We start from the raw sequence: 72,089 nt of genomic DNA, 5'->3' as shown, positions 1-72,089 counted from the left end.
ATTTTATCTTCACCCCAAAGCATAGCGGCAATCATCTTTGTTAATCAACCAACATGAAAAAGGAAGATAGAATAATATAGAGGAGCTAATCCACTTTTCCCTTAAACTCAATACAATAGCACACTCCCTTACCTACTCAACCTTGCCCAAAAGTGTAAAATTGACGCAGCGTGGAAGCAATAAATCGGGGCTGGCTATGCAAGTACCAGGCGAACTAAGTTTCTAGCGAAACAAGAGAGAGAGGAAATCTCTAGAGGAGAGAGAAAAGGTGGCGAGAATTGAATAGAAAATCTGAAGTGTGTATTAACTGAAAACAATAGCAGTATTTATAATACATCTGAAGTCATAGAATAACTAGGAAAGAACAACTAAGATAGATATCCAAACATCTAATCTGGATAGGATCAAATTCTTCTTGATCTTGATCTTGATAGGATCGGATTCTTTGCCATGATCTTCACTGTCCGATCTCCATGCATGAATTTTGGAAGTCTTGGATTATCTTGATCTCTTGAATTATTGATTATCTTGAATTCTTTATTATCTTGAATTCTTGAATTCTTGATGGATCTTGAATCTTTTCTTGACTTATCTCTTTCTTGGATCTTGACTTATCTTTATCTAGGAGCTGCCACCTCTAAGGTGATGTGGGCCTTGGGATGGGTCTCCATCATTCTCCCCCACTTGGAAAGAACTCGACCCCGAGTCGTGACTAGGATATGCAAGTGTCATCTCTGGCAGGTAGCGATGGATGTCAACAACATTGAAGGTCTTAGAGATACCCATATGATTTGGTAGGTCCACGACATATGCATTGTCGTTGATTTTCTTCATGATCTTGTATGGACCGTACTTCCGAGGTTGCAACTTGTTGTATTTTTCCATGGGAATCATTTCTTCCTCAAGAATACCATAACTTCGTCACCGACGTCAAATACTTGGGGCCGAAGATGCTTGTCTGCTGCCAACTTGTACTTGGTGTTGGTTTGCTCTAGTTTCTGCTTCATGGCTTCTTGGACGGATTGTATCTGGTCCGCCATCTGTTCTGCGGAGGCACTGACATTGGGTACTTTGGGTAATTTTACTAGGTCCAGTGCATGATTTGGAACCTTCATGTTGACAATGGAGAATGGAGATCTACCTGTAGAACTGTGTACTGCATTATTATAGGTGAACTCAGCCTATGCAATGGTGAAATCCCATTGTTTTGGTCTCTCCCGACATATACTGCGAATCAAGTTACCAAGGGTCCGGTTCACTACCTTCATCTGTCCGTCTGTCTCTGGATGGGCTGTGCTGCTGAAATTGAATGACGAATCAAATAACCTCCATAGGGTCATCCAAAAGTGATTTAGGAACCTTGTGTCTCGATTTGATGTAATAGTCTTGGGTACCCCATGTAGACGGGCAATCTCCCTGAAAAATAATTTGGCTGTTACTGATGCATCTGCTGTTTTCTTGCATGGGAGGAAGTGGGCCATTTTAGAAAACCTGTCAACCACCACGAAGATGGAGTCCATGTTCCTTTGGGTTTTTGGAAGGCCTAGCACAAAATCCATGGACAGGTCTTCCCAAATAGTAGTAGGAACGGGTAGGGGGATGTAGAGACCAGTATTTTGGGTTTGCCCCTTAGCAGTCTGGCAAATATAGCATCTACTCACAATGATGGACACATCTCTCCTTAATTTCAGCCAGTAATAACGCCCCTTAACTGCTTCAGTTGTCTTGTCCCTTATCAGGTGTCCTGCTAATCCACCCCCATGCAGGTCCCTGATGATCTTTTCACGGAGGGAGGTGCAAGGGATGCACAACTGTTTCTCTTTCATAAGGAACCCATCATAAATGTGGAAATCATCTGCTGGCTGTCGATTCACACATTTCTTCCACACAAGTTGGAAGTCCTCATCTTGGGCGTATAGGTCTTTTAGGCATTCAAAACCCACAATCTCAATACTGAAGGTCTTGATGAGGGCTACTCTTCTGCTAAGGGCATCGGCCACTTTATTCTATTGTCCAACCTTATACAAAATTTTGTATGGAAATTTGTCAAGGAAAGCAGACCATCTAGCATGCAAATCACTCTTTAATTGTTTTTGCCCACTGAGATATTTTAGGGCCTGTTGGTCAGTGTAAAGAACATTTTCCTTTGCAATTAAATAGTGTTCTCATGTTTTCAAGTCTCTTACCACAGCATAGAACTCTTTGTCATAAGTGGACCACTTTCTCCTGACTTCACATAGTTTTTCATTGAAGAAAGCAATGGGTCTCTTTTCTTGGGACAATACAGCCCCTATACCAACTCCACTGGCATCACATTCAACTTTAAATAGTTTATCAAAAATTGGTAAAGCAAGGACATGGGCAGTACATAACTTCTCTTTTATGAGAGCAAAGCTTTGCTCTTGTTCTTCTCCCCATTGAAAATTTTCCTTTTTCAAACATTCAGTGATGGGAGCTGCAATACTGCTAAAATGCTTAATAAATCACTTGTAGAAAGTTGCTAACCCATGGAAGCGTCTCACATCAATGACTTTTGATGGGGTCGGCCACTCCCTAATGGCTTTCACTTTTTCTTCATCTACTTTAATTCCTTCCTTTCCCACAATGAATCCCAGGAATAATAAATTATCACTTATAAAAGTGCATTTCTTCAAATTAGCATATAATTTATTATCCCTTAATGCTTTTAGGACCTCCCTAATATGTCCCATATGCTGAGTGATAGATTTGCTGTAAATTAAAATATCATCAAAATATACTTCAACAAATTTACTAGTAAAGGGACGCAGTACCTGGTTCATCAGCCTCATGAATGTGCTAGGTGCGTTAGTTAGTCCAAAGGGCATGACTAACCATTCGAACATGCCATCTCTACTCTTGAAGGTTGTCTTCCATTCATCTCCGGGGCGGATTCTAATTTGATGGTATCCACTCCTGAGATCAATTTTTGAGAAAACCACAGCCCCATTAAGATGATCTAGCATGTCGTCAAACCTAGGAATGGGGAATTTGTATCCAATAGTAATTTTGTTAATAGCCATATTGTCGACACACATTCTTTAACTGCCATCCTTCTTGGGTGTTAGCAAAGCTGGTACTGCACTAGGACTCATACTGACTTGAATGTTATCTTTTTCAACAATTCTTTTACCTTCTCACGTAAAATTTCATTCTCCTTGTGACTCATCCTGTAATCTGAGAGGTTAGGTAGACTAGCACCTGGAACAAAGTCAATAAGAGGCTGTACATCTCTCATAGGAGGAAGTTCATTTGGTAATTCATTTGGAACTACATAATGAAATTCATCAAGTAGTCCCTTCACTTCCAATGGAATTTTATTTTCTTCCAGGGTCTCATTCATATTTTCTCCCTTTACTATTAACAAATGTACCTCATGGGTATCCTTACATTCTTTTGTAAATTCAACATGATGATGGATAATAGTAAGGAAATTTTTCCCATTTGCCTTTGGGGCCTTAGGAATATTCTTTTCAGCCATGGGTAACAAGGTGTAGCGTATACCTTCCTTTTCAAGTTGGTAGGTATTCTTCCTACCCATGTGCCTTGCATCAGAATCAAATTGCCAAGGCCTATCCAACAAAATATGGCAAGCATCCATGTCTATAATATCACAATATACTTCATCATTGTACTTACCAATAGAAAATGGTACATTGTAGTGTTCCTCCACTTGTACGTTGCCTCCTTCCTTAATCCACCCAATTGTGTATGGGTTTGGATGTTTTTCGGGAAGTAATTGTAACTTTTGTATGACATCCCTGCAAATAATATTTTTTTGACTGCCACTATCAATAATTAAATCAAATAATTTACCCTTGATAGTACATCTAGTATGGAACAATCTGTGCCTTTGAGAGGTATCTTGATTTTTCTGGGACAACATTAATTTTCTCAAACCACAAGTATACTCTTCATGTTCGTATGGACCCTCTTCATCTTCCCCATCAGGCCCACAGTATACTTCCTCATCCACATCTTCTTCCTCCTCCCTTTCTACCATATTAACTGCCTTCCTCCTAGGACAGTCACTGGACCTATGTCCAACCTCATTATATTTAAAGCATTTAATAGGAGCAGGTTTAGCATAGGGATTACCGGGTTTAGGAGGGTTGGAAGGGTTACCTTGAGTATTTCCTCCTGTGATAACCTTACCGGTGTTAGTTGTACTTGCCGGGTGGGAAGGCTGAACTACCGGGACTGATTTGTTCTTGTCGACAGTTGCTAGTTTGTTGTCGCTCCCGTTGTACCGACGATAATTATCACTACGTGCCTTTTCTTGGAACATCAATTCTGCTTTCAAGGCTAGGTTCCTTGCTTCCTACACACTAAGAACCATTTGTACACCAATTTTATCTCTAATGGATGGTCTCAAACCGCTCAGATAACGGGCTGCCTACTGGTTATTACTTTCAGCCAATTGATTTCTTTTAGCTAATCTCAAAAATTCAGATGTATATTCATTAACACTACGGGAACCCTGCGCACACCGTTGGTAAGATTCAAACATGTACTATTCATAATCTGGGGGTAAAATCTATCTCTTATAAGTTGTTTCATGCACCTCCCTTTAATCGGAAAGCTACCAATTTTACCCATCGTTTCTCTGGTATCTCCATGTACTCAAAGAAACGATCAACTTCTGTGATCCAATCTAGAAGTCCCTCTATGCCAAGATCTCCACTAAAAGTAGGAATATCTACCTTGAGTTTAAACTCATCATTATTCCTACGAGGATTGAAATTACCTCGATTGTGCCAATTTCTGTCGTTTCTGTCATTGCTGGGAAGAACTGGAGCACCATCGAATTCTAACTCATAATCACTATCGTCGTCAAGAACTGGACCCCGGAACACAGTGTTGACGGGTTGCCTGTTGTGGTCGTCTCCTTCAATTGGATGTGGATTTTCCTAGTTCCGTGGAACAACCTCCCGTAACAAGGTTCGCAGTTGTTCAACCATTTTTGCCAACTGCTGTTCGATGTTACGTGTGGTTGTGCGCTGCTTTTCAATTGCTCTCCAAACAGTTGGGAACCCCTGATCTCCATCATGGGGTGGGTTGCGACTACTACCGTCTGGATTGGCCATCTGACTCGGCGAATTCCCTGCTCTGATACCACCTGATGCAGTGTGGAAGTAATAAACTGGGGCTGGTTATGCAAGCATCGGGCGAACCAAGTTTCTAGCAAAACAAGAAAGAGAGAAAATCTCTAGAGGAGAGAGAAAAGGTGGCGAGAATTGAATAGAAAATCTGAAGTGTGTATTAACTGAAAACAATAGTAGTATTTATAATACATCTGGAAATCATAGAATAACTAGGAAAGAACAACTAAGATAGATATCAAAACATCTAATCTGGATAGGATCGAATTCTTCTTGATCTTGATCTTGATAGGATCAGATTCTTTGCCATGATCTTCACCGTCCGATCTCCATGCATGAATCTTGGAAGTCTTGGATTATCTTGATCTCTTGAATTCTTGATTATTTTGAATTCTTGAATTCTTGAATTCTTGTTTATCTTGAATTCTTGAATTCTTGATGGATCTCAAAATCCTTTCTTGACTTATCCTTATCCTAGGAGTTTCCGCCCCTAAGGTGATGTGGGCCTTGGGATGGGCCTCCATAAAAAATACATAGGCACCAACAAAGCAAAGCGAAAGTATATCAAGCAATTTGTAGAATAGTGAATCTCATGTAATTGGTCTTCTTTAACAAGCATCAAAAGATATCACTTATTTCCCTATCCCTATCTCTTAGTAAGGGTGTCAATGGACCGGTTTTGGATTGGATCTCATCTAGTCCAAAATCAATTTGGATAGATTGGATTGGACCTGGTCCATATGTAACAAATTTATATTGGATTGGATTGCATTAAGCCAATATTTGTTCTATTAAAATAAGATAAGAATATATGTGTCAATGAATCGGGTTTAGGTTGAAACCAATCTAAAGCAAAATAAATTTGAATAGATTGGACAATCCAGGCATCAAATTGAACCAATCCAAGTTGGTCTAAAGCATTCATTGAATTGGATTGGATCTGGTCCATTTATAATAAATTCACATTAAATTCTCATAGCATGGGTAAATGCAATTATCTGGGTAAGTTTTTCCTAGGAAACACTTACCCGGGTAAATTCATTTACCCATGTTCTTTTATTTCCTATGTAAATAAGGTAATGGCCATTTTAGCCATAAAAATCCATTATTAAAAGGGGCATTTTTGTTCCATTCAAGTGTTAGCAACTTTTCCCTTAGGTGGGAAAGTTATTTACCCACCTCTGAGGTAAGTGATACACAAGAAAATAAACTTTTCCTGGTCCCCACATAAATCTGAAAAATGAACATGGGATTCTTGGTCAATGGGAACCAAAATCCCATTGACCAACTTCCCCCCCTCTCAAAAATAAAAAAATAAAAAGAAAAAAAGAAACACCCCCTGAAAAGTAAAACCAAGGAGAGAAAGGTTTATTGAGAAGAATTCCATTTAAGCACTTATTGTCACAACCCACATCTACTGTAGCAATTAATGCCATATTTATAGCAAAGAGGGAAGCCATCATAGTGAGCCATGCATGGAGGAACCGTTCACATAATAATTGTAGAAGGCTAAACATAGAGCATATTTAGGCCCCATTTGCTTTTCAATAAGTTACTTACCTGGGTAAATGCAGTTACCTGGGTAAGTTTTTCCTTGGAAACACTTACTTGGGTAAGTGCATTTACTTATGTTCTTTCATTTCTCATGTAAATAAGGAAATGCCCATTTTATCCATAAAAATCCATTATTAATAAGGGTATTTTTGTCTCATTCAAGTGTCGGCAACTTTTCCCCTAGGTGGGAAAGTTATTTACCCACCTAGGAGATGGGCATCATTTGTCCAGGTAAGTGATACCCAAGAAAATAAACTTTCCCTGGTCCCGGCATAAATTTGAAAAAAGAACATGAGATTCTTGGTCAATCGGAACAAAAATCCCATTGACCAACTTCCCCCCTATCAAGATCCAAAAACAGAATGCCCCCTTAGAGTTTCTAATAATATCTCCACTGGAACTCTCACATAGGTTGCCACAACAAGAAACATCACTATTGAATTTGAAGTGGAAGTGTGAAGGGAATTGCCAACAAACCTATTGGAATCTTTCCCTTCTGATGAGGTAAAAGTTTGATTAGATGAGGTTTGGTTCCTTGTTTAAATGTCCCTGTAGATGTAACAATCATTTTTTTTGTTAATAGTTTTCCCAATTGATTGCTAGAGCCTATAACTAGTCCAATATTCCTTTTAGGGAGAGTGACCATTCAGCCCAAGGTCAAAATTCATAGGCCTAAAGTACAGTTAGGGTAGGTTCCAGCTCGGAATTGATGCCAATTCATGGGTGGGTATGGGTGCATAGGGTGTGGGTTTTTGACCTTTTGAATGTTCATAGATTTGCAGCACAATTCAGAATTCTGCATTTAGCCTGTCCGTACTTCTCCGTTCCTTTTAAACTAAGGGCTGATTCGATGTGATTTTATTTTTGGTTGGACCATGAAGTTGATATCGAAAAGACTCATAACCAATCAACCAGGATTATCATAATAGACATAATTTTCATGCCTTTATAGAATTATAAATTTTCCCTTTATTTATTTCCTTTTGTCCTCATAACATCCCTGTCATAAGATGCAAAATACCATACTCCTTTGACTCAGTTTGGAAAGAGTACAAATATAAATATGTACAGTACAAATACATACAAAAAAAAATGGTTTTGCACTCTACATATTTATATTTGTACTCCTTCCAAATTGAGCATTTCTAACAAATTGATCCTGTGCAAGTAAGATCCACCTGCCTTACTAGAGAAAACCTACAATTATGTGGATTTGTTCCTACATTTATCCATTTGGAGAGACACCCATTGATGATATCAATTACTATAGGGTTGCTAATGACCCAATAAGAAATACTAAGGGCCCAAAACCAAACTAGAACCAACCGAAAATTAAAAGCTCAGATCTCCCATCCACATCCCTACCCACTACCCACATGACACTACAGTTGTGCAAGTTGACTTGGTAATCGGCTCTCAAACTATCAAACATTGACAGCCAAAGCCTACCTCCCTCTCTCTAGTACTCTTTGTTGCACCATTGTTATGAACCTTACTTTTTCTTTATAAATTTATTTTTTCAAGGTAAATAAAAGAAAAAGGGGCAAAATGACCCAATCGATCTAATGGAGCGTGATCTGGTGCTCCTTGCTAGGGGACAACTCGGATGTTGAAGTGGTGAGATCGGCTGACCAAGCTATAAGAAAGTAATGATCAGAGTACCCGGGGTGGGCACTCCGATGCTTAAGACAACGAAGAGTGTATGGATGCTAAAAAGCGAGAGCTTAGAGAGCTTGAATGCTAAATTGAGCGTACCTTCTCTAATCAACAGGATGCCTTTATATAGGTGCAAGTTGTTGTGGACTTCATGTAGTGCGTCCCAGATCTTCAGGAGGACAAAGCTTATCGGTCTGCCTCATTCGGAGGTGGTTTCATGGTCTGAGATGGCTTTTATGTAAAGCGGTTGAGTTTATCTGGTTGCCTCCAAAGCAAATGGGGTGGGAGTTAGCTCCGTCAACGAGGTAGTGTGATCTAGGAGGACTTGGAGACAATAACCCATACATAAAGGAGGTCGTCCACCACATCATGTAGGTCACCAATCGGGCCTCAGTCTGGTCGGCGACGAGAGGTCGCCCCTTATGCTGAGGTGCCTACAGATCGGCCCTACCGAGGTAATGTCGGTACTCTCTTTTAGTGTTCATGTGGTGTGTTTGAGGTCATTGCCTACATGGCGCTGAGGTGTCATGTGTCGATTCTGGGTGCCACATGTTGAAATGTCACTAGAGGGCCAAATCACCCCTCATCACGATCTATGAGAGACATATTCTTCTTCTTTGGCTCAACGGTTTTTAACACTGCTTGAGCATCAAGTGAACACTGGCGAAGCACCAATAGCGACAATTAATAAAATATTGTTTCTCCAACTATACTAATTAAGTTTTACTTTCTTGATTCAACTTCATTGATGATGAAGAGACGAAATTGATCCCACTCAAGCAATGTTGAATTAGTAAGAGAGGATAAAGAATCCGAAGTGGTTTTTGTTTCTTCAATACTGATTTTGCGGGAACATTAAAATGGGAACAGATTAATAGAAGGTAAGAAAAGAATGAAAATTTGGGAAAGAAAAATCATAGATAATATAATAGATAAGAGGAGTCAGCTCATAAGAGAAAGACATGATTTAATACCACACATGTGATATGTAGACATGATTTAATGTTGATGTGGTGTCCTATGATTGGTTGTGCAGGAAGTTGTGCAGACAAGAAGCAAATTTGCCCGCTCATTTATTGGCTTCAGCTGGTTGAGAGTGGCCTTGAGGATCTGTTCAGGTCTCCTTGAATGTTGATGTGATGATTGCTTTATCTTCTCCTTGCTCTGAACCCCTGTAGTGGGTTTGTTTTGCTCTAACCTCAGTCCTCTTCCTCATTGAGATGGCGGGCTGTCTGAATATTAAATGTAAGTGGGCCTGTGTAGTGAATGTCAATAGGCGTGGCTAATTGTGGTTCTCATACACTCATTATATATCTAAGAGTATGTTCCTTTGTTTTAAAGTTTCTGACATCTAAAGTGCAATAATTACATTAGGGGGTATATTGGTATTGGTGAACTTTTCTTTCTTTTAACTCTGAAAGTTGAGAATGTTATGAATTCTGAAAATGATCAAATATCCATTTTGTTCCCATATATGAGAGTTTTTATTTTATCTTTATGGGAGTATTATTGGGAAACAAAAAGTTGTATGAGATAAAAAGAAAAGAACACCCAGGTCCTGACCTCTTTCATAATTATCAAGCTTATCTTATTACTTCTTTTGTTTACCAATACCTTCAAATCTGGTTCTCGAATCAAGAGTCTCTTCCAAAATGGCAAGGAGGTATTTAGAGGTAACCGTTGTTTCTGTGAGAGATCTTAAGGATGTAAGGAAATTATTCAAAATGAAGGCCTACGCCAAGGTTGCTCTGGCCAGAGACCAACAACACTTCCAGAAAACCCACATCGACCGAGAAGGCAGGATGAGTCCCAATTGGAATTTCCCCATGACCTTTGTTGTTGAAGATCAGATGACCCGGGATATGTCCTGCTGAGTCTGGATACGCTCACCTTCACGCTCTTTTGTAAGCGCAAGCTGGGTGACAAATACATTGGAAAGGTGAGCATGTCTATCCAAGATCTCCTTAAAACAGCCACTGAGCACCGATAGTAATCCTCCACCACTGATCATCGCAAGACTAGTCAGGCTCAAAAGAGGGGATACACAAGCTGTACTGATTTTCTCGTATAGGTTTAGTGAAGGTTCTATTGTCGAGGACTCGGGGGTGCCGCAGCCCCAATTTTCGGGCCTAGATCAGTCCTCCCAACAATCACAACCGGCACCGCAGCTTCCTTCCCTTCACTGATCTCTGACAACGAAGGTGGAGCAGTTGGCAACGTCAATTGCAGTGTAGGTGATAGCAGATGTAATCATAGACTAACGAAAAGCTGATGTTGGGAGAAAAGGAATCGGATCAAGATGAGAAGAAGATGGATGGGTTACGGAGTATGAGTTTAACATCGAATGGTGCATTGCATACTAATAAACTATGTTGTATGCAATGTCCGGGTCCAGATGTAGTAGGCACGTTAAGTAAGCACAATGAGTGAACACGTTATAGTTGTGTGACACACGTCCTAGTTAATGTGCCTTTCATCCAAACATTTTTATTCCATTAGATAGAAATTATCCATTATTTTATTATCTTTGTTAAAATAATTAAAAATAAAAAACAATGAAAAAGAAAATGTAAATGAGTCCCAACTCCCAACACATTTAGGTTTTTCTTTCTTATTATTTTTATTTTTAATTATTTTGACAAAAATAATAAAATAATGGATAATTTCTGTCTAACGGAACAAAAAAGTTTGGATGAAAGGAACATTAACTGGGACATATGTCACAGATCTATTACGTGCTCACTCATTATGCTTACTTAACGTACCTACTACATCCGGACCCGCAATGTTCAAGCTTAAATAGCGTAGCATCTAGCCTAGTTGGGCCGCTGACATGTGCCGTGCGTAGCATGTTTAGACTTTAGAGTTAGACTAAGGATATGATTTGGGAAATTACCATTTATCCATTTACATATATATCTTTATTTGTTTTTCTGGATGTTAGTGTCTTTGGGAAGAGGATTAGTTGGAGAAAAAATCATGCACATCGGGCTGATCTATCTATCACGGCTGGTATAGATTGGGTCCACAGTGAATACTGGTGTGTTTAGTTGTTGTAGATAGTTCAGTCGGGTGTGTAGATTTTGTCTCTAGCTCATTTAGACTTGTGTCTATGTTGTTCATAGTTTGGAATCAAAATCTGAAGAGGAATGGGAATCAAAATATAGATTCTGGATTTGGTACTTACAAAATTTGTACTCACAACACTTGTAGCCTGCATGGGGAACATCACCCCATGTATGAAAAAATATTAGTAGATGTTCCAAAGGCACAGCTATATAAGTGTTATGAGCATGATGTGAGTACAAATTCTGTGAGGACTGAATCCGGTCTAAAATATATTAGAATCAGAATTAAAATGGTCTATTCTTCTTACCAGTTTGGTTTGAATTGAAATTAGAATCTAAATCAGATGAAACATATTCTCATCATTCCCACATGGGGAGAAAGGAATAACCATTCCCTCAAATGGATAGAATGCTCCATTAGGGTTATCATTTCAATTCTGATTCCAGACTATTATTTCGCTCAACCAAAGGGTTACTAAGTTCAAATTTTCAATATATATATCTGCCGATACAGAGGTGTATTAATACTTTTAACCATGGTCTGTACATTGAATGTTTTAGCAACAGTGGATGAGGGATTCAATTTTCTAGTTGTATATAGCAAATCTCACATCTTCTCTCTCACAAATCATTACACACTTGGGTCCCTGCCAATGAGACCAACTTATTGGATGGATGATTAGACTTGGTTTCTTGTTAAATGTCGTACATTGAATGATGATGCATCTTTTTTCGTTAATTATTGCTTCAAAAATTTGTATGATGAATTTAAATTAAAGTTCTGTTTGGAAAGAGTGTAAATACAAATATGTTGAATGCAAATAGAATTTCTGTCGGTTATGGTATGCAAAATTTAGGCCGACTGACACCCCATTTGCACCGATGGTGTTTGGTAGAGAAGAGGGGATGAGACCGGTGGCACATATTTACAGTCGTTTGGGAAGTTTTTGACGTTACAATCTCCTTACTCTCTACTTCTCAATTTAATTTGATAGAAGAGAATCACATAGCCATCCATTCTGTTATAGAACACTTTGACATTGTAGGGATAATCTATTATGATTCCAATCTAATGGTTCCATCTTCTTACACGTGTTAGTCACAAACAAGTTCCAAAACCGCCATGGGAAGCCGATTCTACCCACCATCAACACAACCATCACTATTCTTTGTCGAAGTGTTTCGGTGTCAGTAATCTTTACTTGCCACTGCCACAACTCACCATCAGACTACAGTATGCTTGGGGAGTGGTGGAACAACGATCTGATCATCAACGGTTGATATTTTTCGAGGGATGGGTTATGATGAATTTATCTTGTGAGACAACAGCAAGAGAGGCACTTGTGAAAGGGTTTATGATTTTCTTCTCGATGGAGGCATTTGCGAGACAGGCATTTGTAAGAGGGTTGATGGTTCGTCGGAAACACAAGACGTGACAAAGAGAGCAAGTTAGTGTTGTATCTCCATCAATGAAAAATGAGAATAAAGGTTTGTTTCCATAATTTTGACGTACATTTACACCTTAAAATTAAGGGAAATACTAACAAGATTGCATATTTTTCTCGATTTTCAGGTTCTTTCGCACCTTTACCGGATGGCAGGAAAAGTGACCCGGGATGTATATTGCCCTCAAACTAGGTTTTAAACTCTTCCCAAACGAAGCCTAAAGCTCCATTTGGGAGGATCACAAATACAAATATGCTCCATCAGTAGTCGGTTCATGAAAATGACAGCATTTATATATATGCACTCTTCCCAGATGGAGTCTAGGGACTTATTTGGCATGCTATTTTTATAAACCAAGCACATCTCTTGACCCTGGTAAAGTGTATACGGTTCACAACCCTCGATTTCTCACTTCACATTTATGATTAGTGCATTGAATCTACAGCCCTATCCCTCTCAGATCCAGCTACAATACTAGAAAGATATGATATTATAAAATCTTACATCCGATCAACAGGTATCATAATGGGGGTGATCAATCAGTTGGTATTCATTACAATTTATAGGGTGTTTTGATTTGGTCAAAACTCTTTCGGTACCATATTTTTCCCGTGTAATAGATTTTCCCCGCACATATAATTAAGAAGGGTACATGTGATTGGTAAGGCTAATTATTATATAAAGTCCCTATTTTTATTTTCTGATGTCAATATTGCCCACATACTAGCGGGCTCCGTGTGATTCATGGGATGGGGCACCCCTCCTTGTCCCTCACCCCCATAAGTCAAGATACTCCACATCCCACTCCAACCCTAGTGATGGGGCGGGTTTGGGGAAAGGCACCCATTCCCCGTTGGGGATGGGGGATCCCCAAATTTTCTCCACCTGACAATCACCTAAAAAATCTAATTTGTAGATATTTTACAAATAGGATTATGAGAATTTAGGGGTATTTTAAGAATTGGATTATGACATTTGTGAGTATTTTATAAATGAAATTATGAGATCCTAGGATTATAAGAATATGAGAAAAACTTAAAGATATTTTAAAAATTTTATTAAATTTATGAATATTTTATTAATTTACCATTAGGTTCAGAGAATTATATGCAAACCCCATCCCTAATTTGGGGCAAAAATATTTTCCTTGTCGCCACCCCATCTTTGCCTCGTCCCTATTTAAGATTTGAGAAAACTTGGCCTATTCCGGGTGGGGCAAGGTAGGGCCCCGATTTTATAAGGAAAATTCTCATCCTTACAATTCTAATAATTTTTTATAAGTAATTAAATAAAAGTAAATTAAATAACAATAAACTATAATATTTTATGATAATTTCCAAAAGATTATTGAAATTGCTATTCATTAGTAGTAATATATGGTAAAATAATTATTTACAATAACAACAAATTAATGTGAATAAAATTATAGTAAATTAATGTAATCATGGTAAATTATATTATTTTTAATTAAAAGTAAGCCATTTGTTGTTAATTAATGTCAAACTAGGTATGATTGAAGTCAACCAAGTGGTCTAAGTCGGTGTGATCGAAGTTAATCATTAATCCAAATGTGGATAATCCTTAGGTTCTTTGATCAATTATCTTTTTGAATCTATAACTGATTTTCCCCGATAGGCTGAGTTTGGAAGAAGTGAAAATATAAATAATAAGGTGCAAAACCTTCTATTTTGTATACATTTGCATTTTACATATTTGTATTTATATAGCCTCTATTCCAGAATCGTATAACCAAAATCTAAAACAGAAGACCCAAAAATAAATGCTTACCAGAGAAGGATATAGGAAGGAATTGACCCACATACTTGCTTCCTCTCGCTCCACTACTGCTCCTGCCACCTAGTAGCATTTTAGCTTCTTCCTGATGAATGACAGGAAGACTAAAAGAATGACGGGAATAGATGAATGATGGTTCTGCAAATTCGCAATAGAGATTTTGTTTAATAAAAATAAGAAATGACCGTCGATTGAACGAACTCTATTCGTTCCTCCGCCTCCTCAATGTGCTTGAAACTTTTTTTCTGGGTTCGAAACAACTTACAAAATAAGAGAGAATTTATTAATTAACAATATTTTTAATTGATATAGCACTTTTAATAATTACAGTATTTTAATTAATTAATATTATTTATTAAAATAATGCGTTTTTTTATTAACAGTATTAATAATTAATCATATTTTATAGTATTTTTAATAATTGCAGTATTATTAATTATAGCATTTATTAATTAGCAGTGTTTTTTAAAATATTGTATTTGTTAAAATATTAATATCTTATTAATTCATTAATTAAAAGTTTTTTGACTTGTTATATAATTTAAGTTATAATTTAAATTGTATTTTAAATATTATTTAAATTATATTTGAAATTATAAGACAATATTATTTAAATATTAATTAAATATTATGATAATATTATTTAAATATAATTTAAGCTATAACTAGCAGAAAATTATATTTAATGAACAGAAATTAGTCAAAAAATAACCAAAAATAAAGTACTAATAATTTTGTCATAATTACCAAAAATTATCCAAGAAATTACCAAAATGGATTAACGTGATTTCCAATAAACATGTCAAATTACTAAAAACTAAACAAAATATAACGACTAAAATTACTTTTTTTAAGAGAAGCTATTTATCTATTTTCTCAATACAAAAATGTAATCATTGCTTATCTTGATTAGATTAATAAAGTTGCACACTATTAGAGAGAGATACTTTTGTGTTTTTCAATACCTCTTAATTTAATGCATTTATTACTACATTTAAAAAAGAGTAGGAATAATAATTACTCTGTTTTAAAATTTACAGTTTTAATAATAATTACAATATTTTTAATAATTAACAGTATTAACCATATTTATTAAAAATAATGTATTTATTAATTATCAGTATTTTTAAATATTTATCAATATTTATTCAAAAACAATATTAAATATTGTATTTCTTAATTAATATAATATAAGTTATAATTTATTAAAAACAGTATTAACAATTACAATATTTATTAATTAAAAGTAATTAAATAATTACAGTATTTTAATAATTAACAGTATTAACTGTACTTTTAATCAATACAGTATTTTTAATAATTACAGTATTATTAGTTAATTAAAAGTATTTACTAAAATACTGAAGTTATTAATTAATAATATTTTTCATTAATATAGGACTTTTAATAATTACAGTATTAATAATTAACCATATTTTACAGTATTTTCAATAATTGCAATATTATTAATTACAGTATTTATTAATAAATGTAAGTTATAATTTAAATTGTATTTTAAATATTAATTAAACTACATTTGAAATTGTAAGTAAAATAATTAAATTTTAATCTATAATTAAAAGTAATTATATTTAATTTTTTATTAACTATAATTTAAGCTATAAATAACAGAAAATTACATTTAATGAACAGAAATTAGCCAAGAAAATAACCAAAATAAAATACCAATAATTTTGTCATAATTACCAAAAATGGATTAACATGATTTCTAATAAATATGATAAATTACCAAAAAGTAAAAAAAATAAAACCATTAAAATTAATTTTTGAAAATATGTTCTAATTATCAATAATCTTCAAGAAATAAATATAATTAGTTCATAGTGTGTTTAAAATACATTTGTTTTTTCCGATAAATTTTGAAATACATTTGTTCTAAACCAGATGAGCTAAAATACATTTGAAATAAATATAATTAGTTCATAGAGCTTTATACATATCTAATTTGAGGGTAATACCACCTTATACGATTTGATTAGCCGAATTTTTTTTTTCCGGTATAATAGATTAATAGTTGAACCCGATGTGTATTTTTTGTAAGATTAATATTGTTTTATATTTTTGTATAGGTATATATCGGATTCCGTCCGACTCGTTTGAATGATGTTATTGTATAAAAGAAAATTGTCAAAGCTAAGCACGTTTAATATGTCGGCGACCTTTTTTTTGGTGGAAGTATGGGCAGAAAATTCCAAGACAAATAATGGGTGGGCCCTTACTTAACAAGTTCAGCCGTACACGTGTTGCTCACTTAAGGAGCTTCCAATGCCGTAAAGACACGTGGAAATATTTAAATTCTTTATGCAACAATGTGAATCCACTCGAATCGAGAGCAGCTTGGGTGCTCATAAACCGTGCGCACAGCATTTTACACGGTACGTTGAGAATATCTCTTAAACAAGAGGTATTCTCCATACAAGGCCATAATAGACTGTACGAACGGTTAAGTACGTTTTCATGAGACCGGATCTGCTCCTCACAGAGGGCGCCTCACACCCATATCCTATCATGTGTTGTACATTTCCGTATTTTTAAGTTATTATTGATGGGAGATGTAAATGCATGCTAAAGCAGAAATGGAGTAATAGTGAAAAGTACTCTCTCCCATCTAACTTTTGTAAGAACCGAGACAAATATAGTATAATAGATAGATACATTTAAATTTAGGGAAGTGGCATTGTTCCTTTGAATTAACACTTAGGCTCAGTTTGTATTTGTATAAATATAAATATTGATGAGGGGAGATTTGGTCACATTGTGCCATGTGTCGATCCTGAACCATTTCTTAACACCTCAGTGCCACATAGGCAATAACATTGCCTTCACCAAAATGGAGTCTACCTCGGGTACGTGTTAGGTACACCTTGCATGATCTGAGTATCTCAACACCACCTAGGCAAGGCCATTCTACAGGTACTTCAACCCAGGACCAGGTCGGCCATCACAGGATCAGGTTGACCATCTTAGGACCTAGTCGGCTATCACAGGACTAGGTAAGCAATCACAGGACCATGTCAGCCATCACAAGATCGAGCTAGGGACCTTGGCATGAGGGGTGACCTCTCTCCGCTAACCTGGCTGAAGCATAGTTGGTGACCTACAGGACGTGGTGGTTGACACCCATCATGAGTGGGCTATTGTCTCTGAATCCTTCGAGATCACATCACCTCATCGACGGAGCTGAATCCCACCCCGCCCGCTTCGGAGGAAACCGGATGAGCTCTATCACTTTACTTGAAAGCCGTCTTTGAGAGAGAAATTGCCTCCAAACGAGGCAGTTCGGTAAGCCATGTCCCCTTGGAGACCTTGGACGTGCAACGTGAAGCTTATGGAAACCTACACCCATATAAAGGCATCCCATTTATCAAAGAAGGTATGCACGATTTAGCATTCATAGCTCTCTTGCATTTTCGCTTTCTAAGCATCTAGATACTCATCAGTGACTTATGCATCGGAGTGCCCACCCTGGGAAAAGCAACCCAAGTACTTTGATATTGTTTCCTTGCAGCTTGACCATGCGACCTCACCAAACAGCATCCGAGTGGTCCTCTAGCAGGGAGCTATCGGAACGCACAACATCAATTGGGATGAGTTGCCAGTGTCTTGTGGGCATTCTACATGACAATCAAGATGGCGATTGGCAAAACACCATTCAACCTGACATACTGTACAGAAGTCGTCATTCCTATTGAGATTGGGGTGCCAACCTTGCGTTCCAAAGCATATGATGAGGAGACTAATGATGACGAGCTGTGGATGAACATTGACTTGGTGGAAGAGGTTTGAGACTTAGCATACATCTAGACTACCACATACCAATAGAGGGTAGCTCGGTACTATAACGCCTGAGTTAAGAGATGCCAGTTCCAAGTTGGTGACCTGGTGCTCAGGAAGTTTATGGTACTTGAGTTGGGCTCAGTTGAATTGGGACCTAACTGGGAAGGCTCATTACAGTTTAGACCTATGTGGGGCAAGACCTTGGCCAACCAAGCTCCCACCTGACGACCACCTGCTTTGCCGAACTGGTCTAGCTGATCCGTGATACCCACACCTCAGCCAAAAATCCACAGATGACTACTAGCTTTGGTGAGTTGGACAAGATGACTCGCGATACATGTACTTTGGCGAAAATCTGCGAATGGGAAGCTAGACCGCTTTTAGCATTAAACCTCCCTCAAGCCAACCTATTTGAAACACATTGGCAATAAATGACCTACCCGCGCTTTGCATACCTTGGCTCACTTGAACATGCAACATCGTTATTGTCTTTGTCAATAGCACCCTCGTTGGCATCATTCTAGACCGCTTTTAGCATTAAACCTCCCTCAAGCCAACCTATTTGAAACACATTGGCAATAAATGACCTACCGCGCTTTGCGTACCTTGGCTCACTTGAACATGCAACATCGTTATTGTCTTTGTCAATAGCACCCTCGTTGGCATCATTCTCGTCACCCTCTCTACTATCCTCCACATCAGTTTCTGACTCCATGTTGACCTTGCTGGTCACCCCCTTGAAGACTGGCCTAAGGGACATCATGTAGAAGTCTATGTGAGTGGAGGGACCTAAGGAAGCAGTGGCACAGTTTGAAGCTCTTATTGAGGGCAAGCACGATGAACTCTGCTCTTGAGGTACTCGGGCGAATGAAAGAACTCCCCAGTGGCTACATCCCTAGCGCAGCGGATGTCCTCGGAGTTCTCGTTGCGCCTCTCCTCATGCTGGCGAGTTTGCTCCTACACCTGGTGGTCAAGATGTAGATATTCTACCTAGTGTCGCATTCAGCCTTTAGACCCTTCTAGCTTGGGTGATCAAATCGGGCTGACGCCAAAAAACCAACTAAACTAAGTCACTTCAGGCCAGAGACGTGCAGCAAACTACTCCCTTTGCTGAGTTGACCTTGACTCGGGAGTGGGGGGGCAATTAATGATGGAGATTTGGTCCTCTAGTGACACCACACCACGTGGTGATCCTAAATTGTTTCTTAACACCTTAGTGACACATAGACAACAACATTGCCTTTGCCAAAATGGAGTCAGCCTCGGGTACGTGTCAAGTACACCTCGCATGATCTAAATATCTTGGCACCACCTAGGCAAGGCCGGTCTGCAGGCACCTTGACCTAGGACCAGGTCGGCCATCACTGAGGTTGGCCATCATAGGATTAGGTCGGCCTAGGACCAGGTTGGCTATTGTAGGACCAGGTTGGCCATCACAGGATCGAGTCGGCTTAGGACTAGGCCGGTAATCGTAGGATCGGGTTGGCCATCACAGGACCAGGTTGACCATCACAGGATCAGGTTGGCCTAGGACCAGGTCGGATATCGTAGGACGAAGTCTGCCATCTTAGGTCCAGGTTGGCCATCTCAATATCAAGTCAACCTAGGACCCAATCGGCCATTGTAGGATCGAGCTAGGACCTCTACGTGAGGGGCGACCTATCTCCGCTAACCTGGCTGAAGTGCGATTGGCAACCTACAGAACTTGGTGGGCGACACCCATCATGAGTGGGCTATTGTCTCCAAATGCTCCGAGATCATGTCACCTCATCGACGGAGCTGACTCCCGCCTTGCCCACATCGGAGGCAATGGGATGAGATCTATCGCTTTACACGGAAGTCGTCTTCGAGAGAAAACTGCCTCTGAGTGAGGTGGGTTGGTAAGCCATGCCCCCTTGGAAATCTCGGACAAGCAATGTGAAGCCCACGGTAAACTGTGCCTATATAAAGGCATCCCATTAATCAAAGGTGGTACTAGGGATGCAAATGGATCGGATCAGATTCAAATAAGGGTATTCCGACATTGTTCATGTTGGATTCGATCTGAAGGTCTGATCGGATCTCATAGGACTCTATCTGAATTCGAATCCTATCGGATCTTTGGAACTGATTTGATTCGACTTGTTTTCTATAAAAATTAATAATTTATTAAAAGAAAAATAAAATATACCAATTTAAGTAACGAAAAAAAACAAAAAATACAAGTAGTTTTTAATTATTTTCATCATATATACAGGTTTTTTATAAAAAAATTGAATAATATAAGAAATTTATAAAAATAGAATATAAATAATATATTTATAAATAAATAAATAATATATATGTATTATATATATTTATTTATATTTTTAAATATATAACAAATCGAATCGAATCTTCTCGAATCAGAAAGTGGGGTGATCTGAATCCGATCCAATTTCTTATCGGATCATAGGATCCAATCCGAAGATTTGAATCGGGGTGATCCGAATTCAACCAAATAAGATTGGCATTTGCACCCTAGAAGGTACGCGCGATTTAGCAGTCATAGCTCTCTTGCATTCTTGCTTTCTAAGCACCCAAATACTCATCATTGACCTAAGTACCGGAATACCCACCCTGAGTAAAGCAACCCGGGGTACTCTGATATTATTTCCTTGTAGCTCGACCAGGTGACCTTACCAGGCACCCGAGCTATCCTCCAAGAGAGAACTACCAAATCGTGCAACATAAGATAGATAGATTTAAATTAAGGGAAGTGGTGACATCATTCCTTCTAATTAACACTTAGGCTAAGTTTGGAAAGAATGCAAATACAAATATGTACAACAAAAAATTACAAAATGCAAGGTTTTGCATTGTGCATATTTATATTTGTACTCCTTCCAAATTGAGCCTTATGTTTGAATTCAGGTAAGTGCTATCCCGTCCTACTAAGTGATTGAGTGTGTGTCCGTCGGAAAAGCTATTTGCATAAAATTCGTTTTATTTCTCACTGTTTCTTCTTCTTCTTCTTCTTCTTCTTCTTCTACTTCTTTGAATGCCATTAAGAAGCAAACCTCTCTTTCTTCTTCAAACTTCAGCCAAAGGGCGGAAGCTATTTGCAAGAAACTGTTTAATTTGAGCAGTACTTTTTGTTCTTCTTCACAGTTTATTTGCAACGTGAAAAAGGTATTTTTGCAGCGAGTCGAGCAGATAGATCACTTTTGGTTACGAAATGGGCATTAAAATTTCATTTTTTTTCACTTTTTCCTTTATATTTAAAAATGAAATATGAAATTATAACCACATAGTTTCTATGCTCATGTGAGCCAAAGTGTCATCGAACTATGACATGATTCAATCTAATTGAAAGTGCACCCCAATACACACCAAATCGAATGCAGGAAATCTGGATTTGGACTGTTTACGGCTCTTTCCTCCCGCGTGTGATTGATTCAATTTAATTGAAAGTGCACCCCAACACACACCAAACCAAATGCAGGAAATCCGGATTCCTCCTGTCAATGGCTCTTTCCTCTCATGTGACATGTTAGTTTATATGTAGAATCATGCCTTCTCACTGTTACTGTTTCATGAAGTTTATTCAATGTGTGGCTCCTGTAAATAACTTAAGTAGGTGTTTGGTATTGGTGCTGGGAATATTGCATTGTTTTCTTATAAAATCAGTGTTGGTATGGTAAGTTATAAATTTTTTGTTTGGAATTGGTGTTGTTATATAGACTTTTTTTTTTTTATTTTTTTATAAAATAGCATTAGTTTTGGGTGATATTAGTGTTGGCAGTAATGTTTTCAACATTTAGGGCTGTTCACGGGTCGGGTTGAGTCGGTTTACTGATGTTTTTCCAACCGACCCGACCTGGTCGGGTTACCTGAAATTGAAATCGAAACCGACCTGATCGGTTTGAGTCGGTTTGGATCGGTTTGGGTCAATTTTGGCTCTATTTAGTGGTGACTTAGTTGTTGTACAACCTAAAGTTAGGTTGTAACTAGGATAGAGACAACTTAGTTAAGTAGGAAGTAAGTAGGTTGTAACTACTAATTAGGAACTAACTACTAAATCAGTTCAGTTCGGGTTGGTTTCGGTTTTTACACATGAAAATCGAAACTGAATCGAATGATTGATTTATGATTTTTTATAACCCGAAATCGACCAGTACTGAAGAAAATCCGGCCGACTCGGGTTGGGTCTGTCCAGATTGATCAGTTGGTTGGGTTGGGTCTTCTTATGAATAGCCCTAATATTATCCAGTGTCAGATACAACATTAATGCCACATCATTGCACCCCTAACAGTAATATGCCATTTTCTAAAAAAACATTGAATTTAGTGTTGGTTTAGACCACACTTTCCCAATTTCCAAGACGTGGTCTATAACAATTTTTTTTTTAAATGATAAGGTATTGTTTGAAACACCGCTTTCTCTGACGTAAACTACTTGTTATTTCAAAAAAACGGCATCGATGTCCATTTATAATGAGATTCCACCATGGACCCTGATCATTCCTCATTCCATATTTGGCAGGTGTCAAATGTGGTCTTTTGTGTATACATTTTTTATACACGTGTAATGGGACATCTGTCACGCTGTTAATGGAAAAAAAATGCAGCAGGTAACCCGACTTTTCCGAACAGAAACAACGTGCAACTTGCAAGGGATACATCAACGGATGGAACTCTTCATGTGGAGTGGAGCCATATGGGTTTTGGTCAAATGGAATTTCTACAGATCCGTTGAACACTGAGTCTGTGTGTGTCAGAGTGTGGATCTACGTCTACCGCATCATGTGGGCTCACCGATTAAAACCAAACAAATGGGCCCCCAATGCATGACTTTATATAACCGACCATTTATGACTCCAACTTATTGGTGATGACAAAACTTACGTGTCTCGGATGCTCTGAAGACCAAGCCCAATTATTAAGCATTATGGGCCCACCCATTGGCCTGCAGCCTGCGGAGTCAAGTCAAGCTTCTAGGCCTTGAATTTCGAGCCCCTACTTATTCTGGTCCAATCCCTATTTATGCATAAAATCATAAATTTTAAGGCAAACTATAGAAACTCACCCGGAGATTTCTGACAATCATAAAAACTTTCTTGATATTTCACTTTCACACATTTTCTATAGTTTTGGAAAAACATGCAGTTACCTCCTTTTATCCATTTGTCCTATACAGTAAACGTTGGCTTAATGAATTAATTTTGACAGAATGAATTAGTTTTTCAAAATGATTTATTTTACACTTATATCTATCAATTGAGAAGGAAATTTATTAAAATACCCTTAAAAAATTTAACTTTTAATTAAAAATTTACCTAAATCAGATTGGAAAGAGTAGTAAAAGTAATTTACTCTAAAATAGCAATAGGTCTAGTGAGGTTTAGAAGGGAAAATTTTGGAATTTTGAATTGTATTGAAAGATGCCCTTATTAGTTTTAAGGGATATTTTACAATGTTTTAAAAAATGATTTGGAACTGAAACCGTTTTGGCCACCGCTTTTTAAATTGATGGTTTGACTGTTTGGTCTAAATAGGCAATCCGTTTTAACAAAAAAAATATAAAATTAAAAAAAGAAACGGCCAAAATTATTGAACGGGTCAAACGGTTCAATGGTTCAATCAGCCAGGTCAACGCATCGTTGACCGATTCAATAGTTTTTGGTCAGGGACTGGATTTGGGGTAAATCGGAACTAATTGCCTGAACTATGATTTTTGAACCGCTGTTGATCCGGACGGTTGGACCATTCAGCCTGAGAACCATTCAAGCAACTGGTTTCGTTTTACACCAAACCTAGTCCCTGGCCAAAAACCATTGAATCAGTCAATGACCCATTGACCCGAGTGATCGAACCATCGACCCGTTCAACGGTTTTGGCCTTTTTTATTTTTAATTTTTGTCAGAATGGACCATCTGTTCAAATCGGACGATCGAATCAACAACCTCAAAACCGGTGGTCAGAATGATTTCATTTCCAGGTCGTGTTTTAATGGTTTGACCGTCTGAATCAACAACAGTTTGAAAACCATGCAATTTTACAACTTTGAAGCTTTCATTACTGTAACCAAGATGGAAAGGAAATGAGGTAACTACAGATTTTTTTAACTAAAGGGGAAGTTTTTATTAAAGTAAAACTTTTAGGGAGATTATTATGATTGTAAGAAACTCCATGGGGGGTTTTTATATTTTACCATAAATTTTAACTCATCATTCCAGACTTCTCTGAACAACAATGCCCACAAGATAGTCTTAAATTAGGACCTTAGAAAATGGTGAAATAATCAAATAAGAGCTGTAATTTCTAATCCGCAGGACCACACAGAGAAATTCAAATTGAACATGGATGGAAGTTTTTCAAATGTAAATAAATGTGCTCAGATCAAACGTCGTTATTTGATTTGAATTTGATGATTTTCTTCAGAATCTTGTTGACCCAATTGCTTTTAAGTCACTGATATTAAATTGTAAATAACACACTCTCCAAGTAATCTTTTATCGTAAGATTGAATGCTATCTTACTATTTTTTTTTTCTTTTCTAATTTTTAACGCCTCTGAAGCCAGAAGTAATTAGAAAAGAAAAAAAAAAAACCCTAATCAGGTAGTTACAGTAACTAACATGAAGAAAACAAAAGTCGATCCCAATCTCGAAATGGCTCTCACTCTCTTGCTAAAATAAACAAAATTACATTTCTGGTTCCTCTGCAGAATGGCAGCATAATTTGACTGTAATTTTTTTTTCTTCTTTTGCCTCTTTCATGTGGGGGACCTTCACAACTGTCGATAATAATCCAGTCTCCTTATCATCCGTTACAGCATATTGTTGATGGGTTCGAGAGGAGAGCTACGATATTTAATTGTGATTGCCAGGTGTCAAATGTCATGGACTCATCGATCATCGTTCCACTGCAACGTGTATGCTCACGTTGGCATTGACCCAGATGGCAATTTAATAAGCAAGCTCGCGGAATATCCAAGCCTCCCATCTTTCATCAATGGAAGATTCTGTTTCTTTGGTAACCCCGAGAGAGAAAGACGATCGGGTTCTGTGTAGAAAGGTACGGTCCGAGGAATTTTGATAAAGAAATGTCATTTCAACCCTGAAATCGTTGAAAGCGATACATGGATAGAGTGTGAAGGTCTGTAGCAACCACGTGATATTACTCCATTTGAAGAGGAAGATGAAGTTGTGGAGGAGGAGTAGGTAAATCTGGGGGAGGAGAAAAACTCGGTTAATTACTTGTTTCTCTCTCTATATATAGGAAGTTAAAGACAGAGAACTGTAGAGCAGCTTAATTACAGAAAGAGCAAGAGCTAGCCATCGTCAGAATAGGTTGCCAGTACTAAGTGAGACTGTGAGAGTGCATTTCGCCGAGTCTCTCGTATTCTATCTGTTTGCTGAAATATCAAAGAGTATCAATGGCGCTCAAGTTATATGGACTTCCCATGTCCAGCTACACCACCCGTGTAATGACGTGCCTTCATGAGAAAGCTGTCGACTTCGAGTTCATCCCTGTAAATCTCTTCACCTGCGAACACAAGGAGCCTCCTTTCCTCGCCAAAAACGTAAGTTCTCTCTCTCTCTCTCTCTCTCTCTCAAACACACACAAATAAACTGTTTGTTTGCTTTATCTATCGTACTGATTGAATACTTCAATTTCTGTTCTTCTTTTGTCTTGGTTTATGAAGCCATTTGGTCTGATTCCGGTGCTAGAAGACGGCGATCTCACACTGTTTGGTAAGTTTTCTTCTCATGTGGTTATAGTCCTCCGGTGGGTGTTGTGGAATGTCAATTGACCCTGGACTCGTCGGCCCAAACTTGGTTCATTAATATTCTGTCGCATACTCCCATTAAGGTCATGAACTCATGAATTAGGGTTTCCTTTACCTACTTTGGGTGGGGTGGCTGGGAAGAAGCTCAGATATCCTGCCCACTAACTCTTTTCACATCTCTAGCCACGAAATACTGCAGCCATGAATTGGAAATATCCTTTTTGTCATTTGTCATTTATGGGAAAATGTTCCTAATATACCGTCATAGGAAAATATAGGAAAAGGTGAAGAAATATCCCTACTTTTTCCTTCAAATGAAACACAGCTATAGTGTGAAGATGTGAAAACAATTTGTGGGTAAGAGAGCTGGAGTCAACTATATATGTAAGAGAAAAAAATAAAAATCATGTAATAAATCTACATACATTAAGTTATGGTTTTATATTTTAGTGAATTGATGAAATTTTCATTTTGGTTATAATAATAGTTGTAGTGATAATAATTTTCATTATGGTATGGCCATATTTATATTGGTAGGTTATTCTAAGAAACTATTTTTTTATAGAATTAATAAAGTTGTAAAAATAAAGTTAAAACAATATGTAAGGTATGTCATACTGTTGGGTTGAACGCATATATTGTGCCTTTTGGAGTTATGGTACAGAATAATTGCAACCCGATGTTGAATATGAATAACAACTATTTCGGTATCATAAGAAATTACAAATTTTAGGTGCAAGTCGGGTTACTCGATCTGAAGAGTTTCAACTAGGACAATCCATTAAAAATTCAAGAACCACCGACCATGATCCAGTTCAAATTGCAGCGCTAGATTTGAAACTCCTAAATCCTAATGGGTTTTTTTAATTTGTTAATGAAATGGGCAGAATCTCGGGCAATAAACTCATATGTGGCCCACAAGTACAAGGATAGCGGCACTGATCTCCTGAGGCTCAGCGATATCAAGGAGGCAGCTGCGGTTGGAGTGTGGATGGAAGTGGAATCCCAGCAATTCAACCCAGCAATCACCCCCATCATTTACGAGTTCTTTGTAGCTCCGATCAGCGGCAAGACTCCTGATCAGGCCATCATCGATGCCAGTGCGGAGAAGCTTGGGAAAGTGCTGGACATATACGAGGCCAGGCTGAGCAGCACCAAATACCTGGCCGGACATTCCTACACTCTGGCCGACCTGCATCACCTGCCCTACACCTTCTATTTAATGAAGACTCCCTGGGCTTCACTCATCGAGTCTCGTCCCCATGTCAAGGCATGGTGGGAAGACATATCCTCAAGGCCAGCGTTCAAGAAAGTTGCCGAGGGCATGAAATTTGGGAAGGAGTGAATATTATTTGTAGCTCGTTCATTTTGTATTTCAATGGTTCTCTGAGCTAGACTAGAATTTCTGCTTAATTACTCAAGTAAAGGATCCAGGTTCTATGGGTGGCTTTACCATGTAACCGAGCCCATTTTTGCTACAAGTTTAAAAATAATTCCAACTAGGGCCAACAGAAAGAATATCCACTCACATTGAATAGTTGACGCATATTTGCCGTGTTTCTTGTTTTTTTTTTCTAAATACTGCATTGTACAGCTTCCAATAGGTAGCGGTGCAACTCGGGCTGCGCTTAAATTTTCATTCCTCGGGCGGAATAGTTGATGCTGCATAAATTTATGTATAATTTTAGAACAGGTTCACTGATGAATCCGAGCTCGAGCCTTAAAACCAAATTTTAAGATCAGGCCTGGGTTGACCATAAAGCCGGCTCAATCCACCCAGCTAGCACCCCTAGTAATAGGGTATCAATTGGACCGGATTTGGTCTAATTCGATCTGGTCCAATATGAATTTATTACAATTGAACCAAGTCCAATCCAATCCAATGAATACTTTGGAGTTTGGACCATTTAGGACCGGTCTAATTCAATGTTCAGACATCCAATCTATTCAAATTGGTTTTGATATAGATTTGTTCTAATCCAAACCTGGTCTATTGAAACATGTATTCTTATCTTTTGGACATTGGTTTGATCTAACTCAATGCAATATAAACCCATTATAAATGGATCAGGTCCAATCCCATCCAATAAATACTTTGGGCCATTAAGTCTCAATTGGTCCAATTCAATATATCTTACTGGTCCATCCAATCCGTCCATAATGATTTTGATTTGGATAGGGTTCAACCAAAACCGGTCCATTGACACTCTTAGGTTGCAACAATACTTGTTAGGATGAAGAGTTGTACAAAATAGTAACATAGGCTCCGTTGATTATTCATGGGTCAAGCTTCCCATATATAGTTCCTTTCCATCACTAGTATCCTCATCAAATACTTGCACTTATTAGTTATTACTTATGGTTAGGTGTACAAATCGGGTTGGGTTAGGTGGGGTTTCAACCCTAATTCAATTCAAGTTATTGAACCCCCAAACTTAAGGCATTGTCTTTGGTTGCTTCTAGCACTCAATTCTTGCTCGGTCCATTCACCCTATCTCTCTGCACCCTACTTTTATACTCAAAGCTTGGAAAAACAATCATATCAAATTAAGACTTTACAAAGCCAAAATTTCTTCTTTTGACACAATCCCCAAACAAATGAAAACATTAATATCAACATTAACGTCTAATCAAATGTAACCCCCAAATTTAGGAAACTAAAAATTAGTCACACATTCACCGTTCATCACGCCAACTTTCTTTTTGATATTCCTGATCCAATGCATCCATCGCCTCAAGATCATGAGGATACAATCAACTAGCGAATCCCATTGCAAGTTTAGAATGATTAACCCCAAAAGTCCTAAGATTCCATTTTGACGACCTTGCACAGCTAGAATTAGAAAACCTAGATTAACCTTTTCTTTTTTAAATCAAAACCATCCACTTGACTCCCCCCCTTAATCTGTGCTTATCCACTAAATTTCAGCTCAAAATTCTCCCGTTTGACCCACCATCAAGCCTAAATCCTATTTCAACAAATCTCATTGATTAAAGCTTATCATCTATCGCCCTAATTTCATTTGGCCAATCAAACCTCACCACTATATTTGGAAACCTGAAAAACCTTGGCACATAAAATTTCATGACCAAACTCTTCTATTTGACTGCTAAAAATAGTGATATTCCATTTCAGACCGTTTCGTTAACTAATAAACCATTGACCCAAACTAAACCTTTCAATATATACCTTTGATCAAAGATCTATCACTTCCATAAGATTCAAGATGTTCAAAAGTGTCTATCCACCAAATTTCATCACAAAATTCCCTCATTTGACCATTCATCAAACAAAGATTATATTTTAGCAAATCTCATTAATCTGAACTTGTCAACCATAGATATCCATCATCCCAACCCTATTAGACCAATCAAATCTCACCACTGTGTTCAGAGACCTAAGAAAGCCCTAGCACGTCAAATTTCATGTCTTAATTCACCTGTTTGACTGTTAAAATAGGAAGATGCCATTTCGACCCATGAGATTAAATCGCCATGTCATCTATCCCAAATTGAAACCTCAAAAGGGTGATGACTGATGTTAAACCCATTCTTGACTTGTTAAAACACCTGGACCAATGAAATTAAGCCTAATAGATCCAAAAGCCTAAAAACCCTAAATATGAAACTACCATGATAAGCACACCTCAATCTCTCATTGGACGCCCAATACCCATGAAAATCACCCCTAAGTTGAAAACAATATTTTCTGACATATTTTTGTTTCAAATTTTAACTTATTTTGTTTGATTTCATTACAAATTAAAAAATTAAGACATAAAGTAGAATAAAGTAAAATCTAAAACAAAATTAAACATAAATTTGCATTTTTTACATTTGCACTTCTATGCATTTATACTAGTGTAAATAAAACCATAGTGCAATCAAACACAATCTTGGCAAAAAAAAATGTGGCTTAGGCTTATTTTAAAAGGAGTACAAATACAAATATATACAATATAAATCCATACAAAATATACAAAATATAAGATTTTGCAACCTACAACGTTCTAGAGGCTTCTCGAAAAGCCGTTATAGTAATGGACCAATAATTTATCAAACTAACCTCACGGACACGTAGTAGACGTAGGAAGAATGGTACAAGACGGCATCAACGTCATCTACGATGTATCGCTCCTTTTGAAAATGAGGAAACGGTCCTTTCTATGATAAGGCCACTCCCCACGAACGGGCCGTGCCCGTGGGTGGCCTAGGGGGTGTCGCTCGGCACGACCCATGGCCTAGGCCCGTGTTGTACCATGCCATATCGTGCCGTGTTGTGGGTTGGATTAGTCCATGTGTTGAGTCTTGGGTCAAGTCAGACCGTGTATTAGGATAAAATTATTAATATAAAAAAGTTGATAAAAAATTTAAAATTTTAATTTTATATGAATTTTGATATATATAATTGTTTATATATATATATATAATAATTAAATAAATTAGTATAATAAAATTTAAAAAGTATTTATTTTATTAATATATTATATATTATATATTATTATATAATTATAATTTATATAATATTATATAAATATATATAATTATATATATGGGTCGTGTCATAGGCCATGCTGGGCGGGCTACGGGCTAGACCATGCCAACCTGGCCTGTGGACCTAAAACCCTAGCCCCAATACAACTCGCACGATTGTGTCGAGCCTAGCACAGCCCATAGTCCGTCGTATTGGGCCGATCCAAATTTGTGTCGGGTTGCGGGCAGCACAACCCGATTTACACCTCTACCCACGCCTCATTGAAAGATCAAATCGGATCGAATTATGGTCAGATCGGATCGGATTAATATTTGGGGGAATGACCAATCAGCCCAAATCATAATTTTATAGCCCCATAGTACAAGGGGAATACATCCTGACCATGAATTGATGCCAAATTCATGGGCAGGATGTGGTTTATAAGGGAGGAGAAGGCTAGTAGTAGGGGGGGCTGGAATTCAGAATTATGCATCAGGTGTATCCGTACTTCTCCGTTAATATTTTTATTTTATACATAATTATAAAATAAAACAAATAAATCATTTAAGGTAGATAAAATAAATTATATTTAATTTTTAGTTTTTATAATTATAACTTTCTGTTTTCCATTAATTTTGTTGGGAAAATTTATTTATTTAGTATTTTTATATAATTACTCAATTTTTTCAAATAATAAATATGTTTTCATTTTAACATATAATTATGTGTAAAATAATATATATATATATATATATATATCATCTAAGGTAGATGAAATATATTATTTTTATAACTTTTAGTTTTTAATAAATTTTTTGAGAAAATTAAATCTTAAATTATTTATTTTAGTTTTTATAATACTATTTTTAACTTGTATTAATGATGAAAAACAATTCAAAAGTACTCAATGTACAAATTTGTCGAAGTAGACATGGATACACCTCCATATCGATGTGTATCGGATTGTATCCATCGATACGGTGCGACACGACCCAATACGGAGACGTATTGTATCTAATCGTAGCATATCTTGTATCCATGATCATGGATACGGATACGATATGCCCCGTATTGAGAGGAACATGATCATGGATACGAATACAATATGCCCCAATATGGAGGCGTATCTTATCATACCTTAATCCTTTATTTCGACCAATGTTTAAAAAAACGACCCAAAAACAAAACTATTTTGACCACCGGTTTTCGGGTCAACGATTCGACTGTTCGATTCGAATGGACAGCCTGTTTTGAGAAACAGATTAAGAAAATAAAAAATATAATTAAAAATAAAAACGGTAAAAAATCATTGAACGAGTCGACAAATCGACGGTTCGACGGCCCGAATCAATAATTTGTTGACTTTTGCAATGATTTTTTTACCAAAACCAGGTTTTAAATAAAATGGAATCGATGTTTGGACGGTTCCCATACCGAACGGTCCGCCCGTCCAGACAAAGGCGGTTCGAAAACCTTTCTTTCAACGATCAAGTTTTAAATGATCCAACATGTGAACAGGAGAGGAACATTTTGAAGCGAAAGTCAAATCAACGTGATCAACTTCATCGCTTACGTCGTTGAAGGTTAAAAGTTGACATGCGATGAGTTCACATCTGCGCCCCACAATGCCCCACAGAACATCCCCACAATGCCCCACAGAAGCCGCAGCCCCTATTTTGGTTCCGATTATCCGCCATTTTAGACCATGGACCTCTCCCTAGTCCCTATATATACTCCTCTGCCCTTCTCCACCACACACATCCATACAGAATTACAGACAAAATAATCTCTTCTGCTCTTCTACCATAACAGATCAATCTCCTCTCCCCCATCTACTCCTGCTGTCCCTGAAGAAATGGCGCGGTGAAGCTCCTTGGACTCCCCATGTCGACGTGCACTGCGCGTGTGCTGGCGTGTCTCCATGAGAAAGGGATAGACTTCGAACTCGTCCCCGTCAACCTCCCTGCGGGCGAACACAAACAGCCTTTTTTCCTTTCCAAAAACGTAAATTCGTCCTTTCTCCCTCCACCTTTTCTTGGGATTTTCCCCTTTTTTGGAAAATAATTTTGATTTTTCATATGCATTTGCAGCCATTCGGTCAGATTCCGGCCCTTGACGACGGTGATCTTACACTCTTTGGTATGTATTCTACTATTCTCCATCTATTTTATGATTCCTGTGTCTTCCATTTCTTCTTATGTAAGGGTTTACAATTTTGATGACCAGAATCTCGTGCAATCACAATGTACTTGGCTACCAAACGCAACGACGTAGGCCCTGATCTTCTGAGGCTGGGTGATGCCAAAGAGGCAGCATTTGTTAACGTCTGGTTAGAAGTGGAAGCGCATCAGTACAGCCCACCAATCTCTGCTCTGGTTTACCAGAGAGTAGTGCTCCCTGTATTCGGTGGTACACCTGACTAGAAAGTCATCGAGGCCAACGCCGAGAAACTGGGCAAAGTACTGGACGTCTACGAAGAGAGACTGTCTAAGAGCAAATACCTGGCCGGAGATTTCTACAGCCTGGCGGATCTTCACCACCTGCCCTACACTTACTATCTGACGAAGACCCCGGAGGCGAAGCTCATCTACTCCAGGCCGCATGTGAAGGCATGGTGGGAGGATATCTCTTCTCGTCCGGCCTTTAAGAAGGTCGCCGAGGGAATGGTATTGGGAAACGCCTAGAATGTCAACTGTTTTGTTACTTTCCCTTGCCGGACAATGAAATAAAAGGCGGATTCTATTTTCGTTTTCAGTTCTCACCTCAACGACTCTGAATTTCTTGACTATAGTTCAGATTGAATAAGCTTGTAACCGGTTTTGATTTGCTGTAGGAAAACTCAAAAAATAGAAATAGAAAAGGGATCGACTGCCATGATTAACAAGAAAAGAGTTCGTCGACAGCAGGGTTCGAACCTGCGCGGGCGAAGCCCAACAGATTTCAAGTCTGTCGCCTTAACAAATCGGACATATCGCCGATTTGACAATTATGCAAAACATGATCATTAACATGCATTAACAACAGTTTGGAATGATGAAAAATCTATTTTAATCGATGGAATATTTTTGGGGGTCAAGAAAAGGATCGAGCGTCCAAATTAAGGATCGATTTCTTTTTGGCCCGGCTTTACATTTCAGGCCCAGGGCTATATCCCCTTTTTGTAAGTGCAAAACCTAGTGCAGGCCCAATCTATGATCACCCGTTGGTAAGGCTAAATTTAAAATGTCATAAAATAGGAGGTCTCAATTGGATCCAATATGAGTCCATTATAGATGGACCAGGTCCAATCCAATCCAATGAGTGCTTTGGACCATTTTGGACCGTCCAACTCAATGTATGGACCATTCAATCTGTTCAAATTGGTTTTAATTTAGATTGGTTTCAATCTAAATCTGATCCATTGACATATGTAGTCTTATCTTCTATCAATGAACTAAATATTGGTTCAATCCGACCTAATCCAATATAAATTCATTTCGAGTAGACCAGATCCGATCTAATGCAATAAATACTTTGGACCATTAAATCTGGTCTGATCTAATTCGATGTATCTTATTAGTCCATGCATCCTGATGTAATCGTTTCTAGCCATGTACCAATGTTTTGTGATGTAAAAATTTTTTGGCTATCTCGTTATTTGACCTGATGGTGACGTGCCTTGGTGGCGAACTGCCTGGTGGCGAACTGCCTAGTGGCGAGCTCCCTGGTGGCGAATTGCCTGGTGGCGAACTGCCTGGTGGAGAGCTACCTGGTGGCGAGCTCCCTACTAGGCGGCTTTGTGACTTAGAGAATGGTGGAGCTCCCTGGTGTAGCGCAACCTGACTGCCATTTGCATGAGGTGGTCTTCTTTCCTTTGTAGGCAGTGGGAGATGAGGGACCTGCGAGAACTCCATTTTTTCCTCTTCTTTGTAGGCGGCAGGAGTTGAGGGACTTGTGAGAATTGAATCAGAGGACCCAGGGGTATTTTTCCCGGCGGGGGCTCTCCGACGCTTAAGTTAGCACTCTAATTGTTGAGAGCTTTGAAGATGATATTGGAGAAACGAGAGAGCTAGAGAGCAGGGATTATCTCCATTTTTGCCATCCCCCTCCTCTTTTGGGGGGTGAGGTCTTTATATACCAGAGTCCTTGCGGGTTAGGTGGGTGAAAAGCCTCCAAACGGTAAGACTCGTCACATCCCGTCAGAACCGGGGTACGGTGGTGAACTCCTCGAGGTCGTCAGGCTAGCGCTTGTGTCAAGCGGCCAGGTCGGCACTTGGGCCAGGTTGTCAGGGCGGCGCCTGTGTCAGTCGGCGGGTCGGTGTCTAGGCCAGGTTGTCAGGTCGGCGCCTGCGTCAGTCGGTGGGTCGATGTCTGGGCCAGGTTGTCAGGTCAACGCCTGTGTCAGTCGACGGGTCAGTGTATAGGCCAGGTCGTCAGGCAGGAGATCTTCCTGCAATACATCAAACTACTCCTGTACCGAGCTACACTACAGGTGGCGAGCTGCTTAGTGGCGAGCTACCTATGCAATGCCGAGTTATCTTTGCCAGGCTATAAGGGTGAGCTGCCTGTGGTGAGTTGCCTATGATGAGCTGACGAGCTGCCTGTGGCTAGCTGCTTATGGTGAGCTGCCTGTGGCAAGCTGCTTACGGTGAGCTACCTATGGGGAGCTGCCTGTGGCAAGTTGCTTATGGCGAGCTGCCTATGGCGTGTTGCCTATGGCGAGCTGCTTGTGGCAAGCTGCTCATGGCGAGTTGCCTATGGCGAGCTGCCTGTGGCGAGCTGCCTATGGCGAATTGCCTGTGGCAAGCTGCTTATGACGAACTGCTTGTGGCAAGTTGCTTATGGCGAGCTACCAAGAGGCCATACTTAGTTGGCATGAGGTGCCACATGTCATAATTCCACTAGAGGGCCAAGTCTGCCCTCATCACATCCAATTCAACCCAAAACCAATCCATTAACACCCGTAGTCTCAAAGTCATAAGTACCATTTGACACTAGCCACTTCTACTATGAAAGGGATCTCGTGATTATGTATATTTAATATTTTGTGTTTGAGGTCATATGATCGGAAGCCCGGCCAAACCTAGCCCATGATCACCAAGTTGTCATGTAGATGATCCTTGGTACATTTAACATAACTCCTAAACAACTCCCAACTAGCAAACTTATTACCATATTTTGCACATTGAGTCTTGAAATATTGGTTTGAATGATTTTGATAGGCTAAGAATGGTAATACTTGACACACATGGCATCCCCAACATCCAACCCTATAGAAATTGTATTACCTCTTGCATAATGATACATGCACATCTTATGCATTTATCTTGAAATAAAAGTGTAATCAAATTCTTCTGAGATCCTAATAAATGCCGATCAAATATGTTAAAGGAAAAAAAAAAAAAACTATTGAACTTGGGGGTCCCTTTGTTTTAGAATTGGTTAAAATATAAGCTACTAAGCTTTATTTTTTCCTTTTGGATCATCCCATTTGAGCATTTTATCAACTAATTTTTATCTCATTATCTATCTTGGATATACTTTTTTTCTTGGAACCTCTCACCATAAACATGTATTATAGAGTAAACTGAGAATAATAATGGGAAAATGCTTTTCTTACTTCAATTTTTTCTCATAATCATGTCAACACAAATTTTGTGTATTAGATTAACATAAAATATGGAGACAAATTATAAAACAATAATTTTATAAGAGACAAAAATGCAATGGGATCTAACTCTCTTTGATTTTGCTCAATCACATGAACAATCTCTAATAGAGAGATAATGTTGTCTTCCTTTTCTCTTTCAAACTTCATATAGAGTTGAAATGAGTTGCAAGTATTGTGGTTTTCAATTCTCAAGCGTTGGTGAAAATTGAAAGAATAACTCTCTAAGGCTGTGTTTGGTTTGAAGAAAAAGGTAGGGAAAGGAAGGGAAACATAGGGAAACTTATACAAGATTTATAAAGGTTTCTCTACATTTCCCTTCCTTTCCCTATTTTTTCCTTCAAACCAAACACAGCCTAAGTGTGTATGTGAGATTAAAAGGGAGAGAAAGACTTATCTTGTTTTCTTTAGGCAATCGATGACAAGTGTTTGAGTTTAAAACTTTCAACCACCATGTAGTCAAGGGCCTTGATGAGCCAAATGGTATTGACATGGCACTATCCATGTGGCTGGCGAGCTAGTGCTAGAGAACACTGCATGTCCTGGATGAGATAGACACAAGACAAATGCTAACCGAGCCCCGATCAACCATCAAGGTCAGTGCAACCGTGGTTTTCAAAAACCGGATCGGACTGAAAAACGGGAATCGGTTCTGTTTTACCTTAGAATTGTTATTTCGTCAAAAAACTATTGATTTAGTCAGCAAACCGTTGACCTGGGTGGTTGAATCATTCGAAACGTCCAATGGTTTGGCTGTTTTTTTAATTTTTTTATTATTTTATTATTTTTTTGTCAGAATAAACTGTCCGTTTGGTTTGAATGGTCTGGCCGTTGGACCTAGGAACCGGACCTTAACCGTGCGTTGTCCGGTTTTAAAAACCTTGAGTGCAACTACTCCAGTCTCCTGGTCGCGCTCTTGACGGACCCTGTCACCTATTTGCCTTGCAACATTTTAGGTAGTGATTGCCATGGAAGCTAACATGTGTTTTATAAACGAAGAGCACAATGACACTGCCCCGACATCTATAAAAGGGTATGTTGCCCAGGGGTAAGGGCTGTTTCTCACTTGCTCTCTTAAGCTCTTCAATTTGTATGACTAAGCCCAGCTAGTCTCAAACAGTTTGGCCTGGTCGACCTCTCATCTTCTAATTGATTTAAATATCAGAGTGCTCTTCTATAGGAATCCACCTTAGAAGCTCTAACTATTTACATGCACAAATCTATCTCATCACAGTCACACCACTTTAATTGTTGCTCTAACTCTGTATAGAGATTGATTATTGATCTGAATCGATCTGTATTTTGAGTTGTACATGGCAGATGATCTGATCAGGGGTCTGCAAAAGGGTTGATTGCACAGAGGAGGGGTTGACGTTGAAGAGGAACTGCAGAGAGATCGAGATGAAGACAGATAGAAAAAGCGTCTTTTAGGTAGAGTGTTTGAGGAGAAAAACATCAACCCAGTGGCGGTATGAAGTGTATTTCTGAAATCTTGGAATTTGAGGAGAAAGTAGTAGTTGATAACACACCAGAGGGAGTTTTCATGTTTTTCTTTGAGCATGAAGTTGACATTCAATCGGTACTGGGTCATGGTCCTTGGGCTGTTTTGGGGAAAATTCTGGTCCTCAGATGTTGGCAGCAACCTGGCCTAGCAATTGAGAAAATGGGTACTTCTCAAAAACAGAGATTACTATACAAATTCATGGGCTTCCACTGGATCACCGCATTAAAAGTATTGGAAAGAAGATAGCAGCGACAAGAGTAGGTAGCATAGAGTGGTGGAAGACTCTTCACTTGAATTGCAAAAGTGTTGGACCAGCCATGTCCCAGTCCGTGTGGAGAGGAAATTCACAGTTGTGGGTTGATATTAGATATGAACATTTGCCATTCTTCTGCTACTATTCTGGTCGAATTGGCCATGATGAATTGAGAAATACTGTGTTGGACGGATGACTGAAGAAGAAACAAGCGTTGTTAATCCTTCTCATGGCTTTAATTTTGGTGCGCGCGTGGCTACTGGCTGATTCTCCAACAATGTATGGCAAAGTGAATTGGCGTCCAATAGGTGGAAGGTCGGATCCGAGGGAGGGGAAGACGGGGGAGTCTCAGTCGCTGACGGTGGCAGGGGTGACCATTACTAGGGGCCGGGGCTTGATGAGAAGTCCGAAAAAATATGGAGAGAATTCAGGAGAACGTGGACAAGTTAGGCATGGCAAGCAAGCTGGGTGAGATCTAGAGAGAGAGTGGATATGGAATAAATATGGGACTCCGGATCTCCTTGTTCACACAAACTCTGCCCACGTTTATCCACAACACATTACTCCCATGAATTGGGAACATCTCCCTCTGTATAATATTATATAAGAGAATGAAATGTTCTCCACATGAATTGGGAACATCTCCCTCTGTATAATATTATATAAGAGGATGAAATGTTCTCCATGTGTAATTGTAATGTTATGTGGGTAGACATGAACAGAATTTATATGGATAGGAGATCTGAACTCAGGTTGGTTTGAACATTGGGAATGGCATGAATATGGCTGACCCAATGGTTGAGACTTGAGAAGAGATTGGACCAAGAAATGGTCCAAGGTGGTTCAACTGCTGAAAATGAAATTCAATTGAGCAAGGATGAGGTGGTTGGTTCTTCATCAAAAGTTGTTACCTGTACAAAAGGGAGGGAGGAGTAAATGTGGCCTAGGGGTTTTTGTTAGAGTGTTGAAAGTTAATATGGGGTTTTGGTTTTGAAAGTAAATATGAAAAATGCGTATGATAAAGTTGAATGGGTGTTTATTGTTAGTGTTGGAGGCCTTGGGGGTTCTCGGATAGCTGGATCCACTTATTCAAGCTTTGTATTTTCTCATGCTCCTCTATTTTGGTGAATGGGGAATAATCTGCGAAATTCTCTTATCGTAGGGGCTTACACCAAGGCGACCCCATCTCTCCTTATTTATTTGTATTTTGTATGAATTGTTTCTCTTTACCAAGGCTGAAAAGAGTACAAATATAAATATGTACAATGCAAATAATACAAAATACAAAGTTTTTTATTCTATATATTCTTTCTAAACTGAGCCTAATGAGTAGGTTGGTTCATGAAGGGAGGTTGTTTGGGGGAATTGAAAACAATGAATGAGGCTCTCCAACTTTTTTGTGAAAGCTCAGGTCAAGAAGTATATTACTCTAAATCTGGCATTTTTATATGTAATAATGTCCACAGGTGTATTAAGAATCTGATGGCACGATCAATCGATCATTACATGTAAAGTTCATTACTAGGAAGTGTCCTTTCCTTCTGGTGTGTGTGAAGATATGGAGCGGTCAATGAGATGGTTTGTTTGGAACAAGAGTGTAGGTGAGGGATGTCACTCTCCAATTGGCTAGAATATAGTCCGTTTTTCAAAAAAAATGCAGGGGGCCTTGGTGTGAGAAGAATGAAATACATAAAACAATGAACTCTTGCAAAAGTTGGGTGGAACCTAAATCTACTTGGACAATTATTCTTAGGCTGCGCTAGGAAATGATGCAATAAGTGAATATAAATATGTAGAATGTAAAATGGTACATATAAATTGCAAAGTTGGGTTAGTTATACATGGACAAATTTTCCTTCTTACCAAATAGACTTTTAGCTGTAATGGATATAAACACGAATTCCAATAAAGCATGTGTCTTTTTTATCAAAAACCCAATTGAATGCAAATTTATTTATTTTTTATTGTTATCATTTTGCATCTTATTATTAATGTAAATATAAATTAAAAATTGTGTTTTATGTCATTTATCAATATATAAATGTAATATTACCAAATACAGGCAAAAGTGAACCATAGTGCAAATTTACTCTGAATCAAGATCTGCATTCCATTTGCATCGTTTCCAAACGCATCCTTAAGGTAAAAGACTTTCCATATGATGGTTTCATGAGGTCCACTCCTAGAAAAAGTGATTGTTGGGTTTGGAAAGGAAAAGGAATTTGTAATGTGAGATATGTTAGAAAAATTGATTCTAGAAATAGCATTCGGATTTGGGGGAGTGGTTCTACTCCTAGCTAGGTAATTAAGTCAGTCCTTAAACTCTCAAATGAATGGCTAATGGCCACCGCACACAATCACATAGGTAGTGTTGAACATAACATTCTTACACCAAGCTACAAGATAGACAAATGGGATTGTCTTGGGCTCAACCGGAGATTTTGATAAGAACATGAAGTTTTTTAGAGGCTGAAGTTGATGCTTTGGAGGTTGTAGATATTGAATATGCCGAGGCCTGGGCTGTTTATAAGACAGTTCTCTGTGGTGAGAAATACCAATCCAAGGTGATTTTACATTTTGGGAGATAATTTAATAGTCATCAATTGCTTGAAGAGATGCCTCATTTATTGCTAATGGTGTAGTAAACCAGTTATTGAGATGCTCTGTCCTTGCTTTCAAAATTCTATGCTCTTGTCTTTCTTTCATGTTAAGAGTGAAAGAAAATGTATTAACTCATCAACTTGATACTTCTTGGAGGGATGGTGGGTTATCTCAGACTTGGGTCGATTCCCGCCCGATTTGTTACTTCGTTATTATTAGGGAAAATTCCCGATTAAGTAATTACCATTAACCAATTGTTAATGGTTAAGTAGCAATTGTTAACTAGTTATTAAGTAGCAATTTAAAAAGACACAAATGTCCTTTGAGTGTCATCTAATTATCTTTATCAACCATTCAAACGTTGACAAAAAATTAACAATCCGAAATCCCTACTTCTATTCAAGAAAATTGGAGTCACGTCTCAATGGGCATTTTGGACTATCTTTCTTGAATAAAAGAGGCAATGATTTATGACTTAATTTTTTTATCAACATTTGGATGGTTGATAAAGAAAATTAGATGTGACACTCGAAGGGCATTTGTGTCTTTTTAAATATCATTTAACAACTATTTACGTTAGGTACTGGATTGATACATTTTGAAAGTTACGATCGAAGGGCATCACGTTCGTACTCTTACTCCCTCCCCTTCTCTCACAACCCCAGCTGCTCACTCACTTGAAACTCGACCAAGAATTATGAGTACTTGATGGGAAGCCACTGAAGAGAGACTGATCAGTTTTGGAATTGTGGGGAGGGGACTAATGGCTCAGTTCACAGTCAGTTCAGGCCAGTCAGCGTCAGAGTTGGTCTATCGAACCATGGTGGTGGTTTCAGCCACCCCTTGATGCAGGGTGGCCGCCCGATCAATAAGGACTCTTGCAACAGTCTTTACAGAAGAACTACATTCTCCTATAACCATTCGTTCTTTCCGTCTGAACTACCTGCGAGGCCAAGAAAGGATACTTTATCAGCCAACTCAAGAAGAAGAGCTTCTAAGCAACAAATAGGTTTGGAGAACTCAAACGGAAGGAGAGCACGTAAATTGTCCAAGCACTAAGAGCTTCACGAGCTGCGTTCTCATCTTCAAACGGTGGAGTTCAAATGGGGGTATTAATTTACAAAAGAGTAAAATGGGAATTTGGAAAAAAATTGATGCACTGGTTTAACGTTTTCCGTCTGAATCAGTGACGGAAGAAAGTTTTTGTCAAATTCTTTGAAAATCTAGGGGAGGTTTTTGTTAAAGTAGGGAGTTTTTTGTATTCGTATACGAGTGCATTAATTACATGTGAGATAAAAGGGCAAAATTGTCTTTATGATCGAAATTAGATTTCTCCTTCAACACTGCCCTAATCTTCTTCTTTTCTCAGGATCTCGGCCTCCACCATCTCATATAGCTGACACAGTTTTCGGGTTTCTCCACCTTCTTAACCGTTTTCACGACCGACCGCTGCTTCCATCTCCTCCAACACAGGTACGTCTTTTGTTCTTTCTGTTTTTCTTTTTGGTTCCTGTTCAAACTGGTTAAGCTCAGATGAGGAAACGTCTACAAACTTCTTCTTCTCTGTCTCTCTCTATCCCCCCCTCTCTCTTGCAGAAGTAGCAAAACATGCCCGAAATCCAGAGGATAATGACTCAAAACTTTTTAGTCCGTAAGGCTTTACCCATTGTCCATTTAGATAAGGCTCTCCTCGACCAAATCTGCTTTAACCTCCCTCTTTTTCTGTTACAGAAAGAAGAAACCATGGTGATACTGTCTAAAATCATGTCTGTACAAGTTTCCTCTGGTAAAGACCTGCAAGAACTCCTGTAAGGCTGTAATAGAACTATCAAAGCCAGACTTAAAGACTCTCCTTATTAAGGCCTGTCAAGATTTTGGGTTCTTCAAGACGATTAACCATGGTGTTCCAATGGGCTTCGTCTCCAGAATTATAAGTATTATGATGCTAAGCTTCTCTATGCAAAGCTTTCAATACTAAATACCTATCTTGGACGTAGCCAGACATCTTTGTTTTTTCATCTTAGCTAGCTAGAGTTCCAAACATGTGTTGGGTTCTATTTCTGTGTGACATGTAAAATTGATTCAGAGGCCAGGGGTAGGAGTTCAACTCTGAATGGATTATTATCTTTTATCATATATTTGCAGATAAGGAAAGGGAATTAGGAGAATCACAAGCTGAGACCAAGGAACTAAAGTACTCTGAACATCTCAAAGAAAAGGCTGTCCAATTGGTAATACATGAAGTGTCAACTATCAACATGTCAGTTGTGTATAAATATTTGCAAATGTCAAAAGGTTGTTTTTTTATGAGTTGTTTTATGTCAATGGTGAACTGCCATTAATTCATTTGACTTTTAAGCTCAACTCTCAGTACTTGGTTTTTGCGGATTTCCATCTTATTGCAATCCTAGTAATAGAAGTGTTTGTTTTCTTGAAAATCACTGCTTGCATAGAGATCTATGTACTGGCATTGCATTGGTATTTTTGCAATAAACATGTACCAACAAACATGATTTTTACCCATTTATGCTAAAACTTTGAAGTATCCAGTTACATTAAATGTGATGGCAAAGAAACATATAAATACCATGCTTTAAGTGACAGCAAATTGGAGAGTGAATTTTGTGATTGACGTTTGAATGGGTGGTAATCACAAACCATTTTGCCCAATTAAGGGAAATTCTGAACATTTTCCTTTCCCTCTTGTTCCATGGAGCAATGGTTGAACTTTATTTACATCTTTTTTCATGTAATCCTGTAAACCTCAAATATAGATTTTCTGATCATGATCACTCTCATTACAAGAACCCATGGAGAAACTAGTGTCTTCAAGACTTCAACCCATCCTTTACCCAAATGGTTGAATTGGTGAACCAATGACCTGATAGCTGATTGTATTTTGAGCTTTTGATAGTTTTGAATGTTTCACTGGATAATCAGCAAACCTGCCACCAGCCATCTTTTAGGGTTGCCATCCAGTTTATTTATATTTTTGCTTTTCTAAATATTGGGAGACACCAAAAGGAGCATTATCTTTTTTTAAGTTGGACAAGCATAGTGAGAGAACAATAACAATAAAGAAATTTGTATAAACGAAAAAAAAGAAAAAACAAAAAATCCAAAAGAGTTTGAGGAAGTTGTATTGTTGAAATGTTGAGACTTGAGAGATCTCATTTCAGCAAGAGTACTAAGCATTGGTCTTTACTTTTTCGTTTTTCTATTCTATTTTTTTTTTATTTCAAATTATATACTTGAAGGGAGCCAAGGAAGCAAATTCACTTTTACCAGGGTAGTTGTGTCATCCACTCTCAAGCAATAGGTTTGAATTTGTGGAGTCTATAACAAGGTAATAAGTTCATTTGTGAAGTCACCTAACTGCTTCCTAGGGATGTGACATCTTCCCTAGTCTCAGCACCTTAGTGCTTGGACAGGCCTGGTTTGATTGGGCTTAACTAATTGGACTAGTAGATTTGGTCTTTAGGTTTGATATATTACTATTTGCCATAGCTCTTGATTTTTTTTCTGAAGAGGTTGTATACCATACAATACATAATTTACACAAATTTTCTTCTTAACATTCCATCTAATCCCCTCCCTAGAATACTCAAACAGAGAAAGTGAAGGTAAACAGAGATGAGGCCTCTAGACGAGAAGGAGACAACAGCGGTTTTTGAGAAGCTCTTCAAGTTCACAGGAAATAATCTCAAGAACATAGTGGAGAGTTCATCACATGAAGGTGTAGATGAAAATGCAGGCTGTTACTGCTTTCGCCTCCAAAAGAACAAAGTGTATTATGTAAGCGAAGCCTTAGTCAAGCGAGCCACCAACATTGAACGAGACAAGCTTGTTTCCCTCGGCACCTGCATTGGCAAGTTCACCAAAGGTGGTAGCTTTCACCTAACAATCCAATGCCTCAATCTCTTAGCTGTTAATGCAAAGCACAAGGTTTGGTTAAAACCCACTTCTGAAATGTCTTTCTTGTACGGTAATCATGTTTTGAAGGGTGGATTGGGGAGGATCACAGAGAATACAACAGCAGGTGATGGGGTTGTTGTGTTCTCCATGTCGGATGTGCCGTTAGGGTTTGGGATTGCAGCCAAGTCAACACAGGATTGCAGGAAGTTGGACCCAAATGGGATTGTTGTGTTACATCAAGCAGATATAGGAGAATACTTGAGGATGGAGGATGATCTCTGAAGTTGGACCCCTTGTCAGTTGGTTTCTGTGGGGGGATTTTTTTGTCTTTGTAACATTTTTTGATAGATAATTGATTATTGATGTCTTTGTAACTCGGTAGATGTTAATCAAAATTTTTGATGGGTTTCTGCAAGTGAAGTCTTTTTCAACCTTTCACTGGTATGAATTTAATCGAATTTCACTACTATGTTTCTTCTTTTTTTTTTGCATTTCCCGTCTCTCGTGGTAATGTTTATTATGCTAATTCTAGTAATGGACTATGGATTTCGGGTGAAAATGGAGCTTCTGAAATTTTCATCCGCTCCTTTCATCTCTTTTTTATTTACTAGTATTTGTGGGGTGGTGGCGGATGGTGATTCTTAGACTTCAGAGTCCATTTCTCAATGGATTTCAAAGGTATGGAACTCTCTGTTCGTCATACTCAGGAGGTATGACTAGATTTGGATTTGGAGCTTTCTCCCATTATCACTCTCCTAGAAGCCCTTGACTACTCGCCATGGAAGGGAATGCTCTGTAGGAGAAGTGGATTAAGCTTGCAGGCTTTTGTCTCCACTTTTCACTCATTAAGTGAATAAATGGTGCTAGTTTCTAAATATGTGATTGGTAGGCACTTTAACGTCAGAAAATTATTATTTGGATTGCTTGGAGATATAAATCATGTATCTTGTAAGACAGCTTTGTTGGATGTTGGTGATGGTCTGATCACTGCATACTGAAGTCAAGGTAAATGATGCTAACCAAGGGGTTGAAACCAATAGTTTGTATATTATGTTTAGCTTCATTAACCAAAAACTTCACAAACTGCAGTTTATTCATCGAGACCACATGTAAATTAAAATATTTGATTATGGTAGGTGGTAATACCATTGCTTTTTTTGCTTGAGCCCAGGAGAAGAGCGCCTCCGTGGGAGATCCTCCTCTAGTTAGCCTGCCATATGAAACAATTGAATTTTAGGCACACGGGGACGATTACCACGCTCCAATAAAAGATTCAAAACCAAACAAAGAAACAAATCGGTCCCAGTACTGAACTCCTTTAACTTGGTAGGCTGGATGAGTTAGACGGATGCATTGCTAGGACTAGGAGAACCTTGTAACGGTATCGGTTCTGACACCAATAAATTTTACCTAGGAACATTCCTCGACTGACCTGCAATCCCGTTAGATCTATCTAGCGACGATGCATCAGAAAATTCATCTTGATAAGCCTTTATAATCCTCATCTGCATTTGTCGAAGACTAACGGCATAGTCATAAGCGTCATTCATGACCTTTCTAGCATCAACCAGGGCTTCCTCCAATTCTTGATTGCGCAAGTAATATGAACATATCTGGTTTAGGAGTTGGTCGTGCCTTTCTTGGAACTTAAGCAACATTTCCTCGGCATGTTCCAATGCATCGTTGATGATTCTCAGCTTTTCCAGTAGTGCCTGTTGCCGCTGCCATTTCTTCAAGTTAGAGAAACAGAGGAAGGCCGACGCTGAGAAGCCAACAATGACACATAAAATGCGAGAATAATCCATGGAGTTGCTGCAAGATGAATTGCAGGAAATAAGAGAAGAAGCTCATATTCTTTGCTTTGATTTTGGGGAAAAGGTGGTATGTGGTGCTGTACTGCTGTTGCTTTATGTGAATGCAAATTCAGGTGCTTGCCTGATGCTATTGTTTATATTCAAAGCTTCGTATTCAAAAGTTTGGGCAAAACCTCGTCCGAATCCTTGGTGCTCAATCAGTGAGGGAGTAGTTTCTCCAGAACAGAATTGGGACATAAAGGGGAGGATTATTAGAACATGAGGGTTGGTATCTTGTGGAATGGTTCTTCAGTTCTTGATATAAGCTAAGGTTAAGCATCTTGTGGTGACATAGGCTCTAAAGTTTCTTATTTGATGATATGAACACGGGGTTTTATCGAGCCGACCCATATGTTTGCACAAATAGGAAGGTTTAACCATGGACCCATTGTTCAACCAGAGAAGCAAAAACACAAGATTGTCTGTGTGACTATTTCCTATCTTTGTGATCCGTCTGTCTCTGTCTGCCTGCCTACTGCAAGAGTTAGCCAAGGGCAGCAATTAGGTTTTGTTGCATTTTGTTTTTGTTTGTATGCTGATGATATAAATCTTTTTTGTTTGCCCATCTATAGAGCAAAAAACAGGTTATAAAGAATGATTTCAAATAAATTGTATACTTGTTTGAGCCTTGGTTGTACAGACACATATCAGATCAATGGAAACTTTTGGCTTGAGACTGAGGGGGAAAAACAATAACCCACAAGTAGCCTTCATCCCAGCCTGCACCCCCGGTTCATTCTTCTAAAATCTAATACAAGAGAGCGCATAGAATCCAACACCCGAATGCTGAAGCATAAGCAGAAGATGAGTTAGATCTCAGAGTTTCGTCAGCAGGGCCACTAATTGATCCCCGAAGCCATCAGCCATTAAACCACCGCGTTGCCCAAATCATAGTAGGCCCATCCGCAGTTCCAGAGTGGGCCAATGCATCGATCAGGATCATCCTTTCTGAGACCACCCTGGTCTGTTCAATTACTCCGTCTGAGGCAGTAAACAAAAGTTGCCAACTGCATCAATCTAAGACCATTTGATTGATCAAATTGTTGATGGCATGACACAAGACTGCAGACCCACGCTATAAAAATAGAAATACTAGCCAGCTGATCGAAAGAAACCCGGCAAGCTCAAACAGGTGTAATTTCTTCCAAGAAATGAGACTCATGGTGCTAATAATCCATAAACATGTCTCTTGGGTTCTTGGAGTTGTATTGAACTAGATCCTAAATCCTTCCTAAGTCCCCTGTCTCTCATTAACCGCCTCACCTTCTCCACATCGTTCCACCTGCCCATCTCTGCACACAAGTTGGATAACAGAACATAGTAAGCGCCATTGTTAGGTTCCAACTCCACGAGCTTCCTTGCTGCAAATTCGCTGAGTTCTAAATCTCCATGAGCTCTGCACCCGGCTAACAGTGCTCCCCACATAACTTTTGTAGGATGAAAAGGCATTCTTTCTATGAATTCGAATGCTTCTTCAAGATAACCTGCACGCCCAAACAGATCAATCATACACCCATAGTGTTTAACACCTGGTGAAAATCCATATTTCCCATCAATCATGGAATGGAAGATCTCTCGGCCCGTTTGAACTAACCCAGAATGGCTGCAAGCACATAGGACTCCAATTAAACTCACTTCGTCCGCCTTGATCCCTTCTTCTTCCATCCGAGAAAACCACCGTACTGCCTCCTGTCCGCTCTTCGCCAGAGCGAGTCCTTTGATAAGTGAGTTCCACGTATAGACATTCTTCTCACCCATACTATGGAAAACCCTCAACCCCGCGTCGATTCTCCCGCATTTCCCGTACATATCAACCAAAGATGTGCCGAGAATCACATCCAATTTCCATCCCTGCCTTGTTATGAAATCATGTATCCAAGCACCCATTTCAAGCGCACCAGAGCTGGCACATGCGGACAACGCATTCACCATCGTCACGGGATTTGGCAATACACCTGAGAATTGCATCTGCTCGAAGGCAATAAGTGCCTCGTCAAGCTTCCTAGCACTTCGATTGCCGGCAATTAAGACAGTCCAAGAAACTGCATCTTTCCGAGGCATTTCATCAAACACCCGTTGACATGTCTCCATATCACCGCAGGCCGCGTAGAGGTTCAACAGTGAATTCTGAATGTAGATATCATTGAAATGGCCTAATTTAATGATCTGGGTATGGACGGCCTGGCCCTGTTTGAGGTGCTTGAGGTCAGAGAGGGATTTCAGAATGAAGGGGAAGGTGAAGTTATTGGGAGAAACAGAGTCTCTCATCATACGGGCATAAACAGAAATGGAGGTTTGGGGTGAATGGGTGTGAGAGAAGGCTCTGATGAGGGAGTTGCAGATGAAGACATGGGGTCTAGGTATCTGGGTGGCCAGGAGGAGCGCGGAATCTAAGAGACGAAGAGATTGACAAGCTTTGATGAAGTGGAAGACGACGGTGGTGTCGAAATGAAGTTTGTGAAGTATGATTTGGGCTTGGATTTGGTGGAGTTGTGTGGGAGAAGTGCAAGTGTTCAAGAGATGGAGAATCCTGTCTCCTATGCTGTAGAGTTGCGAAGACGAACTCATCTCATGAGCTCTTAGGTCAATTCAGCTGCACTCTGGGAATCCAAATGTCTCTCCTGTCTCCTAAGATTTGTAGGGGTGGACTGATCAATAAAAACAACTTTCTATAATGGTCTAGATTTAATTTCATACCACTTTTTTTTGATAAATTACAAAGACCGCCTTGTATTATGGGGTCAGTGACAAAGACCTTATATTTTAATTTGCGACAAAGTTCCCCCTGAACTTTAACCATTAGACAATGACCCCTTTCCATTAATGTTTTCTAAAATAACTATCCTTTTTCCATGGATTTGATAATTATTGATGGATATTGTTCATCATCTTCGACCTTCGACGAGAACACAGCGGCGTAGTGCGAAAACACTATTCCTTTCTCTTTGTTTTCTCCTATTCTCTCATACTCCCTCTCTCTTCCTTATTCCCGTCATTCTCCTTCCTCTCTCGGCGACCTAAACTCGAACCCGAGCCTCTGTTCATCGTCTTCTCGACGAGAACGGAGTAGTGGCGGCGGCAGTGTGGAAACCTCACTCCTTTCTCTACTTCTTCATCTTTTTCTTCCTTCCTCCACTTTCATCTTCCTTCGTCCTGTTCCCAGTCTTCACTGCTTAGGAACAAACCACAGTAGCAACCATTGTTGGGGGCTGTTCTCTTCTCGATTACAGGTAGAAACCATACCCGGACTACCGTTTTTGCTCGCCAAGCTTCAATTACCATTGTCGATTAATGTTGAACTAAACTCAGACGGAAATGGTTATAGTTCCTTGCTTTCTAACTCTTTAAACACAGTTCTAGGGTGATTTCCATGCTGCATTAAATTTTGCAGCAGTAATGGAGACCCTAGTTATTTTTATTTGTGGCAACAATGGTTGGGCCTTTAGAACATCCACATCAGAACAGTTTCAAAGTACTTCCTCACTTGTCATGCTTTCTTAGGTTTCTATATTTCCATTAGTAGAACTATAACCACTTTATTGATTGAGGCTAATAGTTTTCAGGTTTACATATTAGCAGGTGACGGTGTTGTAGTTAGAAGTCAGGCTTGCAGAGTACGTAGTGTAGTATTCAAGTAGATGGTAATGATGCCATTGCTGTTTATAGTGCAGTTCAGAAAGCCTGTGAAAATACAGACCCATCTTAATAGAGGTACATCGTTATTCTTCTGATACTACCTGTTATTTGTACTTAAGCAACCCTTCCATTTATTGATTTTTCTCCTTGATTTTAAATTTTCAGGCGCTTAATTACCTATAGAGTTGGGCACCACTCCACTTCAAATGATTCCACAAATATCGCCCAGTTGATGAAATCGAACACCAGAGACCCTCTTACTAGATTAGGAAATGGATTGAATTGAATGGTTGGTGGAGTAATTAAGATGAATCAAAGCTTAGAAGCAGTGTGAGGAAGAAGGTGGGTCCACAGAACTCCATGAGGTCCACTTGCTCATTAGTTCACGGATGTCTATGATCATCCCCTGTCTAATCTCTTTGAACAAGAAAGATTACTTAGAGAGGCAACCAAGAGACATCCATAGGATTACCCTCCTGATGTCCCTGTTTAGATCATCATAACAAAAGCAAGGATATGTAGAGTAATATTTTTGGAAAATCTTGGGATCTTCCAGCATCTATGTATATAATTGTTATTTCTATATATTTCCTTAATTCAAAACATGTCTGATCTTGGGGATCACATGGACGTGATGTAAACCAGAATTCGAGTAAGTCCCTTTTCCATTGAAATCATTCTCACTTCTGTTGTAGCTCGAGTAAGTCCCTTTCCCATAGAAATCGTTCTCACTTCTGCTGTAGCTCTGTTTTTCCTTTATTTCTTCTCATTGCTGTTAGTATTACGGACGCCTAGGTGGTTGTATGAGCCGGCGATGAAGCTTCCGAACCGGCTTCTGTAAAGTCCATGAAACCCACCCAAGTCTGTCGTACTTTTTCCCTTTGGGCTCTGATCGTCATGTGTATCTGTTTCTCAAAAGGGAAATGCCTATTTGGTTGCTCAGGTCGTTGTTCGGGTGTCGCGAGGATAGGGGCGATGAACAAATATAAACGTGAGTTTTTGACCATTTGCAATCTAGTAATGATGTCATTGGTGAATCTTTGATGTCGGTGATGGTGAATAACTGAATAATTAATGCACCGGTGAGATCACAAAATTATTTTCCGGTGAGAAGTAATGAGAGAATGGAAAAAAAAAACAAAAAACAAAATAGAGAAAGATGAATGGGGTATTTTGATAATTTAATGTTTTCCGTCATCTGATTTAACGGTTAAGGGATCATTTGTCTGATGGCTAAAATTGAAGGGTATTTATTGCAAATTAAAGTATAAAAAGTTCTTAATCGAAAATTAAAATATAGGGGTCTTTGTCACTAACCCATAGTGCACGGGGTCCTTTGTAGTTTTACCAAAAAAAGATTTAATTAAATTAGGATTTAATATATGCCACTGTTTACAATAGTGGAAAATAGAAATTTGTTTCGAAAAGGGAAGATGCGCATCCGGGGAATCGAACCCCGGTCAGTACCGTGGGAGGGTACTATGATACCACTACACCAGATGCGCAAGCACATCAGAAACTGCCAAAACATTTTACTTCTGCAGTCTTCAATGTTTGTTGACGGCCATCCAACCTGTTGAACCGCCAACCCACCCATTTATTAACGGGTTGGGTTGCATCTTCTTATGTTGGGTCAGTAGCGAGTTGGTTAACCAAATAAAATGAGAATTAATGGGATGGGTGGGTTGAAGATCTCAACGAGTGATGTTCTAACCCAACCTCTCTCTCTCTCTCCCCAAATCCAAACCCTAACTGATACTAATTCAACAATGGCAATCCCTTCATACGTGAACCAAAGCTTCTACAACGATGACACAGATCTCATTTATTTATTTCTGTTATCCTCTGTTTCACATTTTATAGCTTCACTCAGTTGCAACAATATGGACAAGGGAGTGCAAACTTTACCACAGTTTATCGAAAGCAAAAGGGGGTCCTCAAACAGAGTGTGATGTTCTTCACACATATGGAAGCTGTTACTTTTTAACCTGCAAATTAATGTTTTGATTAATTTAACAAGGTAGTCATGAACTCACAAAACTACCTGTAGGACGTCCTTCCATGAATCTGGAGTCATTTCTTCAAGTTCACGGGCAAAATCAAAGGTGATGTCGCGGCATTAATTGGTGCTAGTAAAAGAAGATGGTCATTTTCTAGTTTTTCTTTGTTTTTTGGTATTTATATTGATTTTCTTCATTTTTTTCGTATTTTTTTTGTAATTCTGGTTATATTTTTTCAATTTTAATTATCTTTCATATTTATATTCTCTTGATTTTTTTGCATGCTATATGTTTTCTAATTTCTGTATTTTCTATAATTTATACTTATGTTGTTTAATAAGTAAAAGATTCATGGGTTGGGTTAAGGCGGGTTTGGGTTCAACCCAATCCATTTAGTTGTACACAAATGGATCATTAATGGGTGGGCGAGTTAGATGAATTGGATTGAAGCTTGATCCAAATCCAACCCACTCAAACCCGTCCGATTGCCACCCCTATGGCTAAATATTAATATTTTCCAACAGATTGATCCAACGATTTATGATTAAAGTGGGATGCTCGTAGGTTATTAAACGAGTGAAATTGCCAGATGTCATTCTCATTTTAGGGTAGAAGTTATGCATATAAAATTGGGAATTTAATACCTTATTATATTGTTTGGTTGCAACATTAATATTATGATATTTTTCAATAATGTGAGATTAGGGCAAACCAAAACAGTTGGACCATTTTAATAATCATATCAACTTGGGGTCTCATTATAGTATCTTGTTATATTAGTTAAGTACCTCTTTTGTGGATGGTTTTGGAAGGGCAGGGTTTGGGAAAGACAATCTTAAGAAATGTATGGATATAAACATGGAAAATGTTGGGATATGGTGGGGTTTTTGGGTAAAAACCTGCATTTCATTAAAACACATAGGGGAAAACAACTCCAGCAAACTACAAGACCAAGACCATAAGACTAAACAAACAGAAAGGCACAAACCAACAAAAGGAAAGAAAAAAGAAAACAAAAAATCACATAAGACTACAAAACTCAGGAGCACTATCCAACTCACTCACTAAAACCTTAGAAAACCAACCAAGAAAATACAAGTTTAGAGAGTGATTTTCATTAAAACCACTAGAAGCCAGCCCGTGAGTAGCTGAATTTGCTTCACTGGGAACCACGAGAAGCCAGCTTGCGGGTAGCTAAATTTGCTTCACCGGGAGCCACGAGAAACGAACAAACCTGCTTCACAAAGAGCTCAAATGTCTTTTAGGCTCAGTTTGGAAGGAGTATGAATAGAAATATGTAGAGTATAAAATCTTGTATTTTGTACTATTTTATAAGTATTTGCACTCTATATATTTATATTTGTACTTCTTTCAAACTGAGCTTTAACAAAAACATAATGTCTTGATGGACCGTCTACTGAGTTTGAAGAAGATATACAGTTCACAATATGTAAAGGCCCAAACCTGACCCAAACAAAATACATTTGTCTTTGCTGCAAAGAATAAGTGCATGAAGGTAGGGGTGTATACGGATTGAATTCAAATCGAATCAAGCAATATTCGAATTCAAATTTGATTAGAAAATTCAATATCCGATGGATATTGAAAATTAATATTCGAATTTGATTTGAATTCAACCAGTTAATTATTTTAGGTAATTAATAAATATATAAAATAAATATTTTATTTATATAAAGTATATAATATACAAATTTTTTATATAATTTAATTAATATATATTATATCAAACATTTAAATATTTTATATATTATATATAAAATTAAATAATCGGTTGAATTTGGATATTTATCGAATCAAATCAGGTCATATATGAATTCGAATTTGACTACCTAATTGGTATGAACAAGATATCCAAATTTGACTGATTAGTTATTCAAATTATCCGAATTCGATTCAATTATATCGAATCTTGAATTTGAAATCGGATTTTCAAATACCATTGACACCCTGGATGAAGTATAGATTTAGCACCAACTTCACACCTAAAGCAATTAGGGGATTGAGTCACCTTTCTTTTAAAAAGATTTTCCATAATCGACTGAGCATTCAAATAGCACCTCCATAAGAAATGCTTTACTTTTGGCTGAACTGGAAGTTTCCAAAGGAAATTCCACCTTTGTTTGAAACACTGTTTTTAAAAACGACCCAGAAATGGAACCGTTTTGGTCGCCAGTTTCTGAGTCAATGGTCTAACCGTCCAATTCGAATGGACGGTTCGTTCTGACAAGAAAATTTAAAAAATATAAAAAATAATTAAAAAATAAAAAATGGTAAAAAACCGTTGAATGGGTCGACGACTCAATGGTTCAACCGCCTGGGTCAACATTTTGTTGACTTTTTCAATAGTTTTTTACCAGATTCCGAGCTTATGCAAAAAGGGAGCTGGTTGCCTAAACAGTTCTCGAGTCGAACAGTCCAACCGTCCGAATCAATGGCGGTTTGAAAACACTGATTTGAAAGAGTGAAAGAAGATCTTGATGGGGAGATGTGCATATCAGAATTGATAGCTAAGTGATAGGTTGATTTCACTGAAAATTTCTAGATAGGGCTTGGAGCCTAAACTAATTGGTCCTCCCACTTAAGACGATTCCAATCTAATGTTAAAGGATTTTTTAAGCAACAACGTCAAGAAACATGGATTTTACACAACTTTCATTCCATGATTTGCGTTTGTTGTTGATTAGGGTGGCCACTTTTTGGTTTAGAGATTCCAAGGGTTAAGGCCCAAGAGGTTTATAATTTTCCAATCCTAGAATCCAAGGATCAATCTACTCCCCTTTACTGATTTTCCACATTACTCCACTATTCAGAATTTTCTTCCCTTCCATCACACTCTTCTATCACAAAGATGGAGACCTTTTTTTAAAAGGTATGAAGAAAATGGGAATTAGGACAATATTTTGCTTTTAATGTTCTAGCCCATAAACTTTAGGAGTCATTGGCAAGTCTCCATGCTGGCTTATCCAAAAGGGCCACATTAAAAATGTGAGGATATCTAATACCCAAACACCCATCCCCTTTACACCTAATAATTTGATTCCAAGCGACTCAATTAATTTCCTTTTTACCCTTTTTTTCTCTCCACTAGAAACTTTTTATTTCTTCAAATCTACACAAATCTTCTTTGGAAGAAAAAAAACATGACATACAATTAGATGGAATTGCAGTTATCACAGACTTCATAAGAACCTCCTTTCCCGCTTGAGATAATAAAGAATCCCTCCACCCAGTGTTTTGGAAGCCACTCTTTCTGAAAGGTAATTAAAAGTGTGGCATTTCTTCCAACCTATGAGAGGGAAAATCCCTAGATAGATAGAAGGGTTTTCAGCTTTTCTTATATGAAGAGCATTGGCCAAAATAGATTTCCCATATGCAGTTAACTTGTTGCCTCACACTTTCTCGCACATGCATATTTATCTAACAAAATTCCCGCTTCTTTAAGATTTGTTTTGGTGAACAGAAAACCGTCATCTATAAGATATAACCGGTGATTGCCTAGAAATTTTAACACTAGATAAAGTTTGACTGTTCACAAAATTGTTTAAGATGGCCAAGAATACATTAAAGATGATTAATAAGAGATATGGAGATAGAGGATCTCCTTGTTTAAGACCTTTCTTTGGATAAATTCTTTAATAGGGGGAATCATTTATAAGAATCTTATAACAAAACCCACATAAATTTCAAAATTAGGTAGGTGTTTGGCATCAGTGCCGGGAACATCACACTGCTTTCTGATAAAAAGGGTGCTGGTCATGTGGAGTTGTAAAAGAAATGATGCTTATTTTTTGTTTGGAACCGGTGCTGCCACATAGATTGTTTTCTAAGACAACAACATTGGTTTTGTTTGGTATCAGTGCTGGTAGCAATATTTTCAACATGGTCTATATCATCCAATGTCCAAGATGATGCCACATCATTGCACCAGTGGCAATAAAGCACCATTTCTAAGATAACATTAAATTTGGTTGCTCTAGATCACACTTTCCCAATTTCCAAGGCATGGTCTAGAGCAACATTTTTTTATGAAAAAACAATATCAAACAAGATGGCATTGTTTGAAGCACTACTTTTTCTGATGTGAAGCTTATATGACATCATTTTTTCAGAATCGATGCCAAATACCCACTAAATCATTATCATCATCATCATAAATCTAAGACTTATTCCAACAATATGGGTTGGGATACATGAATCCTATTCTGTTTTGTCTATGTCATATCCATAATTAAATTATGGGTATAAAAAACAAATCACGATCCTTAACCATGAGAATTTGGCTGTCGATTTGATGCAACCCCCCTCTTTTATCGGGGCTTGGGCATGGTGGAATAAGACGAGCAACATTGGAATAATAAAAATCTCAAAATTACAAAAATAACACAAATGTTTTGCAGGAATTATTAAACGAAGATGTAAGAAAAAATTAGAGGTTAGGTTTTGTATTTGGCATTCTAGCTAACTTAGTCAAATATTTATTTCCTTTTATTTATTTTTTGACAATTACTTATTACTCAAAGACAAATTTATTCTTATAAAAGTTTATGGAGGAAATCTATATAAAGAGAAAAAGAGAAAGATAAGAAAAAAAAAAAAGACTTTGAGTGACAATTATCATCAATACTTACGGATAAATAAAATATAAAGTATTAAATTCAGTAGAGTAAACCTATAAGTTGACCCCATTATTGCAAATATACCTGAAATTCTCAAGCTATAAATTAAATAAATATAAAATAATATTATAAAAAAAGATAAAATAAAAATATGTTTGGTTAAAAAATCTGTTGACAAAGTATTAATATGAGATTATAGTAATATAATATTACATAAGTAATTAAGTTATACAAAAAAAAATGAGGCATTTGTTTTGTAGCTTTCCAAAGTTTCATTGTTTGCCATTTCCCCTTTCCTTTTTCCTTTTCTAAGTAGCTCAGTGGGAAATGACTTAAGTTGGATAAATTATAAGGTGAGAAATCGTCCTAAATTTGCAGGAGTTGGTCGCAATGGAGCGATCATGTGGGCCATTAATCCAACTAATTTACCTTAAAGGTCTGTTTGGTTCTCCAGAATAGACATTTGGAATATTTTTTATTCCAATGGTTTGTTTGGGTAGAATGGAATTCATATTCCCATTCTAGTTGGAATGGGATTCCCCCATACAGGGGGAATGGTCAGAAAAGATCTCCCAATCAGAAATGGGTTTCCCATTCTAGGTGGAAACCCCTAAGGAATGGGGTTTCAATTCTAGGTTTTCTTAAAAAGTAAAGATCTCCCAATCAAAAAAGAAAACCCAAACCCTATTGTTAATAAAATATAATAATAATAATAATAATAATAATAATAATAATAATAATAATATATAACAAAAAATAAAGTAAAAATAAAATAATAAAACAATAATATTAAAGTATTAATAAATTAATGCACAATTGATTTTAATTCTATCTCTAGATGAACCAAATAAGTAAACAACAATGGCTGGAATCCGATTTAGATTCCCGTTTAAGCCAAACAGGCATCAAGAATAAGCAATCTAATTCTAATTCTAGGATATTCCAATTCCAATCCAATACTGTGATACGTGCCTTAGGAGAATTCACCCATAAAAGCTAGCTTTGCACTAGTTCTACAGTCTTGCTTAACACTAGGATATTTCACCACGTTTTGCAGTCCTGATGCCCATGCAAGCTAGCTATGTACTAGTTCACCTAGTCTCACCTGAACACTGCAATACCGATTGTTATGGACACATCGCCCGGCAGTGCACTGCGGCGCAGTCATAGGCAGCGGTGCACACAGCAGGCCGTATAGCAGCATGCACCGCCCGACAGTGCCGCATAGCAGCACGCACCACCCGGCAGCTCACAGCACGCACCGCCCGGCAGCACGTAGTACGCACCGCCCGGCAACACACAACACGCACCGCACGGTAATAGCACTAGGCAGCAGCACGCACCGCACGACAGCAGCACTAGACATCAGCACACACCGCACGGCAGCAGCACGCACCTCATGGCAGCAGCACTGCGAGACGCACGCACCGTCTAACAACAGTAGTAGGGAGAGGCCCACACGACAGCTCATTAGGGTGGGTCCACACTTATCTTACCACATCAGCTCTGCTCACCAACTCGCTGCCAGCTTCACCATTCCTTATCCCTTATCCCTTATCCCTTATCCTTATCTTATCTTATCTTAAGTAAGAGTTGTGTTACTATTAGGAGTAGGTAATTAGGAGTTTGAGTTTAAGTTGGATTACCCTAGCCTAGCCGAATCCAACAAGGAATTTCCTTCTGTAATCTCCTATTTAAGGAGCTACGAATTGAAATAAAGGCATTCAGATTTCCAGTCAAGAGAAGAGTGAGGAGAGTTCGGGTGGTCTCTTGGACAAATCACCCATTCGGAGAGTTCGGGTGGTCTCTTGGACAAATCACCCATTCAGTTTCCCACAATAGGGTCTTCACGCAAGGGAAGGCGCAAGGGAAAGCAGGGCTTTCTCCCCGTGGACTGACTCGTGACGAGATCCTACGGGCCCATAACATTCTGGTATCGGAGCCAAACGTCATGGGCGATATGGAGCAGCTATCATCCAAGGTCCACGAACTGGAACATAGGCTAGCAGAAACCAGCATGGAGGTTTGTGAAGTCAAGGAAGATGTCCAGGAGCTGCGACGCCTGCTGGAAGCATTCCTCTCCAACAAAGAAAGGAGTTATGAGGGAACCGCCAACACAAACAGTCGCCGTCCGGACCGGGCAGAGGCATCCAACAAATAGCAGATCGCTGCCCCGACAGCCGCAGTTATTCCCAAGTATAGCCGTTTGGAGTTTTCCTCATACAGCAGCAGCGGTGACCCACTGGGATGGTTGTACCACTACGAGCAATTCTTTTGTAATTAGCGCACAGAGGATGGAACTGTAAGGTCTCCTCCTTTGGATGGGGATGGTAACTATGTAGAAGTCCAAGAAACAGGAGTGCGCAGGAGATATAAGGTGGATGGGCAGGATATGGAGGTAACTTTCTTTCAAGCTTATATTGATGGCATGGATTTTGTGTTCATGGACAGCCCTATGTTTCACAATATTGGGAAAAATATATATGGGGGAGGCCGAGAGGATATTTTAAAACACATGGTTCTCTTCTGTAAGGCTACTCTTGAGGTTCTCTTCTGTAAGTATATCCGATGTGTTCCTGTGATCCACAATATAGCACACCGGGGTCGTGGTCCAGTACGCAATTTTCGTTATGTAGATCTTCCACAAAACTACTTCAAACTACATGACCCAGGAGGTGGGGAACACTTCAATGTCCTTGCAGCTGGCTTGAAAGTAGTAAATCGTGTAGTCACGGTAAGCCATGGTTACACCTGGGAGCTGAAAACTAAAGAAGGTGGTTGGGGTCTGCATCAAATAATAAATGTGTGATTGGAAGCTGAAGGGCATCGTGAATGGGACTGATGCAAAAGAAGGGAACCCACAGTTGGACGTTTACCTGGCATCTGATGGCTATACCAATTACTCTGTGGAGACTCTTCAGAATGGCAAGTCTCAATGCAAAGCAGCTCTACAAAGGGAGCTTGGTCTTCCTCTTCGGGAGAATGTTCCTCTGATTGGGTTCATTGGTAGGCTTGACCATTAGAAAGGTGTTGATCTCATTGCTGAGTCCATTCCTTGGATGGTGGACCAGGATGTGCAACTAGTCATGCTGGGCACTAGGAGACCTGGCCGGGAACAACTTCTCAGACATTTTGAGAGTCAACACCATGACAAAGTCAAGGGTTGGGTTGGTTTCTCTATGAAAATGGCTCATCGAATAACTACTGGTGCAGACATCCTACTTATGCCTTCTAGATTTGAGCCATGTGGACTGAACCAGCTTTATTCACTGAGCTACGAGATAGTCCCTGTTGTTCATGCTGTTGGTGGGCTGAGAGATAGTGTGCAATCGTTTGATCCATTGGCAAAATTCCAAGCCACGTATCCGGAATTCGAGCTTGAGGACAAGTTCGTTGTCCAAGAGGGGTGTGATGTTATGGACACACTGCCCGGCAGCGCAATGTGGTGCAGTCATAGGCAACGGCACGCACAGCAGCATGCATCGCCCGGCAGCACGCAACACGCACCGCCCGACAGCACGCATCACGCACCGCACGGCAGTAGCACGCACCACACAGCAGTAGCATGCACCTCATGGCAGCAGCACTGCGAGACGCGTGCACCGCCCGACAGCAGCAGTAGGGCGGGGCCCACACGATAGCTCATCAGGGTGGGTCCACACTTATCTTACTCAGCTCTGCTCACCAACTCGCCGCCAGATTCACCATTCCTTATCCCTTATCCCTTATCCCTTATCCTTATCTTATCTTAAGTAAGAGTTGCGTTGCTATTAGGAGTAGGTAATTAGGAGTTTGAGTTTAAGTTGGATTACCCTAGCCTAGCCGAATCCAATAAGGAATTTCCTTCTGTAATCTCCTATTTAAGGAGCTATGAATTGAAATAAAGGCATTCAGTTTTCCAGTCAAGAGAAGAGTGAGGAGAGTTCGGGTGGTCTCTTGGACAAATCACCCATTCGGAGAGTTCTGGTGGTTTCTTGGACAAATCACCCATTCGGTTTCCCACAATAGGGTCTGCACACAAGGAAATGTGCAAGGGAAAGCAGGGCTTTCTCCCCGTGGACCGACCCGTGACGAGATCCTACGCGCGGGCCCATAACACCGATGTCACCACCTACGCTGTACGATTACAACTAGGAGGCATGATGTAGGCTCTGATACCATTTGATACGTGCCTTAGGAGAATTCCCCCTTAAAAGCTAATTCTTAGAAGGAGGGAACCCAAGCACATATATACCATACAACAATATCTCATACTACCAATGTGAATATTTCATATTAGCATCCCATACTACCAATGTGGAACAAATGGATCACAACATACTCACCCTAAACTAGGGGTGCAAGTTGGGTGAACCCAGTCCAAGCCCAAGTTTGAACCAGCCCAACCAGAAATTTTACACGGGCTGGGCTTATATATATAGCTGGACCTGGGCCCAACCCAAGTGCATCAAATGGGCTCAGGTTGGGAAGATCGGGCATGACCTCAGGCTCAGTCCAGGCTCAGGCCTTAAGCCCAAATTTTAGGATCGGGCCCGGATTGACCATAAACCTGGCCCAACCCGCATGACTTGCACCCCTACCCTGAACCAAACGAATCCTACGATAGTGATAGTGAGAGTACATTAATGCAATGGCGTTCATCAATCCGTTTAGCTACAGCGAAGAGGTTACAGAGAGCCCGACCGGTAGATTTTAAGCTCCCAGTTAGTGCCTATCCTAACATTTTTTGCCACTACAATTCTGAACCGGTGTGGCCCATGTATCTGAATATATAGTCATCAAGGAATGGGAAAGAAGGGAAGAGTGGCAAGAAGTCATTATTCAGTTGATGACTTACACCCATAACTACTCTATGCAGTTTTCTACTCTTGCTGGTACTAGTTTCCGGGTCTAGATTGTAGAACGAGGAAGAGCTGCACAACAGACCAAGGTTTTGTAACAATGAAGAGGAAAAATAAGAGTTGTAAGGATAAAGAAGAATGAGAGGCAACCATTCAACTGGAATCAGTATAAAGGCTATCAGCTCTTGTACTCTGCTTGAAATTATGTTTCCTTCTGGTGTCCTTCAAGAGCGCTTCTCTTGAGAGGTAAGGCCTACATCCCCCCGGGACCGTGCGTGCGCTCCAATCTTCTATCTTAATAAATTTCTCTTTTTCTTCATCAGAAAGGTGAAAGGGTGTACATAATTAAGAGATGTACAAGCCCTAATCAAACAAAAAGACAAGGCCTCAGTAATAAAGAGAGCATTATATCAGCAGTTCAGTCAGCTCAAGCCTTGTTTAGCTAATCCATCAGCAGTATGATTAAGGTCTCGACTTGCGAGGAATCCATCTGAAGGGGCACTTGAGCAAAGAGGCTGCTAGTTCAGGAAGTTCAAACAGAAGATGAATCACAAATTCACAATGAGTCAGAAAGTACCTGACAAATAACTGAGGTCCAGAAATTTCAATTACATGCATCAGTACGTAATGGGGGAAACATCTAAAAGAGAAGCTGCTCATGGTAGTATATTTTTGCCAAATGAACTTGAACCAGCAACTATATGAGAGTAGCTGCCTTGCTGCTGAACCAAATGGACTAGCCTAGCCCATGGTTCAGCAAGAGGATGCATATTAATTTATCCGTATCAGCCACAAGCACCTAAACAGGGACAAAGAAAGAGTAGTAAAAAATTAAATATCAAAAACCTGGAGTTACTTTGGAAGCAATCCAAACATGTACACCCATAAGAAGAAAATTTGGAATAGTTTTTGTGACAATATGAAAATATGTTTGATTAGAAACAGTTAAGAGTTGGACAATCTAAATAGGCCATCATAGGGTGAACTCTGTCATATGTAAGTTGTTAAAACAATCCATTCATATATACCTGAGAAATTGAAGGATGACATGAGAGGACACATGCAAAGCAGCTTCTTAAAGGGATGGACCTGACCCAGACAATAGCATAGAAATGGAATTTCCATTACTAATAGTCCCAGCAGCCACTACTGCACTCACGGATGGTTGTTTCACAAGCCCACCTTCATGTTCAGCTAATACCAATGTATTTATCTACGCGAAGAGTCAGAGAAACACAATCACAATAAAACAATTCAAACGAGTTGCCCGAAGCAACAAATCCTAACATCCATTTAAATCAGGAAATAAGAAAATTAAATCTATGAAGGATCAAAATGGTGACTTAGCTTGAATTAAATGCATATCTGAAAGGAATTTGAAACTGGATTCTGGTGACAACAAATCCACCCTAGTAATGAATACATGATTTGTTTCTTCAAAAGAAGATGAAGAGGAATGGAGATTTGAAAAAGGAAAACAGAGCTTAAGTAGAACTAAACAAACAACTCGTAAATTGCAAGAGTAGTGATGGGGAGAACTTACATATCTACAAATGGAATTGAGAGGTGAAGAAACGGTCAATATATAATTTCCGAACTTGACCCGACTCTATAGGATCTAACCCGATACCAATCCGACATGACCTTAACACTTCAATTGTATATTTTTAATACGCTTTGAAGACCTAAAATCTATTAATTTAAGTTAAGAATTTGTTTTATAAAATCTAAGATGTTACTTTTTTCATTTAAAAAAAGAAAAAAAAATCAAAGCCAATATGTAAATAAATCTTAAACTTTAAAGTTATAGAGTTAGAAGTCAAAAAATTACAAGAATATTTTGTATATATGTAGGGTATCATGACCCACCCACCGGGTCATCCAAAACCCAAATCCAACCTGAACCCAACTCAAGTTGAATAATCAAAACCCTAACCCAACCCTAGCTAAAGCCAAATATATAGGGTCGGGTCAAGCTGGGCTTACCATTTAACCTGACCCATTGACATCCCTGTCCATCCTCACAGCCTTGCAGCTGGTCTTTTAAGAATCAAATCCGAATTTGTATTTGAGGTTGAGAATATTATATGATGAAGATATTCCTAAAATAAAAAAAAGGAAAATAAAAAACACTCATAGTTGATCAATTTTCTATACTTCTACTGAGAGACTTTCGAATTATCATATAGATCAATAATCAAGAAACTTTTAATTAGCATAATTGATCAATAATGAATTAAACCTTATAAGTTTTTTTTTCCTTTTTTGCACTCTCATTTTCTACCAGAAAATGATTACATCTCATCCAAAAGTAGAGACTTAGGGGCCATTTGGCTAGTCTTTTTGGGAAGATCTTTTAGTAGCTCTGACAGATGTATTGAGCTTTTGCATTAAGATCTGAACAACTTGAAGCCCATTTGGTTAAGGCCCGTCTTTCCGCACGAAAACAAATAGAAAAAAAACATACAAAAACTCCATTTGGAACTTCCCAAAAATCACCAATTTTAGGCTTCTTGTATTTTTTGGTGCATTGGCTTTTGGCAACTAGATCTACCACAAATCAAACGGGAAAAGACTGAATCACAGTCTATCGGACTTGTAAATAACCAACAGACCATGCAAAAAAAAGCACCAAACCGGACCTTAATAAAATCAGGCATTATAGACCATGTCATGGGCCACCCTATTACAAGATCGAGATGTATGAGTGAGCACAGAGAAAGGGAATTCTCGCAGAAGATCTTTATAGTTTAATACTGATGTGTGCCATTTCCACAGGGGGTCCAAGTCAGAAGAGATAGTCTGGAGTCTGGACTGCCAGCTCTGAATCACTTTCAAGTTTCAACAATGAATCTTTTGGAGCAGCAAGCTTTTTGCCAAGCAAAGCCCTTCCAATATTGCTATGATTTCTGTTTCAATTGGGTCACCACAAGTCACTGGCATGGCCTGGCCAACTACAAGTATTGTAGGGGTGGCTTAGACCATTTTTGAATCTGCCTAGAACCCTAGGGCTCTGCCATGTTTGAATGTCTAATGGAATGGGGCTTATTGTTTAAAAGGTGACTTGGGATTCAAAGTTTTATGCTCCAAGTGTACTTTGCATCTGAATTTTCAAATATACCAAATTGTCAAGATTCCCCTGGTAAGCAAATTTATATCATGGAGCCCAAAACTCTGAATGGACTATTGCCCAAATTTAAACATTGGGCCGAAGGCCCAAGCCGGATTTGGTTCCGAGGTCAAGTCCAACCTTTGCAACACAAGCTCAGTCTGACCTGAAAATTGACATACTCAGTTTTGTGCCTAGGCCCTGGCTGGGCTTGGGTTGGTAGATTGGTCTCAAGTTTGTTTATCAGGTCCAATGCACTAATTAAAAAATTGGATAAAACTATTTATTATCACTAATTTAAACCTTTAAATAAAAAAATTGTATATTTTGCATATAAATATGCATGTATATGTCTGAGTACGTGAGTATGTAGGTAAAGTTTTTAGCTATTTGTATTGAGACTTGGCATCGAGTCGTTGGTTGGGGGGAGGGCTACTCCCTATTGTGTAGCCCATTTATTTAATAAAAGAAATGTTTTACCAATGTAATAAGCCATTAAACAGAAAAGTGATCTTAGGCACAAAACGCTTGGTACACCATTTTTTAAAGTAGTATTGTTGTTGATCCCTGCAACAACTATTTTAGTGTGTGTTTGGTATCGATGCCGTTGCTCCATAAAATGGTGATACATCAGCGCCACGTTGGAAGAAACGGTGCTTCAGGAAATATCTGTTTGTTTGGAATCATTTTTCTATAAAAAACAGTGCTCCAAGCCATGCTTTGGAAATCGAGAAGACGTTGTTTGAAGCAACGCCGAATTTGGCGTTTTCTCATATTGCAGCTTGTTCCTGCCAATGAGGACGTGATGTGGCAGTGACATGAACTTCTTATAATGGGTACCATTGCTGAAAACAAACATGGAGCACTGGTACCAAACAGAAAGTATTGATGTTTTTCCAATAAATGTCCTACCTGACAGCAACATTTCCAAATAGAAAAAAGACATTGTTTTCTTAGAAAATGATGCTTCCAATCCACACATCACCAGCACCATTTTCTGAGAAAACGGTGTTGTATCTGCATTAACCTTTTGGCTCCATTCCTAATCAGAATGGTTCGATAACAGTTGAAAATGGCTTAATTGAAAGGTTTATCAAATAAGTTTTGTGAGATTTTGAGCTATCTATCTCTCTCTCTCTATCTCTCTCTCTCTCTCTCTCTCTCTCTCTCTCTCTCTCTCTGATATATATATATATATATATATTAAAATTGGTCCATCCATGTCAGCACGTCTCTCCTTTGAGAGAAACTATTTATCTATTTTCTCAAATTTTTGCATTTATTTTATTTTATTTTGTTTTGAAAATATAAAATAATAATCATTGCTTATCTTGATTAGATTAATAAAGTTGCACACTATTAATTCCATGTCATTTTTAAAACAATCAATGAAATGTATTTTCCCAATAACTTAAATAATAATCTCTTCCCTAAAATTTATCGTAAATAATCCCTTCTCTAATTCCTATTTATCTTCTAAATTATCTCTAATTCCTATTTATCTCCAAAATTATCTCTAATTTAGTAGAGAATTTCTCTCCTGAATTATCTCTAATTCCTATTTATCCACTCCCCTACTTTTTATCTAATCTATCTAAAGAAAGTTTGGATTAAAAAATTTAAGAATTATTTAAATATTCTAACAAAATTATATAATAACCTTAAAATATTTATTAAAATCACAAAAAATAATTTTATATTTTTACAAAATATATCACGAAATTATGTACTAACAATTTAAATTATGTTTTTCTAGCTTACCAACTTAAATGTTTTTCAAATATTTAATAATATATAATAGCTTTAAATATATCAAATTCAAATAGCAAAAAAATTTAAATAATTTATAGATTATTTAAATATTTAAATAACTATATTTTAAATAGTTAAAATAATGAAATTATGTAATAAATTAAAAAAAAACTTCAAAGTACAAAAATAATTCTAACATAATATTGAAATTAATAATAATTTAATATATTACAAAATTAATAATGAAATTATGTAGTATAAATTATGATTTCATGGATAATTAAATTCAATAAATAATTAATATTTTAAAATTTAAATATTTTACATATTATTTAATCCGATTGCATCCCTAATTGCAAATTGCTTTGTTTTAAAATTTGAAGAACAATGAAGGTTAAGAGAGTTTCGGTTGATTCTTTTAAATCAAATGGCCACAAGGTATATTTAAATCCAATTAAAAAACTCAAGGTATGTTTCAGTCAATTAATAAAAATTCAAGGTATGTTTAAGTCTTTTACCCTTACTTTTTAATTTCTGGTATCATAGCTGGACAAAATTTTATTCCAAAAAGTCAGAAGGCCCAACATCATGGGGGATACAAAGCATCGTGGCCAGCAAGCTTAAAGGAAGAAAGGGACATAATAATCATAATGTGGGCTTGTTGTGTCTTGGAAAATATATAGCTTGTGTTGGTAACATTGCCACTTTTACTTGTAATGTTTTCGATTGGTCAATACAAATTTTATAAGAATATGTTTTTTTCTACCACAAATTCTTTGGGTTATCATTACAACATTGTGTGACATTGTTGTCTCTAAAGAAACATCAAATTGGATGCTTCTATTATAAATGTCAACACCTAATCCAATGCAAAATGGGATTCAATCCTCACAAAATCATTCTCACACCCTAACCATGAAGCTATGCATTGGAAATATCTATCTATAAATAAAAACATATAAATATGGAGATGTTCCCGATGCACGACTGCAAAAGGCTGTGAGCATGACCTGAATATGATTTTGTAATGACTGAATCTGGTGTCATTCAATACTTATATCTTTTTAGTGAAAGTGGTTATCTGATGTGGTGTGACAAGACACTTTCTCAAAAAAATTGTATTGACCAACATAGAATGTTGCAATTAGAAGTGACAATGATACCAAACACAATCATAATCACATGTTTCCAATTTGAGGTAAAAAATGATTTTGCTCGTTTTTTTTTTTCTTTTTACTATAAAGACAAATAGAGGGCTGAATTTTTTTGCTAGACTGAGTCTCATATTGGGCTGCTTCTAGCTATATGAGGTGGGGCCCCCCCTGAGATGTGAGAACCCTTTGAGCAATATTTAGGAGAAAATCAAAGTCCAAAAATGGTACATTTTCAAACAAAAATATGGCTTTCACTGAAGTGTTGAACAGCTGCCCTAAACAATATTCCTTATCATTTATGGAGCAATTTTGTTATTCTTGGAAGTTGAATACTCCTTGTATTGTGAAAATATTGTCATGAGATTTCTTTCCTTTCTTGTTCTTGTTTTCTATTTAAAAAAGTGAAACCATGGTAATCTCCCCTCATGACAGAATTGGGGATTACTCCTTATGGAGTAGGTCTTAATACTAAACCATGTTAAATTTTTGTGTTCTTTGAGTGGTTTGTATATATTGTTCTTTTGCCACATGGTATCAGAGCATATAGGAATAGGTCTAGGATCAGGCTAGAGGTCCATTTTGTGGGTTCTATCGATTGAACTTTTCTTTGGGCATCACCATTGCCTTCGCTTCTCTACCAATAGGTGTTGTGCTCTGCTTTTTTTTTTTTTTGTGGCAGTCTCAAGGTACTACTTGTTCTCATTAAATTTCAATTTGTTTAAAGTTCTGCCCTTTTTTTTTTGTCATGGACCAATTTTCTACACAAAGTGACACCAGATTCAAGATTAGTATCATACAATTGAATGGACTTAATTATTTGTCTTGGGCTAGACACAGCAAGAGGAAAAATAGGATTTGTAAATGGAGAAACTAAAGCACCAAAATGGATGATCCTAAGTGTGTTGAATGGGAGATAAATGATCAATTGATTTTATCATGGATGCTTGGAATTATGGAACCAAAAATATATGATATTTTTGCCTATGTTGAAACGGCTAAAGACTTGTGGGATTCTATTTGTGATATGTATGGACAACAAAATAATGCTTCAAAAATATTTAAGATACAATAAGAACTAGTTCAAGCTAAGCAGGGAGACAAATCTTTCATTGACCATCTTGGATTTATGAAGAAAAAATGGGATGAACTTCATAAGTATCGTCCTCCAACAACTAACCCAAGAATTTTGCAAACTAGAGAAGAGGAACATAAAGTTTTTTAGTTATTTGCTAATTTGAAGCATGAATAGGAGTTCTTGAAAAGACGGTTATTAGTGGGCCAGATTCCATCCCTAAAGGATGTGTGTGTCCTATTCAACAAGAAGAGACTAGATTACATATCATGAATCCAGATACTAAAGGAGTAGGGGAACTTGTAGAAAACAATGCTTTCAGTGCTAAATATGATTAAGAAAATTCTACTTTGTATAGTGGAAAATGACCCAACTCTACCAAGGGGTATGGAAATGGTAATCGTGTGTACTGCGAGCATTGCAAAAAACTTGGACACGTGAAGGAAAAGTGTTGGATCCTATACCCTCATCTTAGGGCCAACAAGAACAAAGACTCCAAGGATAATATCTTTATCTTTGGAGAGAATTACTCAAGTGCTACAAAAAATCATTCAAAATTTTGGTCAACAGTTGTTGATTCCACTCATGCAAGACTCTTCTACCTCATTGGCTCAAAGTTTTGGTAATATCTTTACCTTTCTTTCTCTTTCTGGAAATTCTAATTGGATAATTGATTCAGGTGCAACAAACCACATGTGCAATAACTTAACTCATATTTCTAATATCTCTCTGTTAAACAAACTATCTCTATAGCCAATGGGGATCACATTCTTGTTCAAGGAATTGGAAAAACTCAATTACTTTCATCCAATTCTGATGTCATGCTCATTCCCTTCATTCTCTTCAAATTTGTTGTCAGTAAGCAAAATTACTAGAGAACTGAACTGTAATGTCACATTCTCTTCTCATAATGTGACATTTCAAGATAAAGCCACAGGGAGATTGGTGAAGGACATCTCAAGGATAATAACACTCATGAAGATGTCTCTTGGGTATGGCACAAAAGATTGTGACACCCATCAGATAAAGTGCTACTTTTCTTGCATCCCACTCTTATTTTGGATTCTAGTAGTTGTAAAGTTTGTCATTTGTCTAAACAACATAGATTGCCTTTTGCTTGTAGCTTGCATCTTTGTGAGAAACCATTTGAGTTAGTAAATTTTGATTTGTGGGACCATCACCTATTGATTGTCGAGAAGGTTTTAGATATTTTATTACTTTCTTTGATGATAAGTCTTGAACCACCTGGATTTATTTGCTGAAATCTATTGATTCTCGGGAAGGTTTTAGATATTTTATTACTTTCGTTGATGATAAGTCTTGAACCACTTAGATTTATTTGTTGAAATCTAAAAGTGAAGTGTTTAGTGTTTTCAAAGATTTTTTCCAAATGGTTCTTACTTAGTTTAATGCTTGGATTAAAATTTTTAGAACTGGTAATGGTACTGAGTATGATAACAAACATTTTGCATCGTACCTCAAAAGTGAAGGGATCATTAATGAAATCTTTTGGTCATATGCAGTTTTAGCTAGTTGCTATTTGATCAATAATGTTGCCTAGTAGAGTTTTGAATGATAAGTCTCCTTTAAAAGTTATCAAATGACACAAAATTGATATCTCTCACCTTCGGGTTTTTGGGTGCATTTGTTTTGTTCACCTACAAAATGCTAGAAAACTTGATCATCATGCTTCTAAATGTGTCTTCATTGGATATTCTTCTACAACAAAGGGGTATAAATGCTATGATCCCAAAACTAAGAAATTATATATCTCCCTAAATGTCTCATTTGTTGAGAATGAATCATATTTTCAAAAATCTTTGGGTCAAATTCAGGGGGAGAATTATGGTGAATTTGCTCATTTTCCTCTTTTTAGTGAAGATGTACATTTGAATGGCATTATAGATCAAATAGGCAAACAAATAAGTGAGAACAGAGATGTTCATGGAGAAGGTCCTCCAATTTCTACTCAAGAAGATAGTGTTGATCCTATGGAATCCATGGTTGAACTTGAACCTGATCATACATTATAATCACATACACCATTCAATGACCAAAATCTTCCTTGAAGGTTATCGTGTGTTCATCAACCTTTTGTTAGACTTCAAGACTTTTACACTTATTATGTAGCTTCCTTCCCTATTCAAGACTATGTTTGCTATGATAATCTATCTTCTTCTCACTTGGCCTTTTCAACTTCCATCGAAAAACATATTGAACCATTTAGCTTTGATGAAGCTAAGGACCATCCGATATGGAGGAAGGCCATGGATGAAGAACTTCAAGCCCTCAACAGAAATCATACATGGGATATTGTGCCATTATCAAAGGGAAATAAGTTTGTAGGATGCAAATGAGTCTACAAAATCAAGTACAAGAGTGATGGTTCTCTAGAACATCATAAAGCAAGGTTGGTGGCCAAGGGCTACACTCAAACCTATGGAGTTGACTACAAAGAAACATTTGCTCATGTTGTAAAAATGAATATTAATAGAGTGCTTATGTCAGTTGCAATAATTTATGATTGGCCTCTCTTCCAAATGGATGTAAAATTGCATTTTTACATGGTGACCTCAAAGAAGAATTTTATATGGATCTCCCTCCTGGACACCTACAAGAGTCTCATAACAGCTTGATGTGCAAATTGAAGAAATCAATGTATGATCTCAAATAGTCTCCTTGAGCCTAGTATACCAAACTTAGTTCAGCACTTATGACTTTTGGTTTTACAAGAAGTGTAGCTGATTCATCTATGTTCATTAGAGGGAGTGGTACAACGTCTATTATTGTTCTAATATATGTGGTTGACATAGTTATTATAGGTGAATATTCTTGGTATTTCTGAACTTAAGGAACATCTTAAGAAAATCTTTGATATCAAAGACTTGGAAAAACTAATGTATTTCTTAGGCATTGAAGTGGCTCACTCAAGTAAAAGCTTGTTTCTTTCCCAAAGAAAATATGCCATCGATTTGTTAAAAGAAACATGAAAAATTAGGAGCAAATCTAGTTGGAACTCCTATAGATTACAAGGGAAAATGTAACTTTAATAATAAACCTTTGAATGATAAGGCAAGATTTCAGAGACTTGTTAGACGATTAATCTATCTAACTATTACTAGATCGGACATTGCCTATGCTGTCAGCTTTGTTAACCAATTTATGCATGACCATAAAGAGGGACACATGGAAGCTGTAGATCAAATTTTATGGTATCTCAAAGGATCACTAGGAAGAGGAATTTGGATGAGAAAGAATGGACATACAGAAATACAACGATACTTAGGTACAGATTGGGTCAGCAATCAAATGGAAAGGAAGTCCACCTCAGGATATTGTACATTTGTTGGGGGAAATCTTGTTACATGAAAAAGCAAAAAACAAAATGTTGTACCTTGATCAAACTTAGAAGTTGAATATAAAGCCATGGCCTCAACATCTAGCAAATTAATT

At 38.1% G+C, this 72,089-nt stretch overlaps 3 protein-coding genes, 2 long non-coding RNA genes, 2 other non-coding genes and 2 pseudogenes across 20 annotated transcripts; 5 read left to right on the top strand and 4 right to left on the bottom strand.

Moving 5' to 3' along the window:
• Positions 1-25,408: 25,408 nt before the first annotated feature.
• LOC148861568 (glutathione S-transferase F13-like) lies at positions 25,409-27,734 on the top strand. Its single transcript, XM_088982412.1, has 3 exons — positions 25,409-25,981; positions 26,105-26,153; positions 27,076-27,734. The coding sequence occupies exons 1-3, from the start codon at positions 25,835-25,837 to the stop codon at positions 27,531-27,533; spliced, it is 654 nt and encodes a 217-aa protein (XP_088838538.1). The 5' UTR covers positions 25,409-25,834; the 3' UTR covers positions 27,534-27,734.
• A 3,989-nt stretch (positions 27,735-31,723) lies between these two features.
• LOC148861567 (glutathione S-transferase F13-like) lies at positions 31,724-33,416 on the top strand (annotated as a pseudogene). Its single transcript, XR_016113010.1, has 4 exons — positions 31,724-31,785; positions 32,516-32,666; positions 32,753-32,801; positions 32,889-33,416. The product of XR_016113010.1 is annotated as a glutathione S-transferase F13-like (transcript).
• Positions 33,417-33,556: 140 nt separating this feature from the next.
• On the bottom strand, positions 33,557-33,638 carry TRNAS-UGA (transfer RNA serine (anticodon UGA)). The gene has a single exon. It is a non-coding gene; the product is annotated as a tRNA-Ser (tRNA).
• An 8,313-nt stretch (positions 33,639-41,951) lies between these two features.
• Positions 41,952-44,997, top strand: LOC148861565 (uncharacterized). 12 transcript variants are annotated; one of them, XR_016113284.1, is made up of 5 exons: positions 41,952-42,140; positions 42,399-42,453; positions 42,813-42,898; positions 44,267-44,550; positions 44,670-44,997. XR_016113284.1 is itself a non-coding variant. In XM_088986324.1 (5 exons), the coding sequence occupies exon 5, from the start codon at positions 44,301-44,303 to the stop codon at positions 44,862-44,864; it is 564 nt and encodes a 187-aa protein (XP_088842450.1). In that variant the 5' UTR covers positions 41,982-42,140; positions 42,264-42,318; positions 42,399-42,453; positions 42,813-42,898; positions 44,280-44,300; the 3' UTR covers positions 44,865-44,997. The 12 variants fall into 12 exon arrangements, 9 of the variants coding, with proteins under 9 accessions (XP_088842451.1, XP_088842447.1, XP_088842443.1 ...); XR_016113285.1 differs by having other exon boundaries at positions 42,813-42,927; XM_088986324.1 differs by adding an exon at positions 42,264-42,318 and having other exon boundaries at positions 41,982-42,140; positions 44,280-44,997.
• A 731-nt stretch (positions 44,998-45,728) lies between these two features.
• Positions 45,729-46,478, bottom strand: LOC148861564 (uncharacterized). The gene is made up of 2 exons (XR_016113283.1): positions 46,015-46,478; positions 45,729-45,792 (listed from the first exon to the last, which is right to left on the bottom strand). It is a non-coding gene; the product is annotated as an uncharacterized LOC148861564 (long non-coding RNA).
• A 545-nt stretch (positions 46,479-47,023) lies between these two features.
• Positions 47,024-49,092, bottom strand: LOC148861563 (pentatricopeptide repeat-containing protein At5g66520-like). 2 transcript variants are annotated; one of them, XM_088986315.1, is made up of 2 exons: positions 48,030-49,077; positions 47,024-47,919 (listed from the first exon to the last, which is right to left on the bottom strand). In XM_088986315.1, exons 1-2 carry the CDS (start codon positions 49,001-49,003, stop codon positions 47,910-47,912), a joined length of 984 nt encoding a protein of 327 aa, XP_088842441.1. In that variant the 5' UTR covers positions 49,004-49,077; the 3' UTR covers positions 47,024-47,909. The 2 variants fall into 2 exon arrangements, with proteins under 2 accessions (XP_088842441.1, XP_088842440.1); XM_088986314.1 differs by having other exon boundaries at positions 47,024-49,092.
• A 919-nt stretch (positions 49,093-50,011) lies between these two features.
• LOC148861562 (uncharacterized) lies at positions 50,012-50,745 on the top strand. The gene is made up of 2 exons (XR_016113282.1): positions 50,012-50,146; positions 50,237-50,745. It is a non-coding gene; the product is annotated as an uncharacterized LOC148861562 (long non-coding RNA).
• Positions 50,746-51,505: 760 nt separating this feature from the next.
• TRNAG-CCC (transfer RNA glycine (anticodon CCC)) lies at positions 51,506-51,576 on the bottom strand. Its single transcript has one exon. It is a non-coding gene; the product is annotated as a tRNA-Gly (tRNA).
• A 7,083-nt stretch (positions 51,577-58,659) lies between these two features.
• LOC148861560 (granule-bound starch synthase 2, chloroplastic/amyloplastic-like) lies at positions 58,660-70,669 on the top strand (annotated as a pseudogene).
• Positions 70,670-72,089: the final 1,420 nt, after the last annotated feature.

This window comes from Nelumbo lutea, chromosome 4, assembly GCF_056320005.1.
Source record: "Nelumbo lutea isolate HS-2025 chromosome 4, American lotus-T2T, whole genome shotgun sequence".
Lineage (NCBI taxonomy): Eukaryota > Viridiplantae > Streptophyta > Magnoliopsida > Proteales > Nelumbonaceae > Nelumbo > Nelumbo lutea.
Note: the sequence above shows the minus strand (reverse complement) of the source record. Positions and strands in the feature narration are given on the sequence as shown.

What these genes read in the sequence shown, in the direction of transcription:
- LOC148861565 (XM_088986321.1), top strand. Translation starts at nt 44,301, where the DNA reads ATGAGGCCTCTAGACGAGAAGGAGACAACAGCGGTTTTTGAGAAGCTC.
- LOC148861563 (XM_088986314.1), bottom strand. Translation starts at nt 49,003, where the DNA reads ATGAGTTCGTCTTCGCAACTCTACAGCATAGGAGACAGGATTCTCCAT.
- LOC148861568 (XM_088982412.1), top strand. Translation starts at nt 25,835, where the DNA reads ATGGCGCTCAAGTTATATGGACTTCCCATGTCCAGCTACACCACCCGT. An exon ending in CTCCTTTCCTCGCCAAAAAC is followed by an intron (nt 25,982 to 26,104) that starts GTAAGTTCTCTC and finishes TGGTTTATGAAG; the next exon opens with CCATTTGGTCTGATTCCGGT. An exon ending in CGGCGATCTCACACTGTTTG is followed by an intron (nt 26,154 to 27,075) that starts GTAAGTTTTCTT and finishes TGAAATGGGCAG; the next exon opens with AATCTCGGGCAATAAACTCA.